This window comes from Magnolia sinica, chromosome 11 (assembly GCF_029962835.1).
Source record: "Magnolia sinica isolate HGM2019 chromosome 11, MsV1, whole genome shotgun sequence".
NCBI lineage: Eukaryota > Viridiplantae > Streptophyta > Magnoliopsida > Magnoliales > Magnoliaceae > Magnolia > Magnolia sinica.
Genome location: NC_080583.1, coordinates 420,352 through 470,908, shown reverse-complemented (window position 1 = coordinate 470,908; position 50,557 = coordinate 420,352). Strand labels below are relative to the sequence as shown.

At 38.9% G+C, this 50,557-nt stretch overlaps 2 protein-coding genes across 2 annotated transcripts; one reads left to right on the top strand and one right to left on the bottom strand.

The window, feature by feature from the left end:
- Positions 1 to 9,285: 9,285 nt before the first annotated feature.
- Positions 9,286 to 29,300, top strand: LOC131218496 (ATP-dependent DNA helicase DDM1). The gene is made up of 16 exons (XM_058213057.1): positions 9,286 to 9,420; positions 9,727 to 9,819; positions 11,469 to 11,777; positions 11,869 to 11,955; positions 12,629 to 12,975; positions 13,054 to 13,240; positions 13,330 to 13,505; positions 25,706 to 25,775; positions 25,867 to 26,047; positions 26,224 to 26,328; positions 26,475 to 26,569; positions 26,650 to 26,769; positions 27,156 to 27,275; positions 27,955 to 28,053; positions 28,517 to 28,618; positions 28,738 to 29,300. Exons 2-16 carry the CDS (start codon positions 9,733 to 9,735, stop codon positions 28,966 to 28,968), a joined length of 2,316 nt encoding a protein of 771 aa, XP_058069040.1. The 5' UTR covers positions 9,286 to 9,420; positions 9,727 to 9,732; the 3' UTR covers positions 28,969 to 29,300.
- A 1,782-nt stretch (positions 29,301 to 31,082) lies between these two features.
- On the bottom strand, positions 31,083 to 37,282 carry LOC131218497 (glucan endo-1,3-beta-D-glucosidase). The gene is made up of 5 exons (XM_058213058.1): positions 37,121 to 37,282; positions 35,632 to 36,296; positions 34,548 to 34,871; positions 33,340 to 33,667; positions 31,083 to 31,510 (listed from the first exon to the last, which is right to left on the bottom strand). Exons 1-5 carry the CDS (start codon positions 37,191 to 37,193, stop codon positions 31,479 to 31,481), a joined length of 1,422 nt encoding a protein of 473 aa, XP_058069041.1. The 5' UTR covers positions 37,194 to 37,282; the 3' UTR covers positions 31,083 to 31,478.
- Between the last annotated feature and the right edge of the window lie 13,275 nt (positions 37,283 to 50,557).

The window sequence follows — 50,557 nt, the reverse complement described above, 5'->3', positions numbered from 1 at the left end:
AATGTTAGATTGAGGGGGAAATAGGGAGGAGAGTTGCTGGAATAGGGGAGAGGGTGGGACATCTCTAGCAATGGAAGAAGGAGATGAAAGGATGAGAAGAAGAGAGAGAGGAGAGGGAGGGGTATATCAAAGTAATGATTGTTCTCTAGGCTAGGGAAGAGCAAAGTCATCATAGCATATGGGGGGTTGAACCCAAGGCCAATGATGATTTTCTAGATAAGGTGGCCTATAGCTAGGCTATGATAAGTACGGTAAGTAGGGTGCTATGGTAGGCATGATAGGCTTTCTAGAAAAAGGAGTTAGGTGGGGCTCATTCTAGAAAAACATGTAAGGCCAGCTAAATGCGTCCCACCACATGATGAAAGGCCGAAAATGCTCGGATGATAAGTCAAGATGCACACGCCAAAATTATGCATGAGATGTGGTGTGGAACCGTGGCGCCGATGCGGTCGCAATGGCATAAGTTTCGAGTCGATCTGGGTCTGGTTTATGTGACTGAACTTAAGGATGACCACAAACGCTATCCACAGGTGACGGATCGCCAGGATTCGACCCATAGGACTGCAGGACCTAAAGGGATGAAATGGATAGTACTCGAGTAAAGTCTTACAGTAGGTCTCCTCTAAGTGGAAGGATATGTTAAAAATTAGTTGTATCCAAAACTTAGGTGGGCCATACCATCTGAAACCGTGATAAATCATGCCTAAAACACCTAAAAGCATATGGTGGGGTCTACTTGATTTTTAGAATGAGCTAAAAATTGATGTGACCCCTCATCCAAATGGGAAACACGCCATGGATGGGTTGGATGTCAATACCACATCTTAGTGGGCCCTATGTACAACAAACAAGGTTTTAATGGGTGGGCATCTAGTCACAACTATTGTATGTGGTGTGGCCCACCTAAGTCATGGATTTAACATATTTTTTTAGCCCATGGCTCACCATGGAATGTTGCATCTGATTAATGGGATGGATATCCCTCACACATATTGGAGCTCACTGAGCTTAACCTCGTGGGGAGCTTCTAATGAATTCAACCTTGTATATGTAGTATCTTCTCCATGTACATACATACATATATAATTTCTCTATAAAATTGATCTAATATTTGGTAATTGCTTATTTTTCATCAGTGCATGTGGATGCTGGATACGCGAGGCAAGTCATGCTCATGTGTGATTTTTTACGGGGCGTGTGTGATATGTTTAAAATGTGTGGGTATTATATTTGATTGAAGTCGTCACTAACTAGTTAGTTCGATTTTTCAAAGGGTGCAATTTTTTATTTTTTATTTTTTTAATTTCTAAACAATTTATAAGAGCTTTGTAAGGAAAGGGGAGGAGGCTTCAGGTTTTTGGTAACTGCTTGGAACGCTAGGATAAAAGGGATTTAATGGTCTGAACTTGAGCTTGGTGGGATCTCAACGGTTAAATGATTAGGTAAGATTGTAATTTTGGCTCGAGGGAAGGATAATAGAATTATTTCCTATTTTTACATTATTGTAATTGAATTCTAGGCAACTACACATGCCTTGCACTCTCTCTTGCTAAGGCAAGAGAGCTGCCACGTAGCGGGCGATGCCATGTGGCCTACCTTTGTAAGGAGACTGCTGGCATGGGGTGTAACCCCTTGGCCCTCTTAGATTTATACCTTTGTAAGGAGACTGCTGGCATGGGGTGTAACCCCTTGGCCCTCTCAGATTTATTTTGATGGTGTCTGGTTTGACTACGTTGATTTGAATGGTTTGACTGGGTGAGTTGATTGGGTTTGACTGGTTGATAGGTTTTATTAGCTTGTTGGCCTTAGTTGCAGCATCTACGGCCAAGTTTTAAATTTATATATGACGACTCCAAATATAAAATACTGCAATGACATGAAATTTGATTTAATTAATTTAATTGAATCATGAACTAATAAAATTTAAATAATAATTTTATATATATGCAAAGAAATGAATTATTTTCCTAATATAATAGATGGAAAATGAAGAACTTAATATATGTTAGTAATCTGTAGCATTTATATGATGGGCATAAGCCTAATGGGAGATGACTCGTTAGCTTGTGTCCCCAACAATCTCCTGAATTGGAAGCAGAGTAACCATTGAAAAGGCCAAAATCAAATTAGTTGACGAGTCATGGACACTTATAGTTGTAACAGGAACAGAATATATTTTTCATCTTTTAACTACTGTCCCATAAATACCCACCAATATGATAGCTTCATAATCAAGTGTGATTTTTGGCTCATAGAATTTGAACAAATTATCTACTACATGTGCTATTTTTTGGTATTTTCTACGAGCTCGTGTATCACCCATAGAGGTGTACATGAGTTGAACAGAGTCGAGCTAGGCACAACTTGACTCGGCTCGACCACATGCTGGCCCTAGCTTGAACTTGGCTCGGCTTGGTCCTTGAGCCTGACTGACTAGCTCGGCTCGGTTCGGTCAATAGCTCAGGCTAGTTCAAGCCAAGATCGAGCTGAGTTCACCTATGTAGCATTTTCACAAATATATAGACAACATCTTCAAAATCTCACTGTATGTAAAATAGTAGCAATGGTTTTACAGGTATTACATTGAACACCTTCTAAACAACATTTATATATATATATATATATATATATTTGTTTTATATATACATTTTCATTGCCACCAACCACACTTCGTTGAGTCATTTCATTAGACACTTGGTGAGCAACATCAATATCAAAGTAACCGGGTCACTGAACTGGTTCAATCTGAATTTGATTCGAATTGGGTTCGATTTAAGTTGAGTTGAGCTCGAGCAAGCTTGAACTTGGTTTGAAATTTTTTCGAGCTCAAGTAATCAGTTCAACTCGGCTCGATCTCAGCTTGGAATCAAGCTGAATCAAGTTTTTTTGAGTTGAGGCCAGCTAGCTAACCAAGCTAAGTCGGTTCGTGTACAGCCCTAATCACCCATCACATTCTTAAGCATTGAATCCGGGTTTCTAAAGAGGAAGAATCTAGTGTACCAACATATAAAGGGTAATGATAGGTTTCACTAGAGCAGAGTACACACTTAAAATTTTCCATGCTCCAATAATCGCACCCTAAGGGTAATCCTGACCTTTGATTTTTGTAGCTGGATAGGAACCATTTAAAAATTTATTTTCAACGTCCAATATTCGTGTGCACATGCTGATGTTCAAAACCATCCTTTCTTTTATGTACCTTATCTAGCCTAGCATCCATAACATGGATGACTCTGATCATAAGGCCATCTCAGCATGTGGGCCACAATGGGGCGACACATGCTGGCAATGTAGAGTCGAACGAAGGTCAAACGAACTCATGTTTTATAATATCATACGACACACGACCCAATGAAATGCCCACGTCCTGGTGGATTAAAAGATGTTCCCCACCTCAAGTGGGCCACAACATACAAAAATAGCTAACCCAAACAGTGGAGTCTTTTAATCCACGCTCAGTGGCCTGTAGATCAGTGGGGCCATGCTATTGTCGTCCAGGCCACTGTTCTGGCAAAGTCCTGCCTTCAGGTAGGCGATTTAAGGGGATAAAACAGCAACGATGCATGTCCAACCACAGATTAGCGGCCGTGATATTCCAAACTGGGAGATCTCCTGGGGAATTGTTCATCCATGGTGGGATTCAATGGATGGCTTGGATTATTGGTGCATGTGCCCACTTATCTTACAGTCAGCGTGGCAAAATTTCACTAAGATTTTGAAATCTCTAGGAGGAATGATCTCAACAGATGATCACATTACTTTTAATATATTGGCAGATATTAAAATGTTGTGTTTTTTTTGTTTTTTGCCGAATTAATTAAAAAAGAAAGAAAGAAAGAAGCAAAAGTATTTATGAATTTGTTACGTAGGTATGTGTGTGAGATCCGTGGCTCATGGACAGCAGAAGATTATAACAGGTTGGCTTCATTCAAAGGTTAGGATCAGGTTGCACCTTGGCTTGCTTTTAATGCCAACGGATGAATGAATGGAGTGAGTGATGATTAGAGTTGGGCATTAGACCGAGTCAGATCGGATTGAGTCCAACTTGATTCGGTTCGAAAACTACATGAGATGACCTGAACTCGATCCGATTTGGGACCGAGTTCGGGACATCTAACTCGAACCGATCTGATGCATGTACGGTTGGCCTTACCCGAACCGAGTTCAACTCAGTTAGGGAAACTAAGTCGGATCAGGTTGAGTACAATTCGGATCAGGTTGGGTCTGTGGGTCAAACTATAAGGTATGTGTTATATCCAAAACCGTCCATCCATTTGTAGAGTTCGTCTTAAGGCTTGAGCCAAAAAATAAGAGAGATCTAAAAATCAGTTGGACCACACTGCAAAAAACAGTGGGGGATTGAACGTTTACCATTGCAACCCTTTTGGAGATCACGGAAGTTTTGGATTAATATGAAATTTGTTTTTCCTCTCCATCCATGTATTTTTAACCTTATTAACAGATTAGATGGAAAATAAATGTTATGGTGGGCCCTACGAATTTTTTAATGGTGAAAATCATTATCCTCACTACTATTTTCGGTGTGGTCTATTTGAGCTTTATATGTGATTCTCTCTCTCTCTCTCTCTCTCTCTCTCTCTCTTCAAACACTTTAAAATGATCACGAAAAATAATTAAAAAGTATGGATATAATAAATACATCATTGTGGGGCCCATGTAATTTTGATCTCATTTGAGCCATTCGTACAACTATTCCTTGAGATCTCGGCTCGTCTTTGCACGACACGTATCTACACCAGTTGTAAGTTGCTCTGTTGACGTGTTATACACGAAATGCTTACAGCCCATGTTGACGGGACGTGAATTAGATACTGACAGGCTGAGTAGCGAGTCGGCTACTGAAGTGATGTCACCAAGTTTTGTGGGCCCTACTATAATGTATGTGTTATATCCACACCGTCCATCCATTTTTAGATATCAATTTAGGCTATAAACCAAAGAACAAGGCAAATAAAAATCCATAGTGGACCCCACCAAAGAAAACAGTGGGGAGAGTGATTCCCACCGTTGAAACTATCCTAAGGGCCATCATAGTGTTTATTTGAAATCCAACCAATTCAAAAGTTAAAAAAGACATGAAATAAGGGGAAACATAAATATCAACTTGATTTAAAACTTTTGTGGCCTTTAGAAGTTTTTAATGGTGGGCGCCACTATCCCACCATTTTCTGTGCTAGGGTTCATTGGAGCTTTGGGTTTAACTCGTTCTTTGGATATTGCCCTAAAATGACATCTCCAAGTGGATGGAAAGTGTGGATACAAAACATACATCGTGGTGGGGCCCATGGAACTTGTTGATGTCACTTCAGTAGCTAGTCTCGCTACTCAACCTATTAGTAGCTAATCCGCGCCTGTGTTGACGCATTGTGCATGAAATTGCAAGTGGGCTTTTATCGTACTGAGTAAACTCTGTTGGGGTCCACCATGAATGCATGTGGTTTATCCACACTGTCCATTCATTTTTCCAAATCATTTTAATGGTTGAACCCAAAATTGATGCATATCCAAAGCTTAAGTGGACCATACCACAGGAAAAAGTAGAAGTATTGATTTCTACCATTAAGAAATTTATAAGTCCCCAACTATGTTTATTTATCATCCAACCTATTCATAAGATAAATATATATGATAAATATTTATAAGAATCACTCCAGATCGGATCGGATCGGATCCATTCGGTTAGAATTTCGGTTCGGATCAGTCTGAATTGACCACGATTCGAACTCGATTCGATGAACGGTTGGATCTAATTGATCCAACTCAAACCGCACCGATCTAGGCCTTTGGTTTGGTTTGGATCGGGTCAGAAATGCCCAGCTTTAGTCATAATGTATGTTTTTTTCCCACTTAATATATCCATTTTATTAGATCATTTTAGAGCAAGACCCAAAATTAAAGAATATCCAACTCTTAAATAAACTACACCATAGGAAATAGTATGAATTAAACACCTACTGCTGAAAACTTTTTGGGAAACCATAGAAGTTTTGGATCAAGTTGTTATTTGTGTTTTTCTTCGCGTGCATGTTCGTGTCACATTATAAATAGCTCGATGGCAAATAACATCACTGGCCCTAAAATGGTTTCAATGGTGGATCTTATTATCCTTGTATTGGTATAGTGTGGTCCACTTGAGCTATTAATATACTTCAATTTTAATCTCATACTTAAAATGAGCTGGAAAAATAGATGAATAATGTAGTAAGACACATGCATCCACGGTGGGCCTTGCGGAGTTCACACATGGGGTGCAATTTGCTTCCCCTCTTCATAAGTGGCATAGATCCAGATGGAAGGAAAGCACAAAATAATCTTGATCCAAAACTTCAGTGGCCCTCAAGTTCTCAACGGTAGCTGTTTAATTACTTGAGTGACCCTCAAGAACTTATCAACAACAGGGGTGTGATTTTCACCGAGTGATCTACTAGAGCTTTGATCTTCTTCATTTTTGGGCTCACATGATAAAACCATATTACAAAATGGATGGACGTTGTGGACAAAACCCATACATCATGATAGCCCTGAGAGCCCCTGTCCGTTCCTAATCGGCGCAATCACCGACTCTTCAATGTATATATTTACATGCCGGTGGATACGTGGGTAAGCTTAGGATGTATTAAGGGCTTTTGGTAGGGAGAGTCATGGAATAATCCGGCATCCTTATAATATGGAATTTGCCATGTCCTGTTTGGCATTACGCGCTGTCTACTTTGTAAGAAAGCTTTTTAAAAGCGAGCGTGGCTTTTTACACGAATCCAGATTCAGGCCATGCGAGTATGCGACTTTTGATGGATCTTCAAATCTCCATTGAAAGATGCGGTGCCAGTTCGTGCGAGAAGAGAATGAATGGCTGATCCCGCGGCGCATTGCCCAACCAAAAAATCAAGCAGGTCGGCTCAATTGGTGGGCCACCATCCTACCTTAAATAATGGACAAGGATTTCCTGCGAAAGCCTTTCGCAGGAAGTTCCTGCGCAAGGTTCTGGGTGGGGCCCACTACAATTCATGTGAGAAATCCATTCCGTCCATCAGTTTTGAGATCTCATTTTAGGGCTTGTGACAAAAAATGAGGTGGATAAAAAACTCAAGTGGGTCACACGAGAGGGAAAATTAGGGAAAGAAATCTCTACCGTTGAAATCTTCCCAGTCTCCACCTTGATGTTTATATGTTATCTAAACCGTTTATAAGGTCATTTTCAATGGGATTAAGTGAAAAAACTAAAAATATAGAATGATACAATAATTTTTTGGGCATAAGAATGCTTCAAGGGTGCTCACTGAATGATAACTGTTTCCTCTCTTGTGTCCCACTTTAGTTATATATACATCTAATTTTTGATCTCAAGTCCTTGAATGATCTCGAAAAACGGATGGACGGATTGGATTTATCAAAAACATGTCGGTGGGCCCCACCTAGCATGCTTGCGCAGGAACTTGAAATCCGCGTCCTTAAATAATGACTTTGAGTGTCCTTCCAGCCGTCCATTTTGCTGATACGCATGGGTCCCACTTGATGTGTGGCAGGGCACGTTTACCATGATCCCCGCATGTACAGGGACGTGGATTTCCTGCCAAAGACTTTCCCTCAAAATTCCTGCACTGTGAACTTTAGTGGGACCCACCATAATGTTCGCAAAAAATTACATTTTGAAGGAAGTGGATTGTAAAAAATATAGAGCTCTGTGGGGGCCACTGTGATGAAAACGTCTTATCCACACCGTCCATCTCTATTTACACACCATTACACTGTATGAACCCAAATGAGGCGGAACCAAGACTTAAGTGGGCCACAAAGTGGGGATTGAAGGCCCACTATTAAAAACTTCTTGGGAGCTGTGGAAGTTTCAGATCTAGCTGATATTTGTGTTTTTACTTTAACAAGTCTACGTGACCTTATAAAGAAGTTGGTTGGTAAAAAAATCATTACAATGGCCTTAAGAGAGGTTTCAGTGGTGGGTTTCATTATCACCACCAGCTTTCTTTGTCGTGGTCTATTAGTGATTTGGACCTGCTTTAATTTATTTTTTCATGATACCATAAAATGATTTGTTAATAGGTATGAACGATGTGGATAAGACGTTTACAACATAATGGCTTCCATATAGTTTTACCAAGGCCGATTACCATACGGGCTGAGGTAAGACGCAATTTACTTCCCATTTTGAAAGTTCATTTTAGGATCCACACCAGGCGAGACGGAAATTTGAGGAAAGAAATGCCTTCTGCTCCTTACTTCACGTTGATGTTTATATGCCATTTAAATAATTTAAAAGGTTATTTTTATTGAGATGTAATGAAAATAACAAAAAATTTATTTTGATAAAAAACTATTGTGGCCGTACAGATGTTTCAACTATGATTGTTCAATTCCCGCTATTTTCTATTATGTGTCCGACTTGGTTATTGAATCCTACTCATATATGGTCGAATGTCCCAAAATGAGCTCCCAAAATGGATGGGCCGAGCGGGTTTCTCACAGACATAATGGCAACCCACCTAGGATCCTGGCGCAGTCGCTTTCTGCGAAAGGCTTTCTCAGGGAATGGCCTGGGCAATCACTCTCCTTGTAATTCTCCATGAAACCTTTTCAATTCTCAATTACGTTGCTGTTCCACGGCTCGATGTCTAGAAATTTCGAAGGGAAATTACATCAACAGTTCGGATTGGTCGTACATCCAAGACCTGGGCCATTTTTGGTCGACAAAATATCCATGACGAGGCCCTTCGGATGGATCATTACACCATACGACACACGTGCGCCGAAGGAAAACCCAAACGATGCCGTACAACCCAACCCTGCATTATATATTAATTAACTATGAGCTCTGCTAAGCCTACGCGCGTGTACAAGTCAGCAAATGTACAAGCCGATACATTTGCCATATTTCCGTACATATGAAATATCCAAGCCATCCATCAGAAAAGAAACAATATTTAGATTTATAAACCCAATAATCAGATTATTATATTATTCACATGGGCCATAATTAACTGAACGAATATAAACCGTTAAATTGTGTCTAATATCGAGGAAAGACTTCTGAAAATGCACCAAATCGTTCATAGATGGTGAGTTCCACCTGATGGATGGCTTGGATATTTTAAATTTCTGTCACGCTGGCATATGTGGTGCCGTGTGCGCTAACTCACATGTACACGCGTGTGGGTTCAGGAAAGCCGCGTGCTGTTGCCTGATGCGGGCATTGCAGTAATTGTATGAAAACTGTCGTCCTTTTAGATATCCTCTCAAAGCATTTCGCACGAAGCACACGAAGGAGCATTTTCCCGCCCAAAGCTGAAACGTACACCACTGGCGTAGACATAAAAACCCTTTCTTCCCTCTTGCTGACTGTCATTCTCCTCCCTCCGCTACTCGGCCGCAGCAGCTCTTCCTACTCTGGTGAAATCCCTCTCGCTTCTCTTTTCTTTTTTTCGATTTTTTGCAAAAAAGAAAATAGATTGAAGAAAATAGGAATATGCAGTGTAATATTATTTTTATTTGATTTTCCATTTTCAATCGAGGGTTTTGCTCGCTGTTGTAACGGAGAAAAGAAATGCCAGCGATTCCTGACGGCTTCAATCGAGTTTTCCTTGGATTGAGATCTTTCTATACTGTTTAGATATCGATTTTTGTCTTTTGGAGATTTCAGGGTTTTTTTTATATTATTTTTAATTTTTAAAAATATTTTGTTCCGTTTTTCCATAGCTCGAGATGGACGCTGAGAATGAGATAAAGATCGAAGCAGCAGAAGCAGTGACCACAGCGGCAGATTCTCCGACTTCAGTGCTCGAAGATGAGGTTCCCTTTTGACTTCTCTTTTTAATGCTGCTTACAAAAAAATCTTATTTTATTTTGAATTATCTGTTAATTCAAAGCTGTTGTTCTTGGACTGGAAATGTTTTGGCTAACTTTCCCTCTTTTTATTTATTTATTATTTTTTTTATTTTTATAAATTTCCCGTTGCAAGGGTTTCTGTTTCATGTTGGAGATTTCCCCTTTTTCTTCACTTATTTTTTCTTCTTTTTGAAATTTTTTGGGTTTTATTATGTAGTGATTTGTTGGAAGAGTCTGTAGTATGAAGTTTTAAGTAGGAGGGATCTGATCTGCTCATCAAGTGTGGCGTACCATGTCTATGCCCTGGCCTGAAAGTCAGCATGGTTCACTTAGGGGTCGTTTGGATGCTGTATATGTTTTAAGGGTAAATAATTTACAGGTGCAAATCATTTACAGCTTGTCCTGTTTTGGCTGTAAGCTGTAAATGATTGTCTGTGTTTGGATAGCCTGTAAATTCTTCAAGTCCTGTAAATGGAGAGCTAATCTTGGAGAGCCTGTAAATGAAATCCTTTTTTGCCTGTAAATCAAATGAGGCTGAAAGTTGTAAATGATTTACAGATTTACAGGCATTTTTAGCATCCAAACACAGACTGTAAACCATTTACCTGTAAATCATTTACAGTTATCTCCATTTACAGGCATCCAAACAAGCTGTTAAGTGTAAAATGGCTGCATTCTATCCCGTTTGGCTTTTAAGCGGTAAAGTGTTTACGGGCAAACAGTTTTCATGTTTGGTTAACTTGTAAAGTGTTTTTGATGTATGAAGTGGGTATTTGCACCCCATAGAGCTTGGGGTGAAAAATCTGGCCAAAATCTTCAAATTGCATTTAAAAAAAAGGGGTTGATTTTTTTGGGGCCCTAGGAGAGCATACAGATTGGATGTCCTGCACCCATCAAAGTGGGCCCCACACACAATCTGGAAGGGTTTTATGGTGGTGTCCCATGCCAACTATTCCCTGTTGTGTGGCTCACCTGATGAACAATTGGCTTACTTTTCTGGGGCGATAGGAATGCCTCAAGGGATGCACATGATGGATGGATTAGATGTACTATAAACATCACGGTGGGTCCCACATAGCATGCGTATGTATCAACCACTGTGCTCTGCTATGTGTAATGTTTTTTTAGGTGTAAAGACTTTACATGTAATCATAACCGTAGGTGTTTGCCCAGAAAAAAGGGAGTGTTTGCTTGTAAAGTGTTTACAACTTGTAAACATTAAAGTCAAGTTTTGCTGTCCAAACACCTACCTGTAAACCCTTTAAAGTAAGTAGTTTACAGACATCCAAGCAAGCCCTTAACTGGTGGGCCAGTTGAGTATCAGGGATGTAGACTGTTAATCACTTCTACATATTCTTCCATTTCTTTTCTACATGTGTGGTCCACCTGATGAGCAGATCAATAATACATTGGGTAGGGTATCTACAAGTCAGGGCCTGTCTGATGAGCTGCTGGATTCCATTTTCTCTTGTACTTGTTCACCTTTAAAACTTTTTTGAGTTTTCTTATTAGGGTTTATCCCCTTGTATTTTCTATGGTCCCTTCCAAGATTGATCTCTCTCTCTCTCTCTCTCTGACATTTTTATGTATTTGTATTTTTCTTTTATAAGCAGGGGATTTGCAAGTTGGAATCCTCTCTCATCTCGAAAGGAGCTGCCGAAGAAAATGGAATACCACATTCTGAGGATAATGGTCTGCTGTTGGCTGATGCAAAAAATGGAGATTCTTCTCTTATATCAAAAGCCATGGCGGAGGAGGAGGAGAAACTGCAAGTGGCCCGAGTGAAGGAGGACTCTGAAAGGGAAGTGTGTGAAGCTGACGCCATTATGAACAACACCCAATTCAGTAAATTGGATGAGCTTCTGACACAGACCCAGCTATACTCAGAGTTCCTTCTAGAAAAGATGGAGGACATCACATTCGTAACCTCCCATAGCCTTCTGTTTGAATAAGTCTGTTGCTTGTTGATTGAGTTTTATTGTTGCCTGATATTTCTGTGAATTCACTTCTCAGAATGGAGTGGAAATCCAGAAGGAAGAAGCTGTAAAAGAGAAAAGGGGCCGTGGTAGAAAGAGGAAGGCGAAAGCTCAATACAACAATGTAAGTGGTTCTTTCAATTTTCTTTAATGCATTTTCTTCTTCCATGTGCACTGGGTGACGTGTAACTGATTGTTGCAAGCAAAGCTCTCCCTTCTTCTTCTTCTTCTTCTTTCAAATGTTTATTTTACCAATAATATTCTTTGAATTACGTTATGTTATAAAGCTAGTACAGATACTTGCATATGAATGTGTTTGACTATTGAAAGCTACTGCATAGGCTGCCCTTTGTTTGAGTGCCTAAGAACGAGTTTCTAATGTTGCCTATGCCCCCTATATGCCTTAATACATCCAGTGTACTACGTGGGTGATAACCATGCTAGCGTAGCTACATCTGGATTCAAGCAATGTGTTATGGTATGTGTCTTAACTGCCTCCAATGCGCATAATATATTCTACTTGCATACGAACTGGAGTTAGGTATCTAATTAGGCAGCTTGGATTTGTGAATTATTAATTTTGATTACCTTTTAAAAGTTTTCATGATCGCTTTGCCATGTCTTAGCCATAGTTGTAATTCCAAGTTACATGATAGCCTTGTTTTGTCCCCTGCTTTTTGATTATCCTTTGTTCTTTGTTATTATATGTAGGTTAGTGCTGATATTTTTCTTCAACACCCACATTCATGACTGCTTATTACTGCTCTAATGCTTGCTCATATTGTGATGTTTTTCAGAGAAAAGCTAAAACGGCAGTAGCAGCCATGTTTACAAGATTCCAAGAGGGTACTACTCCTGAAGATGCAAACCTCACTGAGGAGGAGAGAGTTCTTAAAGAGCAGGCTGAGCTTGTACCACTATTGACTGGTGGAAAACTGAAGTCTTATCAAATCAAAGGGGTAAAATGGTTGATATCACTTTGGCAAAATGGACTTAATGGAATCCTGGCAGATCAAATGGGACTTGGCAAGACAGTTCAAACGATTGGTTTTCTTGCGCATTTGAAAGGGAAGGGTTTGGATGGGCCTTATTTAATAATAGCTCCTCTTTCTACGCTCTCAAACTGGGTGAATGAGGTCAACAGGTAAAATTATCCACTTCTTGATCTCCTGTTAATTTTCTCATGCCAACATCTATCGACTCTGGTAAGTCTTATTTTCAGGTTTGTACCCTCAATGAGTGTTATTATATACCATGGAGGTAGAAAAGAAAGGAATGAGATAAGGCAGAAATACATGCCTAGAGAGATTGGTCCCAAATTCCCCCTTATAGTCACTTCTTATGAGATTGCAATGAATGATGCTAGAGCTTTGGCACATTACAATTGGAAATATGTTGTTGTTGATGAGGTAATAATCATGTAAATCCTAAATAAATTGTTTCATTTCTTTTTTATTTTTTTTGCTCTCATGTCTCATCAAAACCCTTGTTCTTATAGGGACATCGGCTGAAAAATACAAATTGCAAGTTATTGAGAGAACTGAAGCGCTTGCCCATTGAAAATAAGCTTTTGCTTACTGGAACACCTCTGCAAAATAATTTGGCTGAACTTTGGTCGCTATTGAACTTCATCTTGCCCGATATATTCTCGTCTCATGAAGAATTTGAATCCTGGTAATAAACTCTGCTTATCGAATTTCTTCTTGAAGATTGCAATATATATATATATATATAACTTTTTCTCGATGTGGTCATGTTGTTTAAATTTTCTTTGCTAAAACCTTGTGACTCTTTGCTTCATTATTGCATTCTTTGTTGAAGTAATGTAGGAGTATGAAAATCTGCCATTCAACTAGATGCATCCACATTATTGAAAAGCAAAACCGATGCTGGCTTCTGATGTTAAACCTGTCGAAGTAAACTTTTTTGTCTCTACAAGTTCTATATGGGAAAGAACTACACCTTCGTAAATCAAAAAAAGGAAAAAGCAGAACTACACCTTCGTAAATCAAAAAAAGGAAAAAGCACATTTTACTGATTATACTTTAAGGCATTTTAGGTATATTACTTTCGGAAAATGGGCTTTATACTGCATATTGAACCTAAGATCTATCTAACATGGTGCACCAGAAAATACTTGGTGCCTCTATTGTTCGTATTTGAAGAAATGCTCATAACCATCTTCATTAAGGGAGTAGTTCCACTAAAAATCACATTTTTCTCCAAGCTTGAGAACATCCGGTGGCAAATTCCATCCCTTGGCATTCCAAGGGGAACTTGAAAGTATAGACAATCACATCTTCCACGATGAATTGAAGATGCTTGATGCTCACGGAACTAGAGGTTTTCTCTTTAGTTTGTCAAACTCGTGCAATGATTTGGAAAATGTTCCTAGACAAGCAAACTGTTTATTTGGTACTGTGAGTCAAGTTGGAGACATAGTTGGGGGTGTTGGGGGCATTAATCAATGAAGTGGGTGTAAATATCAGCTTTCTTCTTAAAAAACGAGCGTTCTCTGAAAATGTTACCTCGGCTATTGATTTTGGAATTTCGGACCTTATGACTGGTGTGTCTCAGTTAGATAAGTCTTAATGGATGGTATGTTGTGAGGTTAATCGATGGATTATCATATCAATGAGAAAGACAAAAAATATATAATCTACCTCAGATATGATAGGTACTCAAGTAAACAATTATGTTTACATTCAAGACCTAACTACAATCCTTCAGTATGGATCCTAAAAAATATAGATCAAAGAGAAATAGGCCCAATGGAAGATGGGACTTCCATTTATAGCATAGGGATTGATCTATAGTCAATGGGATTCACATATGCCCATCAGGGGTCAAGTATTTTAGGTTTGGATTAATTGGGAATTAGGTTAAGTGTTTGAGATTGAGGATTTAGGGTTTTTAGAAATGGGGATTTGGAACTTAGGGTTTAAAAGTTAGGAAAATAGGAGAAAAGGGGAATGGAAGTGAGAAACATAGCATTATTCACAGGTTGGGGAAAAGAGAAGGTGTAGGTTTAAGTTAGGTTTTGATGTGGTCTGGATTGGGTTTTGATAAGGATGATAATTGGGAATGAATATTGTGGAGATGGGTTAGGAAAAATGAAAAATAAAAGGAAAATTTGAAAGAAATAGAAATAGAGAGAAGAAAACTTATTTGGATTAAGATTAATGGCTTCATACCATGGCATCACACCATTCCAGTCACAGGAAATTGTAAGGAGAAAAACCCTAGCAGAGAAATCTCATTCATAATAATCATAAATATCCAAATTAGGGCGCTCCCATAACCCTTAAATAGTCTCAACTTGGGACTTTTACCAAAAAGGATGCCTCTCAATGAGGAAAAGTTCCAAGTACCTATACTTTTAAACCAAAATAAGACATAACCCTCTTGACTCTCTAACAAATGTAAAATAACCCCTAGCTAAGGCAAATTCGTTGCTTTACGTGTAAAACGTATCTCCATGCTCCCAATAAACAACCCACATGCATCTCCCCAATGTAAGGTCTTTAATGATGCACCAAATATGCATGTGGGTTCGTCCACGCCCCACGTAATGATCATCTAGCCATAGAGAAATCGGAGCATGGGTCATAGCTCATCTCTTCCTTTGATATACTCCATATGGTGCCCAAGTGTCCTCATCAATTGGGTATTGTTTATCCTACATCATCTTTTCCCTTGACATCAACATTATATATTCCTAAAATTCCTTTGAGTCTATTACCAGTAAGTAAACTAGATCCTCTAAACTGTTGTCTTACATTGTATCCCTCCTATTGTGAATTTCATAATCTAAAGACGAGGATGACAATTGGTGGAGGATATCAAGCGAATGGTCTTTATTATCTCAACAATGGAATAATTAGAGTTGCCCTGCAGACACACGTCTTACCTCATCAGTACTATGGTAGGCTTGGTCACCCTTCATTGAATAGTTTAAAGAGTCATGTTCTGTTATCATTTATAGTGGCTGAGTTAGAATGTGAAGCGTGCAAGTTAAGCAAGTATCATAGAGTCTCATTTTCACCTCGTATGGACGAAAATGAGTGACAATACTTTCTATTTAGTACATTGTAATGTGTAGGGTCTAGTTTGTACTACTAGTTTATTTGTCTTTAAGTATTTCATTATTTTTGTGGATGTTATTCTCGCATTACTTAGTTATATATTTAATGAAAGATTGGTCTGAAGTGTTTTTAAGGAATTTCATATGTACAATGTTGTCATATGCGATCGCATAATCGCAGACCATGGCTCAGATTGCTTATGCCACGGTCGCATATGCCATGCAGGAAGTATGTTATGGCATACTATAGTATGCCGGCATAATCACATAATCAAGTAAAGGCTCATACTTCTCCAATTTGGTCCTATGGTGTTTCATCTAAGGTGTCGGCGTTTGCTTGGCTTGCGGGGTGGCATTGATTCTTGGCCATTGATAACCTGCAGAGAAGGGGCCTTTCCATCCTAAATGCATGCTATCTTTATTGGAGAGGAAGAAATACTGAATCATTTATTTATTCATTGCCCTATCCCAAGGGAGTTCTAGATTTGTGTGTTGGAGCATTTTGGAGTCTTATTGGGTATTTCCAGAGTCAATAGTGGACTTGTTTGTCCAATTGCATGAAGTAGGTTTAGTCGCAGCATCTAAGAAGAGATGGGGAATGTTCCTTTTGGCTGGTTGGTGGGTTATTTGGGCCAAAATGAATAATATATGTTTCCGAGATAAATGTGGTTCTTCCAGGAGTGTTTTTTTCGACCCTTGCTAATGTAGTTCTTTGGTTTGGACTGCAGTATGTGTAACTTTTCTGTTTTCTCTTTGTTTGTCTTTTCTTTGCTGTTTGTTATTTTCATTCTTTCGGCTTTGTTGTTTTCTAATAAAGTTGTCATCCTTCAAAAAATTCACATAATGATGGTATACTTTAGTATTCCTTGGCATAATGGCCAACAATCAAGTTTCTTATAGATTGTAATAAGTTGTAAGTTGTAACTTGTATTGTATGCATTAACTCGTCAAGATTCAACTTATCAATACAATTTCTATATTTGTAGTTTTCAATAATTAATTCTTTCTTGGTGTAACTTGTTGCTTATTTAAATTTGTTTTGTTATATATAATATAATATAACTCAACATATAGATGGCTTAATAGTCTACAATGAAATAGGTAAATAAACCCAATCCAATCATTTGTAGTAATTATACATAGTTTTTCTTAATTTTTTTAGATTTTTTATATTTTTTACCATTTTATTATTATTATTTTTTAATTTTAAAAAACAAAAAGCCATTAACTTGAGTGATTGCTTCTGTGACTATGTTATGGCATAAGGGATCGACCCAGGCTGATGGCTTATGCGATTTGACAACATTGCATATGTAAGGGCAGACACAATTTAATGCTAGGGTATGTATTCCGCTTTTAGATAATGTTAGGGAATATATATCACATGAATTTACGATGGGGACATCATGCGTGCACGCACATGTACGCCTCCCCTACGTACATACGCATGGAGGAGGGCCCCACTGTCGATCTGGATCGATGACGACATCCAGGGAGGGCCTCCTAGTTAGAAGACCAAGTTTTGGTTCGTTGTAGTGGGCCCGGTAGTCAAGTAAAGCCCATCATGGGATCTCATGATCGTGACTCACTAGTTTGATTAATCTCATATTTTAGGTTTTGCTTATTAATGTTATTTAGAATATCGTGGACGTTTTAGATTTATTTGATTGGTTTTTATTTTGGTTTACTTCATCGCCAAGTAATAGGTTGCGCACTTGGCGCGAGTTTTGGGGTATAAGGTTTTTTTTATAAATAGGCACTCCTTGTAGCTTTTGGAATTCTTTGAAGTTTAATTAAAATTCTGCATTTTCCTACTCTGAGTTCTCGAGTTGTGAAAATTCAATTGGGTGCGAAGCCCTTCTTCATCGAAGGGCTAACTACGGTGGTGCGAAGCCACGTCTATCCCGATTCACCCCCATCTTCTACCATCTATATTTATCTTTTCCTACAAGCATTCCATCTGCAAATCCATCAATATTTGCATCCGTTTCCCCATATACAACAGATTTCTAGAATCTGGTCCTGTAGGAGGGCTGAAACTTCGGCGGAGCACCAAGCACAAACCATAGCTCGGATTGACTCGAAACTTGGAGGTTTTGGAGCCCACCCTTGGCCGACCAGACTCAAGGCGTCAGTTTTCAGGTGTGGGACCCCCTTACATGTGCGACCAGGCCCCCGCACACGTGCATCAGGCCTGGCCCGTTGTTCGCACGCAGGGATTGTCTTCCGGTTCAAGTTTTCTTCATAATTTTCCCTTTCATACCTGTTTTTCATAACCCTAACCCTAAATTAGGGACTGATTGCTGTGTATGTGTGGATGATTATTACTTACCTTTGAGTATCGTTTGATTCATAATTTTTACTGATCCAGCCCTAGCCTATGTAGGCCTGGACCCGTGCAGATTCCCCTTGTTTGAACGTTTGAGCTTTTGTGTGGGATGTGGAATTATTATGTGATTGTTTCTGAATTAGTATGATCTAAAGCCTGAGATCTTGCATATCATATTTAATTCTCATGTCCTGCATTAAATTTATTGAATTTGGTATCAAAGCTTAGGGTTCTTATAAGGGAATGCATTACATGTTTAGGGTTTAGTTGTTTATGTCCATTACACATCAATTCTCATCATATATGGCTGTTTAGAGGTCCATAAACCCTGACATAAGCTACTGAAATTTTCTGTTATCCCCTTATTTGAATTATTTTAGAAATTAACTTAGCTTTCTATTTCTAGGATTAGAAACTTTCCTTTTTTGTTTTTTAGAAACTAATTTTTTAGAAACTTTCTTAATCTGTTTTTAGAAACTAATTTTCTTTCCTTTTTCTTTTTTAGAAACTAGTTTACTTTCCTTTTTCTTTTTTAAGAAACTAACTTACTTTCTATTTTTAGAAACTAGGTTGTTTTCTTAATAGAAACTTTCCTAATTTGTTTTTTTTAGAAACCTTCCTAATTTTTTTAAAGAAACTTTCCTTTTTCGTTTTTAGAAACTAGGTTTTTTTTTTTTTTAAATTTTAGAAACTTTCCTAATTTATTTTTTTAGAAACTTTCCTAATTTGTTTTTTTTAGAAACTCTCCTAATTTGTTTTTTTAGAAACCTTTTTTTTTTTCCGTTTTTTTGAAACTAGGTTGTTACTTAAAAAATAAAAAAATTTCTTATATTTTGACAACTATATTGCTCAATTTTGGTAGCGTTGGTAGTTTTCCTCATATAGAGTCTCATAGGATCATATAGTCCCATTTAGTTGCATATAGTCGTAGTAGAAGGTTTTTAGGTTGAGTTAGCAGTTGTATGCCCACACGTACGGGTCGTGGTTTCGGCTTATACCCTACAATAAACATGGAGCAATTGCAAGAGTCAATAAACAAGCTGACCCAACAGTTTGAGTCTTTGGGTAAGCGCTGGGCACAACATATGAACCAATGCTTTGAACAACTTGATGTGCGGATTACTCAATTAGAGACCTCCACCAGGGCAAACCCCACCATTAAGGAAGATGCCCAATCTCAGGCAGGTGGTTAGGAGGATAGACTAAGAAATGGAGGTGGCCAATGATCAGTTATGGGCGTACACCCGTGCACCTACCCCATGAGGGACATCAAGACCACTATTTTGAGTGACACAACATGTACGGCCTTGTGGCTAGAGAGAGTGTACCAGAGGCTAGTGTAGAGTTACCCACTGAGGCCATTCCGGCAGTGGATGAGTTTCGTGATGTCTTTCCTGATGATCTACCGGATGAGTTTCCTACTAAGCGAGATATAGAGCACATCAGAACATGGGACACCATATTACCTATAGCTGAGTTTGCGTTTAATAGTTCTGTCGATAGGTCCACAGGTCTAAGTCCTTGTGAAGTCATTACTGGTTCTAAACCTAGGAAACCTATTGATCTTGTCTCTATGTCACTGTCCCATAGGCCGTCAGAGTCTGCAGAGTCTTTTGCGCATCACATTCATTCATGGCATCAAGAAATCAAGCAGAAGATCATGACTAGTAATGAACATTACTCACTTTCTGCAAACCAACATAAATGTTTCAAGGAATTCAATGTAAGAGACTCTCTGATGATCCGCATCAGCCAGAGTGGTACCCTCAGGGAGCCGTTCGAAAATTACACGCGCATAGTGCTGGACCATTCAAAATTATAAAACGAAACGGTCTCAATGCGTATGTGGTAGATCTTCCACCCTCCATGGGAATTAGTTTCACATTCAATGTGGAAGATCTAGTTGCATTTCACGGGGCCATTGATGCATTGTCTAATCTTTTGCCTAACCATCCTGATTCCCCAGACCTTTCCCTTGATCCATGGCCCACTCCCGACCCATCTTCCCAGCCTATATGTCTCATGCCTGCCCGTCCCGACCCATTTTCCCAGCCTTTACCTCCCATACCTACCTTTCCCGACCTATTTTCTTAGCCTCTACCTCCCATACCTACTCATTCCAACCCATTTTTTCAGCCTCTACCTCCCATACCTACTCATCCCGACCCATTTTTTCAGCCTCAACCTCCCATACCAACCCATCCCAACCCATCTTCATAGCCTCTACTTCCCATACCTACTCTTTCCACACTCAAAAAGGAAATAGAGGATATTCTGGACCATCAGATAGTTTCTACGTCGGATGGCGGGTTTCAGAATGTTTGAGCATTTGTGTGGGATGTGGAATTATTATGTGATTGTTTCTGAATTAGTATGATTTAAAGCCTGAGATCTTGCATATCATATTTAATTTTCATGTCCTGCATCAATTTATGATAGGGACATCACGCGCAACTCATGTTCTATCATCTGATGGCATTATTCATCAACTCATGTTCACACACCACAATAAAATGGTGCTGCTAAACTGAAGGATCACACATAATCGAGGTTCTCGGGCTTTCTTGTTTGACATGAAGGTTTCGAAAATGTTTTGGCAGTTTTGATTGCACGCCATTTAATAAATCAGATACCTTATCTATTTTGGATAGTAAAGTTACCCATTTCTATTATGTGTCTTGATTTTCTTGTCCCTCCTAATATGTTTGAGTGTGTATGTTTTATACATTAGTTAGATCATGTTCTTGACAAGTTTGAACTGAAGGTTATCAAGAGTATCTTTCTTGGATACTCATGTACTCAACAAGGATACAAACGCTACAATGCTATGTCTCGCAAATATTGTCTCAACCGGTGTCACTTTGTTTAGAAGTACCCCTTATTTTCCTAAAGACAGTAAGTCATTGCATTTTATAGAAATGCTTGCAACTCTTCCCATCACCGGTAACACATAACTTACCTTGGAAGAAATGTTTGTACAATATTTTGTTCCGCCATTGTAAGTTTACTCTGGATGTCCTAAGCATAGTAATGAAATTCATCAAATTGTGGCTTCCACCAATCATCTCGCTCCATCTAAAGATTATTGTTCTCTTGAATCTCTTTTGTTTTAGCATCTAATGAAGATGACTTACCCATGGCTCTTCATAAAGGTATACATTCTTGCACTCAACATCTTATTTCTCATTGTCTCATTTGTTTGTTTATCTTCTTCTTTTTGCAAATTTACTTCATCCTGGTAGTCTGTTTGTTGTCACTCTGTTCCTCATTCTTTCCAAGAAGCCCTCAGTTATGATGAATTGAAATAAGTAATTGAAGATGAGATGGTTGCTCTCCATCATAATCGAACTTATTGGAAAATGCCCGATTTGGTGTCAATGGGGGTACATGGTGAAGTACAGTCTTGATGGCTTAGCGGAAAGCTTAAAGGCTTGGTTGTTCTCTAAAGGGTGCTCTTAGACCCTGGTAGTTGACTATTTCAAGACATTTTCTCCTGTGACAAAACTTAATTCTGTGTCGGTAGTTATTTTGGTTGTCATAAAATTGGATTGTTCTTTATGCCAACTTGATGTGAAGAATGCATTTTTTCATCAGCCTTACTGAATAAGTCTTTATGGTGCAATTGCAAGTAGTTTTTTTAATACGGAAAGGAACGCAGTCAAGCTGGCTGCTCTCTCTTTGTGAGGTGAAGTGAGGCAAACATCATTATGTTGGTATGTGGATGATGGGGGTATTAGTGCGGGTATTGATAAGTTGACATTTTTGCAGCAACACTTCTATAGCAAGAACGTCAGTCATCTTTGATACTTATTAGGTATTCAAGTAATAAAAATCTAAGGTGGGCATTAATTTGCCAACGAAAATATGTGATAGATATATTGTTCGAGATTGAGCCAAACCAATTGAAACATCTATTGACCCGAATCATAAGCATAATATGGATCAGGGAAGAATTGATTGATGATTCAAGAAGATACCTTTGATTAGTTGGAAAAATGATTTACTTAACGATCATTCCACTTGATATCACTTTTCTTGTAAGTGTGGTTAGTTTATGCAAGCTCCTCCTGTTCCTCATATGGAAGCCGTGTTTCGTATATTCATATACTCAAAGGGAACTCTTAGTCATGGTATTCTTTATAAGTGTAATGGTCATCTTCAAGTATGAGGGTATTTGTATGTAGATAGGCATTTGCTACATGTTATTGTACCTTTTTAAGAGGTAGCCTGGTTATGGGGAGAAGTAAAAAACAAATTTGTGGTGGTCCAATGAAGTATGGAGGTGGAGTTTAGGGCTATGGCTCATGCTATTTGTAAGCTTCCTTCATTGAAGATGTTGATGGATGAGTTTGTGTTTATGGTTGATGTTCCCATGAAGCTATAATGTGATTAAGGTATTTCTCATATTGCCATTAATCTGCTTTATCATGAGAAAATTAATCATATCGAAGTTGATTATCACTTCATCAGAGGAAATGTTGTAAGGAAATTCGCATTGCGTTTGTCAAGTCTTATGATCAATTGGCAGATGTGTTCACTAAGGCTCTTGTTCGCACTCATTTGGATCGTCTCTTCGTTAACCTAGGTGTCATGATATATACACTCCAGCTTATGAGGGAGTGTTGACAAACCATGATGGATGGTGTGTTGCCCATTTCATATGGAGATTGTGGTTTCTATTGTTTCATTTTCTTATTTCTTTTTTTTTTTTAAAAGTCCTTAGGTAATGTGTTAGCATAGACCTTTATGGGATTTGGTTATGAAATAACTTAAACATGGGGTATTTTAGTACTTTCACATATATTATGAAAGCCGTAATGATAATACAAGGAGAGGCTAGAGGCGTCACCTACTTCTAAGCTTTCTCTATCTTTTCACCTTCTTATGTTCTCTTCCTTTCTCCTTCTCAATCTAAGTCAAGGAACAAAAGTTACAAAACCCATGCAGGTAAACTAAGCTCTATGAAGTGAAAAGCCCATAAGAAGCATCTAACAACATCCTAGCTAGACAAGATCGCCAAACTTGAATTGAGGCCAAATGTTTTCTAGTCATAATAGAACTATCTTTATTAAAGCCTCAACCACAAATCAAATAGAAAAGTCATTGGAGACTTACAGGCTGTGTGATGAGTGAAAGTTCTTGGAATTTCAGATACCCCTGAGTGAAAAGTTCTGAAAAAGTAAGGAACTTCATTTCCTGAAAGTTGTATACCTCATCTCCTTCCTCTGATAACCTCTCTCTCCCACAACAACTATCCACTAATTTGTCATAAATGGATGACATCCTTACAAGTCATCAGGTGGTCCAACCATGAAGAACCCATAACTAAAAATTACACTTGTCACGTGATCATAGTTATTTGACTGAAGGCAGTACCCACATAATGGATGATCTAGGTAAATGATCCAACAATGTCTAGTATAATCAATGTTCAAAATATCAGTATTGCGTTATGTATCACACCCTTGGGATACGAATATATATCGGTTATTGTATGGGATATAGTATTGCATAATGTATCGCCGTTGTTGGAAACATGGGGAAACATTGGGAAATTGGTTGAATTTTTAATTGAAACTTCGGTGATTGTTAAAAAAGACATCAATACACTCTTATAAATCAAAACATTATAAAAAACAAGTGCACATAATTGGTTTTCTATGTATGGGATCCTAATTTATGCATTGTCTAAATGAATTTATGCAAGTATATTCAAACTTTATTCATATAATTTATAAATGTAAGAAGAAGTGTGGAAACACAAGCAATACATTCAAAAACAAAAGAAGAATCATTTGATTAGGTTACATGTTTGATTTTATGTTTGGACATAAAAATTGCAATCGATTTGCGAGAAATTGAAAAATTTTGATTTTTTTTTTTTTTTTTAAATTTTTCGTAACTTGGCCTGTCTCCTCCAAATCTTGAAATTGAAGCTCCCAAACCAAAACATGAAAAATCATGGATTTGTAATAATTTGACACTCATTTAATATGATTTACAGGAAAAAAAGGGATCGAAAATCGAAAATGCTCACCGGATTGAACATGTGAGATATATCCCACTACTTGTGTGTTTTGTATCGCACATGTGGGATATAAGATATATTGTGGAATATATCAACCGATATTGTCTATGCTTAAAATACCGAGTATAATCAAATATGGATAATACATTTTCCTACCCCAATATCTTTAAACGGGCAAACAAAAATTAGGAGCCTAGAGGCTTTTTTTTTTTGTTTGTTTGTTTTTGTAAGAAATTCCTCTCACAGTGGGTCCAAACATTTTGCTTGCCCACATTGAAAGGGAGGTGAATTCAGTAATAGATGTTTTAGCTGAAGGAGGAATGGTCCTCCCTTCTATTGTAATATGGAACTCATATTCCCAAAGCTCATTGTACCAACTCAGCTGCACATCTCCTGTTTTTTCGTTGAAGGATGACTGAAATTTTAGAGCCTATTTGGATATAGAGAATCTGAAGTGTGGACATGGAAAACCCCTATGGAATCCTCAGTAAATTGAAAACTGCGAAATCCAACAGTAATTCTGCTCTTTGGTTTGGTGTGTAGTTTTCAATGAAAATTTTAAAAGGTCGTGGACAGAAGGTGTCTCGTGTAACCTTGGAAATATACATTTAACAGTGTTTCCCCTTTACATCCACATCTTTGAGTAAAATCTTGGAAATGAAATCAACTTCTGGACCTACTTTTTTTTTTTCCCCCCTCGAAGTGAGGTAATGTATATATCCAGGGAAATTGATTAGAAAGAAAAGAACAATTCAATTCCTGCGATGATGATGACAACATATTATCTGTCACGTGAAAAGATGGTTTCTGTCCCTCTATTTCCTTCGAGCTGGCCCATATCACACCCAGGAAAAACTCTTAGACTCTCAACATATTCAACAATCTTACTCTTAGCTTTTGAAAAACCTCTCCCACCAAATCAGTCTTGCTGCAGAATGTCCTATTGTTTGTGTTCTTTCCATGTTGTCCATGACCCTACTGAGAACTAGTCTCCACCAAAGCTTTCTTTTTATTCCCAAGCATCCCCCACGCCACGCCTCAAGTTACAGGTCTTTGCTTTCAATATTCCTTTAGCTTGATCATCTGCATTCAACCATCTAATTCTTTGCTTCCCGAATTGGTTGGCACATTATCTCTCTATGTTGGCATGCCTTTTCTTTTATTAGTCAATGGCACTGTCCTTTTGCACACATATATAGACACATGCCCTTTTATATGCTATGGAACTGTTCTAAGGTGGTTTACAGCTGTCATATAATTGGATGTTTATTTATGGTATTTTGTGATGCCACCAAGAAGTCTCCTGATGAAGTTAATTCATATATGTGCTGCTTTTAGTTCTCTAATATGGGTAGAGAAATGAATGCTGTTGATAGATGAATTTTGCTGCCTGTCTTATCCATTGCTTGGTTGATATGGAATTTGGTTTTCAGGTTTGATCTGTCAGGGAAGTGCACTAGTGAGGTCGAGGAGGAAGAGTTGGAAGAAAAAAGAAGGGTGCAGGTATGTGGTCTGCATCCATGCTTTGATAAATATTGTGCTTTAATCATTACTTGTACAGTTGAATGCTAATGGGGAATTTGATTACTTGCAGGTGATATCAAAGCTCCATTTAATACTACGCCCATTCCTTCTAAGAAGATTGAAGGAGGACGTAGAGCAGATGCTTCCTCGCAAGAAGGAGATCATTTTATATGCAAACATGACTGACCATCAAAAGCATTTCCAGGATCATTTAGTCAATAAAACTTTGGAAGACTATTTGCGACATCAAGGTGAGAAAGTAATCTTTGGTGATTAAACTGTCACTAACAGCAGTGGTGAACTATCTTTTTATATTGATTACCATTTGCTAAGTCAGTGAAAAGCTCCATGGGAAAGAGTATCTTAAAGTGGTTGTTTAGAGCTATTGCGCACTTGTTTCCGTGCTAATCTCTGGTTTCTATTGCAGGGAGTGGCATAAGTGGCATGAAAGGAAAACTGAATAATTTGATGATTCAGCTCCGGAAGAACTGCAACCATCCAGACCTTCTGGAGTCTGCTTTTGATGGGTCGTGTGAGCTTCTTAGAGCCTTTAGTAAATTTATACTTCACATGCTATGCTCCTTACAGTCTCTCTGTGATAAAATTTTATTCATATTCAGTAAAAAGTGGATACATTCACCTAAAGCATTTTTTTTGCCTGTTGGTGTTGCTCTACAGTCAGATACCCACCCATTGAGCAGTTGGTGGAACAGTGTGGCAAATTTCGCTTGCTAGATAGACTGATTTCATTACTGCTTGAACGGAAGCACAAAGTATGAGTATGAACTGTTGGTTTGTTGGGTAAAATGTTCTTGTTCTGTGAATTCACAATTACTAACTGTGTTGTTTTCAGGTTCTAATTTTTTCACAGTGGACTAAGGTTCTGGACATAGTTGATTATTATTTTAGTGAGAAAGGGCTGGAAGTTTGTAGGATAGATGGCAGTGTGAAGCTGGATGAAAGAAAAAGACAGGTACGCATATCTTGCTTGGAGAATTTAAGGGGGTGAGAAAGAAAAAAGAAAAGAGAGAACTGTCAGCATAGCTGGGTTGATAGGAGCTGTCTTTTTCTTTTGGTTTCTGTAAAATATTGTGGAAAAAAGTTGCCTGGTTATCGGTAGGAGCTTTCTTTTTCCTTTTCTTTTAACATGGCGACACGCTTCTTGTTTTTGTATATTGCCCTGCAATTTCATCATCATGCCTTGTCCCAGTATAATTAGCCCTATTGATGGCCATGGACTATAAGCTAGTAAATTCCATTTTAGCAAGCTTCTTCTTTCCTCTTCTCACTCTTCACATCTTTGATGGCTTTATCAATTTGTTGCTTGATGGTAACAATTTTGGTCATGTTCATAACCAGATCGCAGAGTTCAATGACATAAATAGCGATGCTAGAATATTTTTGCTCAGCACTCGGGCCGGTGGGCTGGGTATCAACCTCACTGCAGCAGATACCTGTGTACTGTATGACAGTGATTGGGTAATGGAATTTTCCTGTCTTGTCTTAGGGCCTGTTTGGATAATGGACTACCACAGTAATGTGGTGTAAAACTCACATTGTTACTCTTTACCTTCGATTGGATATTGCCTGCTGTCAAATCACGTTAATCCTTCAGAATCACTGCATGATCTGGATTGGCGGAGGTGTGTTGATGTGGCATAGTTTCATAGGCCCCACCATGATGTATGTGCTATATATCCACACCGTCCATCCTCTTGCGTGATCATTTAATGGAATAGGACAAAAAATGAGACAGATCCAAAGAAGACATGGAGCAAACCATAGCTAGCATGGGGATTGAATGCCTGCCATTGAAAACTTCTTGGGGTCCATAGAAATGTTGGATCAAGCTCATTTTTGGAGAGAAGCCCGAACATGATTTTGCAAAATGGATGGACAGTGTGGATATAACACATATTGACGGAATTACATCCAAGTGTATCTAACCAGCAAAATTACTTTACATGTGGAAGTGGAGATGTGAGACTAGTATTGCATGCGGTCACTACTTTGTTTTCCTTTGGACTACCATAGTAATGATAATCATTACTTTTTTACGGCACATTACTGCCGTAATTACTAATCCAAACACGCCCTTAAGGTTTAAAGCATTTCTGAAACTGCATACCTGACTTGTTATATTGCATGTGATCTCCAGAACCCTCAAATGGACTTGCAGGCCATGGATAGATGCCACAGGATAGGGCAAACCCGGCCTGTTCACGTATACAGGCTTGCAACATCTCATTCTGTAGAGGTATGCCATGGATGGGCTTTTTATGGGTTTTATTTATTTATTTATTTATTTAAGTGTGTGCTTAGATATAGTATCTAGTTGAGTTGCAATAATTATCTTTCAGAAAATATCCACTAGTTAAGTTTAATTTTAGTGAAAGTAACCAAATTATGTCTAATTTTAGTGAATCTAATTTTAGTGAAAATAACCAAATTATAGTGTTCTTTTACATTCATATTGAGGATCTGCGCCCTCTATTGAAATTTCATCAAGTTTCAAGATGGACATGAAAGAATCTGACTGTGATATGAGGGCTACTAACTAAATATGTGTGCTAGGAAACATCATTTTGTGGTTGTTTCTTGATTAAAATGAAATGATTGCAACTTTATTTACTCATGCATCCACAAGCAGCCTTATCATTCTTATTACTGCTATTTATGTGGTTATTGTGAAGTATGTTTTGAATTGTTCTTGTTAATAGGGCCGTATGTTGAAGAAAGCTTTCAGTAAGTTGAGGCTTGAACACTTGGTTATTGGGCAAGGGCAATTCAAGCAAGAGAGAGTCAAACCTAATACATTGGAGGTTAGGATAGCAAGTCTTGTTTGGCGCAATTTGTCTTCCTCATTTATTCATCTAATTTGCCTTTTAGGTACCGCTATGCGTAATGATAATCGTCTCAACCTGTTTTGCACTGGCTTTAGGAATCTGAAATGTTGGCATTACTTCGACATGAAGAGGATCCAGAAGACAAGCTGACTCAGACGGACATAAGTGATGAAGATCTGCAGAGGTTGTTGGACCGCAGTGACCTGATCGTGGATTCTAATGGTATATCTGCAGCTGTTGATCCTCTTCCTCTTAGAGGACCTGGTTGGGAGGTGGTGATACCAGCTAAAAGTGGTGGAAGCATGCTCTCCTCATTCACGAGCTGAAGAGTGGGGAGTTAAAGCCTGGCCAAGTTGGAATTCTTCCTTTTTTTTCTTTTCTTTTTCCCCAGAGGTTTTGTTCATATTTTGGAATGCTCTTTTTGGGAATGCTGGGAATGGTGCCCTGTGGGGCTTTGCCGATTTTTGGAGTTTCAATTGCCCTGCAGGGATTTTGTATGACGGAAAAGCTTTAGTTTGTGCCTTTATAACATGTTACAAATGCTATTAAACTCTTGTAAGAGGTTCTGCACATGGAGCTGTATTTTGTCAGTGAGGTATGTGAAAAGAGAGCAGCGTCTGAAAGGTGGATGAGTATCAGATGTATTGACCGATTACAATATCTGTCCAGATATGATTGATTAGCTATTCTAACAGCTTCTATGCATAATATGAAGTGGCCATGTTTGACAGATCAAAAGCATACATTATAGACCTCCTTCCAACACAGGTATGGCTGTTCATCCTTAAATATAGATTAACTATTTCCATATTTTGCATGTCTTGAGAAAAAAAATCAAAAGCTGCAACAGTAATATATGTCCTCAGTTGGCGGATGATATCTCAAAATATATAACAGATTTCAATATGCTTGTTATGTGCTCTCCTTATTTTAATATAGACATTGAAATGATCCATGCTTGTTCAGTTGGAAATAACGTTTCTCCAGTGCAGTTACTTTTTAAGATAAGCACATGGTATTTATGAGAGTTATTGATATGCATCACAACTTCATTTTGCATTTAGTAGCCAGTTTGAAGTCTATGTCATGATTATGCTCAAAACGGACATATCAAATCAACTAATGAATGTCATGACTTTCTATCAATCATCTTTGGTCCACCCAAAAAAAAAAAAAACTGATGAAATATCTTGATGATGATTTACTATCGATAACTCATTGTTGGATTTTGCCTTCTTGTGATGCCCGAGGAAACTGCAATGTCATCACATGCCATTTCATCCGCTGCCATGAGCATTCTCATCACCTAAGGTGCTTATCTCTACCATATGTAACATGAATAGGTCTTGGACTTTCTGCCTAGTTTTTGTAGTTGGAGAGAACCTTGTATTTCAAGTGAAGGGTATTTTAGAAACTTGAAAAGGCCACTGATGTTGGTCTGAGGGCTCATATTTCACCTGTAAAAGTCTGCCAAATGCTTCTGTTTATACGTGAAAAGCCTTCGTCTCCCTAACAAAAATTTCACATGCCAGACCCCTTTGTATTTATTCATGCCTGACTTGCTCTTTAAGAGTGAAATTTCAAATTCTCCCCCTAATCATGTGAAAAACATGCTAAAGTGATCAATGTGAGCCCCCTGCCATCAGAGCAAAGAGTGGATGTGTACACAACCGATTGTAGAACATTTCACCGATCCACCATTTAATAGCTGATCCCAGCCGCTGGGAGAAAAGGTTTAGATAATGGCTTTCATATGGAGAAGACCTGGCCCAAAACTCAGGTTAGTCTTCATATCAGGTAGGCCACACCTTTATGATGGGAACACTGGAGCTTAAAAATTGGCTGAGTGTTGCATTTGACATAAAGGTGGCCTGGTCTGATTTGGGGTCAGGTCATTTTTATCAAGGGTCCACATGATATGTGGTTGGGTATCCAACACGACCCATGCATAAATTAAACATGATGAGCAAACCTTAGCTTTCTTCACACCTAAATTATTGAATTTGAAAATTATATATATATATATATATATATATATATATATATATATATATATATATATATATATATATATATATATATATATATATATATAAAATTTTGGACGGACCATAAATAATCTACACAACTTCACTTGAATGATGAAAGACCTTGATCAACCAAACAACCAACGAGTTTCTCATACTTAAATGCTGATTGTACCACATTAGAAAAAGAAGAAATGGCTGATGTAGCCATCCATCTGCCACATTTACATCCACTTGTATTGTCCTTTTCCATTAACCAGCATGACAAGGTCCCTTCTTCTTGATTGTCATTTTCCAGACCATAACTCCAACAAACCTGTATGAGAGAGAGAGAGAGAGAGAGAGAGAGAGAGAGTCTGGTTCACTGCATTAAATTGGAAAAGCACGTGGACGTGTGCCATTAAAAATGATGCTAGCCCCAAATCAACACCCTTATTTATTGCCACCCATACATTTCATATACAGTTCCAAGTAGCATAGGGACGACCCACTTCCAATAATTCCATTCCAGTCGTTAACACACATTTATATATTCCTAAGACAGCTTTGCATCTCAAAAACTGCTTTACATCTTCGCCCTATCATATATCAACCACAACATAAGGCATACTTGAGCCCAAAAGAGGCATTACCACAAAATACAAGGCAGCTGATATAGAGAGAAAGAGAGCCTCCACATATTTAATAGTACACAACAAAAGGATACCTTACCTTACAGACCAAGCTAAGAATAACACTACCACCGGTTACCCCATCTTCCTTTATTCACTTCACTACAATAATCAAAGCCCAACTCACATGCCTTTCATCTAACTTCCACGGTAGGTGCATGTTCCATAACCTGTAAAAAGGTTAGATGAGAAAAACCATTAGTAAAAATATGAATGCTGGATCACTGAATCACTATGACCACCTTAATCTGGTGCAAATACTTCTGTCGCCCCACCTATGATCACTGGTGGTTGTTGGATGGGAGGGTTCCTCTGTAGATTGGACATCCACATGACCCGACCAATGATCAAAGCCATCTGATTAAGTGCAAGAAAAATGGACACTGTAAAATGGTTTTGCCATCTGCTTTGCAGGTCCTTAACCAAATGTCTTTGGATCATATGCGGTCCATGGCGGTCCCTTCCTATCTAATTGTCGGTGGCTGCACAGGTATTTGTACTGTAATAACGTTATAAGCGGGATTTGTTGCTGGATGTTTTCTCCTCACTAGGAGAATATTACTTCCTGGAAGGAAAAAAAAAATGATATTATAAAAGTCAGGGCATGTTTGATAGCCAATTAAAAGTGAGTTCATCTCATTTTAGTTAATATTAGTTATGTATTAGAGATTATATAAATTGTTGGTTATTAGGATTATTTTTAATCCCTACTAAAAAAGGAGAAAAAAAAAAGATCTTTAAGAGTGTGTTTGGTTCAGTGTTCATAGTATTGGTATAGCTAAAGTTCATTGGTTGGAGATATGTAAACAATATCATCATCGCTGATAATATCGCTAATGTGGGGAAACATTGGGAAAACACGGAGAAAACGGTGGAATTTTTTAGCGAACTTAAAGATATGCCAAAATATACATATTTTCATATTTAGGAATCAAATAATAGTGAAAAAGACATTTGTATATTTAGGAATCAAATAATAGCGAAAAACATATTTACATATTTAGGAATCAAATAATAAGTTTTCTTCTAATGGGGCCTAAAAGGATGTATTGTTGACTCAGGGAATCATTGGGGAACTATGGGAAAAATAGTGGATCCATTAATACATCCAACCAACCATCTATACATTGATAGAAACACACATGCATAATCCATCCACCCATCCATACATCCATGTACACACACACACACACACACACACATCCATCTATCCATTCATCCATGATCCATACACGCGCATACAAACATGCATTTCATCATACTACTATGCATTCGTTGAAAACTTTGAAATGAAATTTCTTTTAATAAACAGATTTTTGGCGATATCAATACATTGGCAATATTATTGAAATATTGCTCATACACTAGAGATACATGCCACATCTAAAATTTACACAATTGAAAATATTGGCAATACATTGGTGGCATCGATACATTGGTGATACAAGAGACATTTGGAATTATACAGTTGAATTGGCGATACATTGGCGATACTTAGTGCTATATTGCCCTTACATGGATTTTCTGATACTACTAGTGTTGTTGGTATTGCTACTGGTGTTATTGGTATCACTGAGCTGGAGCTATGAATAATATTGGTGATATTTAGAACAATGGTTTGGTTGCACCAAATTAGATTGATTACTCGTATCATGATATTTGCTGCAACAAAACGCACCTTAATACATGTACAATTGACTAAAATGAGATGAAATCGTATTTAAGAGGCTACCAAACAGGCCCTAAAAATATCTCCCTACTTTTGAACAGGTTTTTTCTACCATGTGCAGAGGACCAAATCCCGTTTAGAGGGCTCATCCTTGTATGCACCCCACATTATGACCATATACAGGTAAGAGGCTAATATGGTAAGATGCGCCACCGGGAACACCTTGTAATTATGTACTGCAAAAATCAAGCCACTGGGTCTAGCAATTGCTAGATTTTAATTAAGGGGAAAAAAACCAAAGAAAAAAAAAAACCCAAAGAATTATCTTACTGGGGTTGGTGGATGTGAGTGAAGCTGTCTGCGAGAAATCACAGTTCCAAGGGTTCCGCCCAGAAGATTGATAGAGGAGATTCATGGCATAGGCAGCATGGGATGCGACGGTGTTCGGCATGTAGCAAGCCCCGCCCGGTTGGATTGCGCTGCAGTCGATGCCTTGGCCACAGGCATAGTCTAGATTTGCCTGCAGCTCTGCATCGGAAGTGCCAGCCTTTGGCATGCACCAACCTGCTGGCTTTCCTGATGGCGATGGATTTGTTGGTGTCGTTGAAGGTGAAGGATTTGTTGGTGTTTGTGAAGGTGCTGGATTTGTCGGCGTCGCCTGAGATGTAACACATTCCAATTTAGAAATGCTTTTCCACCAAAAATAAGATATTGTTTGTTTCAAGTAGTACTTTTCAAAATGAATAAGATTGCCATTTCTAGCCAGAAATGCTGAAAATCATCCACCCCTCCAACTTGGTTTTGATTTATTATGTGCCCCAAAACACTAATAACTTCAACTCTAGTAACTGTTGCTTTAGACATAGTTTGCAAACCTGGACTCGGCTCTTGAGGTCGAGTCAACCTGTCCAGTCCCTACTCAATCAGGCGGCTCATAAACAAATATAAAGGAAAACAATTATTGTATAATCTTCTTCTCCCCTTGAATAATACCATCCAGTGACTCGTTGAAACCTAGGCCAAGCATGCCTTATTTTGAGCTCACCCAGGAAAAACCAGGACCCACTGACCAGGCCCATGACCTTGCCAGGTTAAGTGCGGGATTTTTTTCCTATTCTGATTGTGATACTATGTCATGTTATGCATAGCGGGTGTAACCTGGATTTGGGAACTAGTACAGGAGTTCTAGGCTTTCTAATTCATTTCTAATTTGTGAAGTGGATTTGAGGCTTGTTCGAATCAGTAACACTATCTCTTGTAAATTCTGCTTTCATAGTGCATTACTCGTCATTTTGTGTCGTGGTTTTTTCTTGAAAGGGTTTTGCCAAGTAAAATTCAAATTATTTGTGTTTGGACTTGGTTGTACAATAGGTAGTACTTTGCTTGAGTCATCTCTGTGGGCTTCTACAGTTCCCCAACAATTTTGAGCTGACCAGGCGCATGACCTTACCAGGTTGACTCAGCCAATTCCTGAGTTGACCCACCTGATTTGCAAACTATGGCTTTGGAGTACACTTCCAAACACAAACATTTCACACCTGACTGCTCTTGGCAAGGCCGACATCGTATGTCATGGTGAGATCAGGCTTGAAAAGCCCAAATGACCGCTCCGATGTAGGCCCGGGCTTCAAGTTCTCATCATACAGCGCGAAAAGGTACGTGTCGACTGATTTCCCCGGCATCAACGGTGTCCCGACCATCGATCTTAGGTGCTGGATTAGATTACCATTGAATGCTTTTGCATTGTCAATGCTAGCTCCAACCTCATTGCTATCGCCTTGGTATGGCCAACCTGTTTCAGCAACGACAATCTCCATGTCCTTGTAGCCCATTGCGTTTAAGGCGGCTCGGATGGCGTCGACCTGCATTGGAAGATTGTCAGTAGACTTTTCAGGGCCCGGGCTGAATTGACTGTGCTGATGCACTGTTCATCCAATAATCCTATCCATCCAAACTGTTGCCCACTAAATTGATGGTTGCAAGTAAAACACAGCCCACCACAGTCCGAAACAATTCAACTCAACAGAGGATATCTTGTAGCCCAGAAAATTAGCACTGTGGATCACTAGATGAAAACTACAACTTGAATGAATGCTGCCATTTTAACAAAATGAAGTTCATAAAGGAAAATCATCGTTGTTTCATGGCCAGAAGACATGAAGGTTGGTCCATCTTGCATGAATCCATACCGTTAGAACACTGTCGTTTCATGGCCGGCAGCCATAAATGTCGAGCCATCTTTCAAGAAGCCACACCGTTTGTTCATCTGGTGCACTCAATCACGAATGGGCAATTACCAAAAATCCCCCCTGTTGGATTATTTCATCCATATGTAATCGATGATGAATGAGATCATTACCAAAAATCCTCCCTCTTGGAAAAATTCATCGACACAATCCATGGACCGTCGGCAAAACTGAGAATTCCAAGCCCACTAATAATCTGGTAAAATCTACCAATGGAGGAGGATTTTGCAGCAAGCCACATTGATGATAAGTCCTAGTAGAGATGAATGGTCCATAAAACTTAAAGCTGGGGCCCACTAATCAATGTCTTAGATGTTTTCTAACATATGGGCCAAGCCCATTACAAGCCCAGCCCATTCTAATTATCTCGAATTACCTGAGCATCGAACATGTTCATGTATGTGATCTTGGACCCAGCGTCGAACCTGCCTGCGTTCTGTTGGAAAAGGCAGAAAGCCAAGGTTTCGGGTCTCGGGTCGCTCCGATACGCGAAATACGGGTACGGGTTTATAGCGAAGGGCGAACCGGTATCATGCAAGAACCCCAGCATCTGCTTCATCGCGTCTGCAAAACCGGGATCGAAGCTGCCGGTGGACGGCGGATCGGACTGCTTGAGGACGGCCATGGAATGGACGGTGGAGATCTTGATCTTTCCACCCAGTGACACGGCATTGAGGGCGTTCTGGAGATTCTGCATGGCTGGGAAGATCTGGGAGATGAGGCCCTGGTCGCCTGACGTCAGCACTTCGTTGCCGACGGTGATGACGGCGATTTTGCTGGAAGGGTAGAAGGGTAGGACGTTGGATGCGATCCACTGATTGGCGACCGTTGGATCGGAAGCTAGGGCTGGGATCTCGCCGTTGGATGTGCCGATGACGATCGCGATGCCGGTGTTTGCGAGGGCCTTGATCATCGCCGGATCGGCGCCGTAGAGCCTGACTTTTCCGATGGAGGTTGACTGGAGGAGCTTTGCCGTCATCTCCGGTGGGGGTAGGTTGTTGGCAACCTGCCCGTAGTTTACGCCGATGAAGGACTGCGAGTCTGCGTTGAAATGCAAATGAAGAGAGTCTTTTTAGCGGTCAATGAGTCGACTCAGTCACTCGCCTGACTCGGCGACTCGATTCGGTCCGGTTACGAATCGATTTGAAATTATAAAATAAAAAATTAAAAATTAATAAATCATTTCATATTTAGTTTTTTTTTAAAAAAAATTGGTTTGTTTAAAGGGAATGATCTATGACAATGATATTTAAAAGAAAACGTGGCCGTCTTCAGCAGGCGAATGATCTGAGCCGTTAATCTATTGGGTCCCACTCAATTGTGGTCGCAGCTGAATTCTCCATAGCACCAATTCTCTCCCATCAGAACGTTTCATAACCATTCGATTTAAGATCTGCACAGGATGCACGATCCAGAGTCTAGACTCTCTCTCTCTCTCTCGAAGAGGCTTTGAAAAAGCTCAATCGCAGTTTCCGAGTGCCGGGTCGACTCAAGCGGGTCAACAAGGCAGTGACTGACTCGACGAGCTCTTTGAAATTCTCGAATCTTGGATAATGGAAGTAGCAAATGAAACTGATTTCTAATAAAAATCCAACCGGATCCGGTTAGAAGAACGCATCGAGAATTCGAATTTCTGATTCCATTTCCTTCTTTTACACCGATCGAGATTTCAAGAAACTCGACAAAATTCGAAGTGAAATTTCTGAGTTTTTCAACTGAAATTTCGATAAAGAAAGATCATAAGAAAGCTCGAAGCTCTTTCTTTTGATGAAATCGATCGAGATTGAGATAAATGGAGTGTCTGAGAGAGATTTGTGAAAGAAAAAAGAGGATCTCTGTTCTTGAGATGAGGAAATTGAACTTACTTGCAGAGCGGAAGGCTAGTAGAAGAAGGGAAAGAGAGAAGAAGAAGGAAGACGCTGGAAGAAGCTTGGCCATGGCGGAAGAAGAGCTTCTTTTCTCCCTTTGCTTTTTGGACGAATTTCTGCGGTGGAAAGACAGCAGAAATAGACAACGAAAAGGCAAGGGGTTAAAATGCAATATGACCGTTTTCCGTGGGGTTAAAATAATAATTGAAGATTCCAGTTCTTCTTCGTGGAGGGGTGGGAATTAAAGCAGAGTTGTATGATACTCTGGTGGACTGTGATTGTTCATACGCATGCACTGAATACTTGAAGCACGTGTCAAATATTTACTCAAGATAAACCGACCAAATTGTGGGATCTACGGTAATTAGTTTATAACCACAAAATAAAATCAGCTTAATTTTTCTAAAAACTTGATCTGTGAATAGTGATCATTGGATAATTTCATGATTTGGTCTACTAAATATCCACCAGTAATTTTTTTAATTTGAAATCCAAGTTAATTGGAATTCATAATTTCGACCGTGGAGATTGATCTAATTCCATGCGACGTGTATAATTTCTTAGTGCCTGCGTATCAAGCATGACACTCTGCCAGAGGATCAAAGTTCTTTTCGGGAACTAAATTCCTGCTTTCCTCGGCCGGAGGATATGATATCAAATGTATCCTCGAGACTTGGGGATGGATAAGTAGGGCCTGACGGCTAGGTGATCCAGACCGTTGACACCCGACGAGGATAGGCCACGAAATATTTTGGTTCCTTTAGGGGAGCGGATTAGGTGTTACCGGTAAGACGTTAGTGGGTGTTTCCCTGACCGTGGGGCCCACCCTGATTTATGTGTTGTATATCTATGCCGTCCATCAAAATTTCCAGCTCATTTTAGCATATGGTCCTATAAAGAAAAGTAGATCTAAATATCAAATGGACCACACCACAGGAAATAGTGGTCATTGAACGTCCACCGTTAAAAAATTCACAGGGCCCACCGTAATATTTATTTTCCATCCAATCTCTTAATAAGATCACACATACCTAAATGAAGTAAAAACACATATCATCTTGATCCAAAACCTTTGTGACCCCAAGATCCCATTGATGGTGGTAATTCAACCTCTACTGTGTGGTCCACTTGACATTTGGATCTGCTTCAGTTTTCGGACCAGGTCTTAAAATGAGCTGGAAAAACTGGTGTACGGCATGGATATACAACACATGCATCAAGGTATATCCTAACTAACGTGTTGCGCTGGTAACATCTGATCCGGTCCCGTTCCTTTCCCTGTCAATGTGGGACCATCGGTCGGTGATCAAGACCATTGGGAGGTCCGAGCTTCCATTGTTGGTTATTCCAGATTCGGTGAGGCCGGGAAACACCGACGTCGTGGGAAACGGATTGGCTACTCCCCTGCCACGAGCACGGTGGCTGATGGTCGGTGCTCTGTGGGCCCACTCATACATTCCGTTTATCCATTTTTAAAGATCATTTTAGATATTGTTTAAGAAGTTAGAGGGATATAAATCTCAGGTGGACCACACCATAGGAAAACAATAGCCATTGGATATCCACCATTAAAATCCTCCTAAGTCCCACTGTACTATTTATTTGACATCCAATATGTTGATTAGGTCATACAGACCCAAATAAAGGGAAAAAACAAATATAAGCTTGATCCAAAACGTTTATGGCCCGGAAAAGTTCTTAACGGTCTATGTTCATTCAACACTATTACCTGTAATATAGTCTACTTGAGATTTTTATATACCTCATTTGTTTTATCATACCATAAAATGGCCTACAAAAATATACACCTCATTTTTTGTATAATAACATAAAACGATCTATAAAAATATATGGACGGCATGGATGAAACACATACATTATGTGGGGCCCACAAAGCACTGATCACAGCCATTGGCGGGTGGTAGGGGAGTAGCCAATCCGTTCCAGACTTGGTGAGGCCATGACCATGAGGCCCACCTTGAAATATACGTTGTGCATCCACCGTCCATCCGTTTTTCCACCTCACTGTCACTTCATTTTGTGACAAGATCCTAAAATTGAAGCATATCCAAACCTAAAATGGACCATACGTTAGGAAACAGTGGGGATTGAACGCATACTGTTGAAAAGCTTACTTGGGTCACATAAACTTTGGATGAAAGTGATATTTCTGTTTTCTAAACATTAGGTTGGATAGCAAATAAACATCTATGTAGTCCGGAGGAAGCTTTTAAGGCGGGCTTTCAATCACCAGTGTTTCTTGTGGTGTGGTCCACTTGAGATTTAGATTTGCTTCATTTTATGGCTCAAGCCCTAAGATGATATTTAAAAACGGATGTACGGCGTGGATATACTACACATACATCAAGGTGGGCCCACGGTGATGGCCTCGCCAAAGCCCGGTGTTTCCCCGGCCTCACCAAATCCGTTCTCAGATTATCTGCGGTGGATTCTCCCGTTCAAGGTGGGGCCGGTCGTACAAACAGTCTAGATCACAGATCCACGGTCTTCAGCTATCAATGTATGATTCGTTGATGTTCCTCTGCTATTGTTTTTACTAGGGTACGGTGGCTCGTTCGCACCGGATTGCATTTTAAGTGATAATCCGAACCGTTCATGTTTTCTATTCTATGATGCCTGAAACATTATTTGAACGGGTGAATGCGCATGAAGATGAATCTTTAATGGATCATATTTAAAGGTCAGGATCATCACTGAAGGATAATTATAATATCATAGATTCTGCATGGTGATTTTGAGAACATGAACGGTTCGGATTAATCCAAGGATACAATCCAGTTGCGGAAATAAGAGATCGCACCATACTACGGGCCACCGTACCGTAGTATTGTATTGAAAGCCGCCTTGCTCTGTTTCGTGGCAGAACCGCCTTCGCATGGCTAAAGGTAAAAAAGAAAAGGATTACTGGATTAGGACACCGGTAACACTTTAGTGGTGTTTCCCTGGACGTGGGGCCCACATTGATGTGTTTTTTGTATATCCACGCCGTCCATCAGTTTTTAGAGCTCGTTTTACAATATGGTTCTAAAAATGAAGAAACTCCAAATCTAAAGAGGACCACACTAGAGAAAGCCGTGGTAATTAAACACTCACCATTAAAACTTTCTAGGGCCCACCGTAATCTTGATTTGCCTTCTAATCCGTTGATAATGTCACACGATGAAGGGAGAACGCAGATATCAGATTGATCCAAAACTTCTATGATCCCCAATAAATTTTTAATGTTGGGTATTCAATCTTATGGTCCACTTGAGATTTAGTACCATTCCCTGAAATGAGCTGAAAAAAAAAAAACCGGTGCATGGCATCGATATACAACACATACATCAAGGTGGGCCCCACAGCCAGGGAAGCACCGACTGACAAGTTACCTGGGTAACACCTAATCCACTCCCACCAAAATTGTAGCACGTGGCACCTTTCATGTCGCTGTAAACTTATGACGTGTAAGTAAAGGTCTTAGCACTTTGGATCAGAAGATCCTAGCCGTTCAAAATAATGGTGAATGATTTAAATCTTTTTTCTCTCAATTGTCTTTGTATGACAATGTGGGCTATGGACACTTAAGCCCACCGGACGTGGATTGCCTACTAAGTCCTTTTGCGGTTGGTTGTACGACAAGAAACAATAAAAATAGAATGTATACCTTTGAAACATTCACAAGTATGGCGGTTGAAAACATATGCAAGGCTTGGATCCTTACTCCTCCTCTAGTGGTAGACTCCCCGGAGTTTCAACACCCGGTCAAGGGTTCGAGAATCCATGGGCCGTGAAATCCCACTTAGGCGTGAGTGTGTGAGGGGTGTGTGTGCGTGTTTAAAATTAAAATAAAATACAAGGCCACATTAGTTTTGGATTTTGCCCAAGTTCGTCTGAGTAAGAACCGGAGTCCGATTATAGTTAGAAATGGAATATCGTGATAGGCTCAGGGACCTTTCAATGGAAGTATTTCTTTACTCACCTTTTCTTATCGTGTAGCCCACTTGAGATTTGGATTGAACCTTTATTTTTGGGCGTGCATCCTATCTTGATCTAGCAAAACTAATAGATGGTTGGATTTCTCACAACATCGGTGGGAAATTCCTTTCAAAGGCTTTCACAGATAATCCATGTCCAAGCCCACTTGGTTAATGGTTTAGATGATCAACGATGGACCCATGGACTGCATTCCATCAATTCCTTATCACATGTGTATCACATAGAAGACTCTTCATCGGCAATTCTTGCGAGAGCCAATGATAATGAATTATGCGTAATTGAAAGGGAATTGTGTGATGTATTTAAAGATCTTCGGAATATACAAAAATAATTTTGTGATAATAAGCAATGCTACATTATCTATTAAGCGATCAAATAGAGATTAATCATACTGAAGTGGTTACCGGACAAAAGATAGATTTAAAAGCAAAGTTAAGTAGTGCTGAAATAGTTATATTAACCATCAAAATATAAAAAACATACAAATGACCGTGTCAAGGCTATAAATAATAAAGAAATTTATAATGCAAATCATCTATACTAGTCAAATCAAATTAAATTTATCTTTTAATTATCTTTTTAGTTATATGTCATTTACATTTTTAATGTAATCTTTTACTTTTTTACCAATCAATTACATTCGGTGATATAATTTTTTACTTTCATCTACTATTTATATTTTTTAGTGTAATGCGTAAGGATAATCAAATAGCAATCTAGACTCGTTTTACAATTATTTTTTATGATCACCGATAAAAATTAATTTCTTTGTGGTGTTTTTATTTTTATTGGAAAATTATTTTATACAAAAGATAAAAGTGTAATTCATTATCTGACTACGACAACTAGGGGTTGTTTTAAAATAAGTTGTTCCATTTTGAATTGAGCCGATTCTTGACTGCCGGCGTTTATCACCCGACTGTATCGGTAAATCAAACTACAACGACGACAAGGGTTATTTTAGTAATATTATTTTTGGGTAAAGGGCATTTTCATCTCTGGACGGACATGATTAAATGCGTGCTGACGTCAGATATATCCTGGGAAGTGTGATAAAAGGATATTAGCTTCGCGATGCCCACACGCGTTTACAAGGTTGCTTTCAAAGGTACAAAATTTCCTCCCGTGTACGATATCTAAGCCATCCATAAGGTGTCTTTCGTTATGTAGATATTCTCTCCCTAAAATAAATCTGGTCCGTTAATACAATGAGCCACAACATTAGAATTTTTTTTAAGGTTAAGAAAACTTTACGAAATTATTTTGTTCCGTACACATGACCCACCTGAAGATTGGCCAGAGATGATTCTTGGGTGAGAGAATATGAACAGTGATACGCGTCAGATGAATGGATCGGATCTCCTACCAAGATAACAGGATGGTACACGTGTGGCGTGTGCATTAGCCACCTTGAATACGCATGTGGGCATACTTTATTTGGACGTTGGGGAAATTTCGCCGTGCACGTGATCAATGGACCGACATTATTTTTATTTCTGTCCACGGCATTTCTTATTGTACCTTACCCGATGAATGGCCTGGATTTATGACACGTGTTCCGACCACTCGGATCTCGACTCGTCATCGAATCAGGACCCTGTTTTCGTAAACGGTCGGATTTTGAGGGTTTTTTTTTTTTTTTTAAATTTATTATTCTTTTTCCCAGTCTTCGTCATGTGTCATCATTTGCATGGAAAACTAACTGGGAGTAGTGGCTCCTTGGTGCACCGCGGGTTCACCAAGAATCGTGCGCTCGCTATCTCTCACCGTTTAAAGTTGGTATGGGAATCCAGCAGCATTTCAAAATTTGAAAATTAAAAAGTTCATTTTGAAATGGGTTTTATAAATGGTGGGAGATAAATGCTCAGAGATTCTTGGTAGGTCTTGGTACACACCATATTTATACATTTTATTAATATATGTAGAGGGAGGCTTAGAATAAAATGCATGGCACCATAATACTACGTCTAAATTCATTTGATGAATCTAATCATCCCATAAAATAATGAATTAATCCAGTTCATCCATTGGTTGGCCTTTGATCACACGGTTAGGATTGTCCATTAGGTGGCCATGCAATCAAAATCCATGTATGAACCCGCATGACGTGTGGATCAAGCTGATTTTTTTGGCACAAGGTGATCCTCACGTACTGGTAGGAAAAAAGCAATGCAGAATGGTAAGAACGAGATAGTTGTGGCTGTACGGCATAAATGCCCATGAATTATTGGGTATGAAACCACAACATAATCCATTAAAGAGAGGCATATCAAAGACTGAGAAGGCACTTTCTCATCATAAAGGAAAAGGAAGAAAATATGATTTGGTTATTTATTTTTGAAAGATAAAAAGGGGAGAACTAAAAACGAGAAAGAGAGAGAAAATAAAAGAAATACGTTGGCTGCACACTTCAAAAAAAAAAAAACAGAAAAAGAAAATAACAGAAAAAAGGATAAACGATTTCCTGCAAAAGCCTTCACAAAGTTCCTTTACTAGAAACTTAGGTTGGGCCCACAGTGATGTTTGTGAGAAATCCTTTCAGTCCATACATATTGTGAGCTCATTTTAGGATGCCAAAAGCTAACAGGATTCAAGACTCATGGGCCGTATTAAAGGAAAAAGTGGTTAGGGAAATTCCTACCGTTGAAAGCTCTCTCAGCTCATCGATGGTGTTTACATGCCATTCATATTGTTAATAACCCACTTCTTATTGGGATGAACTGAAAACACAAATATTAGCATAATTCAAAACTTCCATAGCCCCATGAATATTTCAACTATAGGTGCAATTACTATGTTTTCAGCCCACTTGAGCATTGGGAACGGTTCGTTTTTGGCCTCATATTTTAAAATGAACTCACAAAACGGTTGGGTAATAATGATTTCTCACAAACATCAAAGTGGGCCCCACTTGAGTTCCTAGTGTAGGAACTTCCTACAAAGGCTTTAGCAAGAAATCGGTGTTGGTGTTTCTCTGTACTAGCTGCATACAACATGTTAGAGTTTCAAAATTTATAATAATTTTAGAATACTTATTTAACATGAATCAATACATCAAATGTATATAATATATTTATATTACTATCATACTTTTTGTGAGCTACAAAAGAAGTGCATGATGGTTATATAGAAGATATGAAAAAAATTTTGACTAAGTCTTAATTATAACCATAATCTAGATATATAAATATATATTTTTTTATACCATATACCGAGTTTCTAAAATATTCTTAATTTTCTTTAATCTAGCCCTCGATGCTTACTCTAAGAGAAGGTCCCAAGTCTAATGCGTCGGGCCACATTTTACGATCTACCTTGTGAATTACTTCTAAGTTAAGTGCTTGTGACATCCAAACCTCCTCATAAGTTGGTCCTACCATGTAGATTATCTAATTCAAAAATCAGTCCTATCCAATCACTAAGTGAACCACACCATTACTCATCGCAGGACCCATCTGTGAACTGGTACGGATCATAACCTGTCGTCCAACCGGTTGGACCTGAGACCTCTTCTTTAAAGATTCAATATTGGATTTTTTTTTTTTTTTAAAAAAAAAAAAAAAAAAAAAAAACTAATGTCAAAGGTAAAATGGACTTCATGTAATAGAGGCTTTGGTAGATCTGGGCATGGCAGGATAATATACCAATCTGGACCATCTAACTAGTGGGCCCTATTGTGGATGACTCATTTGTAAAAAAGTCAGATCTTTCAAGACAATCCTAGCCATCACTTTCTGAACTTTTTATTTGAAGGAGCAATCTTGGTAGGCAAGTAATGAAAAGTAAAATTCAAAGTATCAAAAATATTGCCTTTTTGATTTCCAGTTTTAAAGGTTATAATCCAGTTGTCTTATGACATGCTTACCTCAAAAGTCATTGCAAGTGCAACTTTAGTAGATGATTTTAAAAGGGCACTGCATTTTACACAAGAAACTAAGAACCCCCTTTGTGCTACTTTATTCCATGTTCCTTAGGAAACCTGCACTCCCACTTCAAAGATATTCTAAGCTTGCCCCTCGTTGAGAGAATATGAGCTACGAATCAAGGCCCTGCTAAAAGTCAGTTTGGACGGGCTGGGCCCACTAGCAAAATACCCGAGTTTGGGCTGACTTCCCTTCTAGTACCTTTAAGCGTAAATCTAAGTCTATTGGGCCTATATTAAGCCCAGTAAAGCCCATGGGCATCAAAGCTTGGCTCGAATGATACCTTAGTTTGTAATCATCATGTGGAAGCTGATTAATGGGATTAGAGGTGTACACGAGTCGAACCAAGTCGAGCTTGGCACAACTTGACTCAGCTCGGCCACTTGCCGACCCCAGCTCGAACTTAGCTCGGCTCGGCCACTTGCTGACCCCAGCTCGAACTCGGCTCGGCTCAGTCCTTGAGTTTGATTGGCCAGCTCAGCTCGGGCCAGTTCCAACGGAGTTCAAGCCAAGATCGAGCCAAGTTTGCCTCTGTGGTATTTTCATGAACACATGGACTGCATCTCAAATTCTCACTGTTTGTAAAACGGGAACAGCGATTTTTATATGTATTTCATCAAACACCTCATAGGCAACATCAAAATCAAGAAAAAGAAGTATTTGTTTCACATACATACCTTCCTTACCACCAGCTGACACTTGGTTAAGTCATTTCATCAAACAGTTGGTGAGCAACATCAATACCAAAGTAACCGAGTCACCCTACTGCTTTGATCCGAGTCTAATTCGAGTTGGGCTTGATCTGAGTCGAGTCAAGCTCGTCTAGGCTCAAACTCGGTTTGAAATTTTTTTGAGCTAAAAAAATCAACTCAACTCGACTCGAACTCAGTTTTGAACCAATTTGAATTGAGGTTTTTCGAGTCGAGTCGAGTCAATCGAGCTAACTGAGCTAACTCTGCTCGTGTACAACCTTAAATGTGATCCCCTGTGGGTTGTAATGCCAATCGACTTTGATATTTTGGGAATGGTTTAAGTGAGAGCATGTCTGTCGGAAGTAGAAAGATGATGAGCTGTCTTAGTGGAGCGACGCTAGATAAAACTCTAGTGGAAGCCCACAATGATATTAATGTACAAATCGTTACATGTTTTTAATTACACTATTCAATTCAAATGATGTTGATTTCTTGTTATGAATGATTCAAGAGAGAAAAATATTCCATTGCGTTGTCACAAATTGGAAATTGTCATATCTTATAACATTAGTTATGATTGATTTGGGGTGCTCCATTTTCATGGGGACAACCCTTGTTGGATGGGTGAGATTTCATACAAACACCATGGTGGGCCCCACACACTAATTAATTGTGTGAGAGCATTTCTCATTCATTCATTAAGAAAAAATAATAATAATAATAAAGACCCGGGTCCTCTTAGAATAGGACAGCTACCAGTGAAGGTGGACCATCGTCGCAAAAAGAAGTCGCCTAAATAAAGAAACAGATAAACCGTGTTGGCTTCTTATGGATTTTTCCACACACCAATCAGAATTTAATTGTTTTATAAAGACGTTCATGAAACACGGACCTGGTTCGTCTATAAAGTAGCTTTCAGACCTTGACCAGTGACCATTAGCCCATTGCTCGATTGTCATGAGTCACGGCCTGCCTTTATGAAGATGGTGTATTATTGTGTGGATTCATCACATCATGGGTCCCATTATATTGCATCATTGTCCCAAAGCAATGTAATTGGACCACCCTAACTACCTGATTTTGCCCATCCAATTCAGGCTCTTCATTTTTATTTTTTTTAAAAGTAAAATTGTTTCTCTTTCAACCGTCGACTTAGTGACCACCATTTCGACAATTGACTTGACATTTGAAATACATAATTTGGTGGTGGCTAGTAACATACATATTCTGGCCCTATAATTTATTGAAACAATGGGCCCACACATAGGACCACCTGGCAATGGGCCGGGTTTGAGCCTGGCACTGCTCTTAAGCTCAAGGTTCAAGCCCAGTCCAAGCCTGGAAAGGATGTTATAACTGAGGTTTTGAATTGGATGACTTTTTCATTTTTATCTTTTTTTTTTATGAGTAATAAGAATAAGAGATGTTAAGCTTTTTATCTTCCCAACGTTAAGCTATTTTTATGGGCCTAGCACTACAAGCCTAAGCTCAACACCAAAAAAATTGGTTGAGACCCAATTCTGACCTGACCCAACTGGGCCTAGCGCAAAAGTTAAAAGGAGGAATGAAATCAGTGGTCATGTATACAAGGAAATAAACACTTAAGAGGACTGAAATTAATGGTCTACATTCAAGATGCAGGGTTGCATAACTGATAACGACAGTAGTATATTTATAGGATTTAAGATGTACACATGAAGTCAGGTTGGGTTGAAATGACTTGAGCCTCAGCCCAAGCCTAAAAATTAGTTGGTCCATGAATGCAAGGCCCAAGTTACTTCTAGCGGCTAAACTTTAGAAAATCTCTTTAGAATAGCTTCAATTTGGGAAGAGAAGCTGCTGCCAAATGCACGTTTAGTTTGACTGTTAACGGGTCTTGTTTGGATACACACACCAAATGGGTGCTCGAACACATGACCTCAATGTCAAAACCCCCAGGGTTTACTACTGAGCCATGAGTAGGGACCCTGTTTTAACTGGTATATGCATGCAATGTGAGGGTGCGAATCTGCATGTGCCCATGGATCATTAAAGGCCTATTTGGAAAAGGTGAATCCAATAGTGGGAAATGAAAAGAGAAGGTAAAATCAAGACTATGGATTCCCCAAACTGGTTCCATTCCACTTTCCTATTTCATTGTTTGGATTGGAAAGTGTTAATTTCCAATTCCAACCAAAATTCTTTTGGTGCTCCACAACAACCATGTTTATACACATGTATCACTTCCCTAGTCATGTGTATGTAATCCAATCCATTCATCTTATGAATCTTGCTGTGATTAAAGAATTACCCAAAAATTACAGTATTTTAGAACTTAAAAGTACCATAGAAATGGTTTTGAAGGGCGTTTGTTTAAAGTGGGAAATACCCCAGTAATTATGCTTTGAAAACAGTGTCAGAAAGTATGAAATGGAATAGGGCTTCCATAACATCAACATCCGTGGTCCCATAATGATGTATTTATGTGATCTTTGTTGTTTATCCATTTTACTATCTCATTATTGGGCATGAGCGAAAAAATGAGGTAGATTGGAAGCTCAATTGGAAAACACCACAACAAGCAAGGGGTTAACATGTCCACCATTCAAAATTGAAACCTTTGTAGGGCCCACAGGATTGGGTATCTATCATTCAACCCCATCATAATATCACACTAACATGTATGAAGGGTATACATAAATATCTACTTGATTCAAAACTTATGTGGCCCCCAAGAGGTTTTCAACGTTACGCGTTCAATTTCCACCATTTCCTTTGGTGTGGTACACTTGAGCTTCAGATTAATTTGCTTCATTTTTTTGTTCACGCCTTAAAATGAGCTTACAGAACAGATGGACAATATCAATAAGATACAAATATCATGGTGGGCCCCACAAGTTTTGTATGTAGGACTTGTACTAATTCAATTCTTGGAACCTTTTCAAACAAGCTCATTGTCAATATTAACTTTGAGATAATTACATACGTAAATAATCATTGTTCATTTACTGGTAAATACATATATAATAAAAAATAAATACCCCCTTTTTTTAGTATAATTTTATGGATGAGCCCACCTAATTGTTAAACCAGCCCGATTTTTGGGATCAAGGCCAAACTAGGGTGGTTTACCTGATGGATTGGGAAGATTTCATGCAGATTAAAGTCACTTTCCCCCATGAGAGGAAGTAACATGGCAAATACCTAATGGAGGTATGCAAGCATTTTCCTTTTTATAGGTGGAAATGAAAACACACTTTTACATATTTGCATTTTAAAACAGGTATAGGCATCCTATCAGGGAAAACCTTTTCACCCTATCAAAATAGGCCTTAATTACCATAACCCCCTACTAACTAAAATTCACAATATATAAGTATTTTATAAGTTATTAGAGTGTATTAAAAATAAGTTATGTCTACACCCATTTATTAAAAACAAAAATAAAATTCAGTTCATGATATTTGCAAAAGAAGTTCATATATCCAACAGAATTGTAGTGGGACTGTCCTCCTCATCAGGTAAAACCAACAAGGTCTATTGATTGCCAGCAAGGATTCATGTTACCCCTTAGAGTGTATATATTTTTTTAAAAAATTTCTATAGGAATATGTGGCATGCCTGCTGTAGATCCATGATCCTTCTTTTGTACACTTTAGCTTTTGAGCTCGTGTCATCTTCTTTGTTAATTAGTTATATCTGGCTTTCCTTAGCTAGGGTTGTCAATGACCCAATGGAGTTGACCCGGTTCTAATCGGGTCTCCAATTTCTTGGACCTATTTGGAAATTGGGTTTGTGTTCAGGCACACAATTTTGGACCTAGCTACAGAATTGGGCTTACATGGGTCTGGGTCGGATCCACTGCCATGGACCTAGTTAGAATTAGGTATGGTCTAAGTTTTCAGTTACTTTTAAAGTAATATTATATAGAGGATTGCTCACCAGCCCACCAGTTCTCCTGAGTTACAGAACTCATCTCCGGTAATGTGAGCGCAAAATCAAAATAGTATACATGATGCAGCACCCCATGAAACCGAAGGCCCAACTTTCACTCTGATCGAAAACTTTGATAGGCCATGGCAAAAGAGAGAGAAAAATCAAGGGAGGAAACTGTTTCCTTTTTTCATGGCCCACAAAAGCTTTTGATCAAGGTGAAATTTGGGCCCTTGGAGTTTCATGGGGTGATGCATCACACAGACAGTTCAGATTTTGCACTTACATCACAGGAGTTGAGTTCTAAAAAAATTATCATGAGAACCGGTGTGTAGGTGAGCATTCTTCGTATTATATATATCAAACATATATACTAATTATTCGAGTGAGGTTGGTTAGCCACAGACATGGAAGAGAGCCCATCTGCACCGCAAATGCGTCCAAGTGGTATACATCTGAGTGATCTAACCATCCATTTAGTAGGCCCCATGTAAATGGCCTTATTTTGATATGGACCCAGTAAATGAATAGCGGGTCAGGCAAGGGTTAGAAATGTTGCCTTTATTATTATTTTTAAGTAAATGGGTTGGGCTTGGGTTAGAACCGAATGCTATCGGTCCCGTCCTTGTAGATTGTCAGTGGGCTAGATGAGAAGACAGGACCCAAAACCCATGATATATATAACGTACGTATAGCCCCATATTTCAATCTCAAGAATTCTAGCGAACCCACTATCAAACCTTCCATATATTTCTTGGTGGGGCTCGACTCTGTCCCAACTCATTCTCACCCCCAACTGGCCCAGCAGCCCATGTGGAGATGGTATGGTGGAGCCATCTCTCTCTCTCTCTCTCTGGAATATTCCCTAATAGTATGGCTTGCCGTGATTTATTTCATCCATCATAATG

Coding starts and splice junctions, on each gene's coding strand:
- LOC131218496 (XM_058213057.1), top strand. CDS start 9,733: ATGGACGCTGAGAATGAGATAAAGATCGAAGCAGCAGAAGCAGTGACC. Junction 13,506..25,705: donor CATGAAGAATTTGAATCCTG/GTAATAAACTCT, acceptor TTTGGTTTTCAG/GTTTGATCTGTCAGGGAAGT. Junction 28,619..28,737: donor TCAAACCTAATACATTGGAG/GTTAGGATAGCA, acceptor CACTGGCTTTAG/GAATCTGAAATGTTGGCATT.
- LOC131218497 (XM_058213058.1), bottom strand. CDS start 37,193: ATGGCCAAGCTTCTTCCAGCGTCTTCCTTCTTCTTCTCTCTTTCCCTT. Junction 36,297..37,120: donor ACTAGCCTTCCGCTCTGCAA/GTAAGTTCAATT, acceptor ATTTCAACGCAG/ACTCGCAGTCCTTCATCGGC. Junction 33,668..34,547: donor GCCTTGCCAAGAGCAGTCAG/GTGTGAAATGTT, acceptor GTTACATCTCAG/GCGACGCCGACAAATCCAGC.